The 72,089-nt window shown below is 41.9% G+C and overlaps 1 protein-coding gene across 1 annotated transcript; it reads left to right on the top strand.

Annotated features, from left to right (window-relative positions):
- Window positions 1-1,795: 1,795 nt before the first annotated feature.
- On the top strand, window positions 1,796-28,629 carry LOC124777197 (dehydrogenase/reductase SDR family member 11-like). The gene is made up of 6 exons (XM_047252512.1): window positions 1,796-1,947; window positions 8,398-8,560; window positions 18,457-18,586; window positions 19,853-19,982; window positions 26,307-26,453; window positions 28,291-28,629. The coding sequence occupies exons 1-6, from the start codon at window positions 1,810-1,812 to the stop codon at window positions 28,330-28,332; spliced, it is 750 nt and encodes a 249-aa protein (XP_047108468.1). The 5' UTR covers window positions 1,796-1,809; the 3' UTR covers window positions 28,333-28,629.
- Window positions 28,630-72,089: the final 43,460 nt, after the last annotated feature.

A 72,089-nucleotide genomic window follows, 5' to 3' on the forward strand; every position in this document is an offset into this window, starting at 1 on the left:
CATTTAAACAGCTTACCACATAGTTGCGCTCTTCCAAAGCGTGCTATACGAGGACGTCTTCATAACGTGCAGACGTTACGGTACGCCTGACAGGCCCTCTGGATGAGTTCTCTTGAAAGAAGAACGTACTGCGAATGATACTTCGTGCACAGAACGTGGCTTAACAGCATCCCAAATTAGGCAGTTCTGTGTATTCACTGCTCACTGCAGTGTAAAATGTGCATCGTCACTCCGTAGAATATTTCAGGGGCACATGTCATCAACTTTGATCCGAGCCAGAAACCGAAGAGCAAATTCAAACTATTGTCGCTGTTCATGTAGCAGTTGCTGCAGCATCTGGATCTTATACAGTTAACAGGGTAGATCAGACAGCATACACTTGACCTTGGGATGGACAATTCTAGTGACGTTCTGGGAACACTAGCGCTACCAGGCATACGTGATACAATGTCAATTACAGCAACGGCAACCGCATCAATAACTTGCACCGGTATAGGACGCCTTCTCTTACATGTGGCACACCAAGCTAACCCGTGTTTTCGAATTTCGTTATAGTCTTCTTCAAACCATTCAATGACGTCGGGTCTCCCCTCAGACCTTCCAGTCGGCGATATTCTCTCAATACAGTCCTATTATTGCTACCGTTCCCTTAAAACAGTTTCACTAATAGCGCACGGTTTCTCCTTTCGATAGCCATACTGCTCAAAAACGTGATGCCTTGTCAGATGAAAGCATGGATGTCATACCGTCATACAAACAGCGTACAGAGCCAGAGTTGCACTTGGTGACCACAAATGAAACTAAATTCCGCATGAACACAGTAGCGTATCTACCAATTTTCACTGCCATACGGTAATTACAGCCCACACTGGACCTCTGTCAGTAGCTACACTTTAATTATAACCACCCGGTACATGTATCCTGGCTGCTGGATGTCCAGTGATGATAAAACGTTTGTAGCCAACACCAAAACGACGCGTAACATATTATAAAAGACACCATATTTACACCAGTGACTGTAACACTTTCTTTATTTCACGATTGCAATTTCAGCCTTAGGCCATTATCAAATGAAGATGTCATGGCTATTAGGCCATGTCAACCTGATAGTGATAGTAATGACAACGACATATAAATGTTTCAGCTCATTTTAGGTTGACATGGCCTAATAGCCATAACACCTTCACTTGATAATAGCCTAAGACCGAAATTGCAATCGTGAAATGAAGAAAGTGTTACAGTCACTGGCGTAAATATGATTTTTTTTATAAAGTTCTACATGACTGTAGATCCCAGGTATAAAAAGTTACGTAACATATCAGTTCTACTATTACAGAGCTATTCAAAATTAAGAAAACTATGTAGCAGTCGATGTTGATCACTTAATTTTTTTTGTATGTGTTCTGGGTGCAATTTTCCTATCAGAAGATGGTTAAGTAGGTCGAGGACGTTGTAAAGAAATAGAAAAGCAAGGAAAATAACCGATACTTTTATAAAGTGCTTCTGCATTTCCTTACGATGATGCAGTGAGGGTACTTCGCTGTCGACTACTGCACCGTCAGTGAATAGTCTGATTGCGGTGCCGGCACTATCTGCTACGTATGCAACGCGGCAGAATGAAGATGGCGCGCACGTACGGCGGGCCGGATAGCTGCAGCAGGGTGTGGAGGTGGCGGCCGTAACGCGTGTGTTACGTCACAGCCTCGTGGCTGCGCTGCGAGAGGAGCTGGCGTGACGTAGCACAAACAGAAGGCCGCTCCTGTATAAAGCAAAGCTCGCGCCGGCAGCCGTCAGAACAGGAGAGCAGCGATGGGCATCGAGAGGTACGCAGGCCGCGTTGCCCTGGTGACGGGAGCCAGCTCCGGCATCGGAGCCGCCATCGCGCAGGCGCTGCTCAGGAAGGGACTCACCGTCGTGGGACTGGCCAGGAGGGTCGACAGGGTTAAGGTAGGCGACCTCGTCACTGGAAAACGCCTCCCGCGTTCTCCAGGTAGATGAATTGCAATTGCACACTACCTAAACCTACGGTTTGGAAATTTTGATACACTACATAACTGATGTAGTGAATAGCAGGATTAGCGGTACTATTCGTAGCACTGGTAGGGAAAGAAACATGTTGTTTTGTTGTTGTGGTCTTCAGTCCAGAGACTGGTTTGATGCAGCTCTCCATGCTACTCTATCCTCTGCAAGGTTCCTCATCTCCCAGTACCTATTACAACCTACATCCTTCTGAATCTGCTTAGTGTATTCATCTCTTGGTCTCCCTCTACCATTTTTACCCTCCACGCTGTTCTCCAATACTAAATTGGTGATCCCTTGATGCCAAGGAATATGCCCTGCCAACCGATCCCTTCTTCTAGTTAAGTTGTGCCACAAATTTCACTTCTCTCCAATTCTGTTCAGTACCTTCTCATTATTTATGTGATCTACCCATTTAATCTTCAGCATTCTTCTGTAGCTCCACATTTCGAAAGCTTCTATTCTCTTCTTGTCTAAACTATTTATCGTCCACTTCCATACATGGCTACACTCTATACAAATACTTTCAGAAACGACTTCCTGACACTTAAATCTATACTCGATGTTAATAAATTTCTCTTCTCCAGAAACGCTTTCCTTGCCATTGCCAGTCTACATTTTATATCCTCTCTACTTCGACCATCATCTGTTATTTTGCTCCCTAAATAGCAAAACTCCTTTACTACTTTAAATGTCTCATTTCCTAATCTAATTTCCGCAGCATCACCCGAATTAATACAGCTACATTCCATTATTCTCGTTTTGCTTTTGTTGATGTTCATCTTATATTCTCCTTTCAAGACACGGTTCATTCCGTTCAGCTGCTCTTCCCATGTCCTTTGCTGTCTCTGACAGAATTACAGTGTCATCGACGAACCTCAAAGTGTTTATTTCTTCTCCATGGATTTTAATTCCAACTCCAAATTTTTCTTTTCCTTCCTTTACTGCTTGCTCAATATACAAATTGAATAACATCGGGGATATGGTACAACCCTGCCTCACTCCCTTCCCAACCAAGGAATGTGTAAGAGACAAGCTGGGATTCGACTATTTCTCTTTGTTTTTAGTTTGTTTGCTTCTTTGTTTTGCATATCATTGGAACAGCACATCAGCCAGTCTTAGTCTATTGTGTATTTTGTACCCTTACTGAATGTAAATTGTATTTTACAAGTAATAAAAATTAGATGATCGCGTAACTTCTGTGCTTTAATGTAACCAAAATAATTACTTTGGATCCATGTACAGTTCACTCGCAGAAACAAAAAAAAACTAATATTATTATTGTTATATTCTCCTCTTCGTCATGATCAAAGGCAAGAGTTTTCTGTTGTTATTGATAAATGTGAAAGTTGTTTATGAAGAAGAGAAACATGTTTTATATAATTTGAATTAAATACTGAAGCGATGTTTGAATATTTTTTTTTTTTGTTTTGTGTATGTTTTATTTTAGCTTCTTGTTGAGGACATTGAGTTTTATAGCGCTGTATAATAAATCTGTATTGTTTTCTTTATTTCATCTGTTTCCTGTCACAGATCAATAATTTTCGAATAAAACGTGAATTAAACATTGACAACTTAAATTTTGCTGTAAATACTGTTTATTTTTAAGCAACAGACATGAGGATAACTATGTAGGACACAAATGTGTCTTAGGTTATGCGGCCCATTATATATTCTCACTCACATTCTATACAGTTCACCGCTTCCCGTTTTTATCGGAATCTAGTAAGACATATTTTTTGATTTAACTAAGGCGTTTGGTTGTGTTGAACACAAAACATTGCTTCAGAAGTGAGACCATTACGGAATACAGGGAGTACCTCACAATTCGTTCACCTCTTACTTTAGACAGACAGCAAAAGGTCATTATTCACAGTGTTGAAAATGGCTGTGATGTGGGGTGTGAGTGGGGTACGGTCAAGTAGGGGGTGCCCCATGAATCAGTGTTGGGGCTGCTCCTCTTCCTTATTTATATAAATGATAATCCCTCTGGTATTATGGGTAACTCTAAAATATTTCTGTTTGCTGATGACACTAGCTTGGTAGTAAAGGATGTTGTGTGCAACATTGGCTCGGTTTCAAAAAGCGCAGTACATGATATAAGTCCATGGCTTGTAGAAAATAAACTAACGTTAAATCCCTGTAAGACTCAGTTTTTACGTTTTCTAACACATAATTCAACAAAGCCCGCCGTTTTAATTTCACAGACTGGGCATATGATTATTGAAACTGAACTGTTCAAATTTTTAGGTGTTGAGATAGATACTAAACTGACATTGAAAGCCCTGTTGAGGATCTTGTTCAAAGACTTAATGCTACCATTTTTACTATTCGAACGATATTTGAAGTGATCGTTCGACATGAAAATTAGTCTACTTTACTTACTTCATTCGCTTATATCGTATGGTATTATATTTTGGGGTAACTCTTCCCCTTCTGAAAGGATATTTTTGGCTCAGAAATGGGCGATTTGGGCAATAAGTGGTGTAAGTTCGCGAAACTCTTTTCGACCCCTGCTCACTAGTCTGCGTATTTTGACATTGGCCTCTCAATATATATATATATATATATATATATATATATATATATATATATATATATAATTTACTGTCGTATTTTTAACCATATCATCTTATTCCCAAGAATAAGCAGCTTTCACTCAATTAATACTGGACAGAAATCCAACCTTCATTTGGGTCGGGCATCTTTAACTCTTGTGATGGAAGGTGTGCAGTATACCGCTGCATCCATTTTCAATAAGCTACCACAAGAATTCAAAAATCTTAGCAGTAATCCACGCGCTTTCAAATCTAAACTGAAGAGATTCCTCATGGGTCACTCCTTCTATTCTGTCGAGGAGTTCCTTGAAAAATCAAGCTCATTCTTGCTGTATTTTTGATTGCGTTTACTTGAGCTTATGGACTGTCTTTTTTCGGGTTCATAAACATTTTATTTTTATCTGTTATTACTTTTATGTTGTAATTTCATGTACTGATACTTTCCATGACCTTGTAGATGGATGGCTCTGAGCTCTATGGGATTCAACATCTGAGGCCATCAGTCCCCTAGAACTTAGAACTACTTAAACCTAACTAATCTAAGGACATCACACACATCCATGCCCAAGGCTGGATTCGACCGTAACAGTCGCGCAGTTCCGGACTGATGTGCCTAGAACCGCTCGGTCACCGCGGACAGCCCATGACCTTGTAGATTTGCTCCTCAACTTGACGTGTAAATAAATAAACACTGATCGCGTACTTAACGTAAGTGATCGCTATGAAGTAACGTCCGTTAGGTAAGCAACACACGTAACGTATAGCTGAAATAGGTACGACCTTAACTGAGCAAAGGTACTAGGGAAATTACCGTAGTCTATGGTTACTTACGATAGCCCACAATAGCCTACAGTATGTTTATATCTTTTTATCTATTTTTATAACTCTCTATCAGTACTGTTGAATGATTAACCTGGTTCATGGCACCTGGTCCAAATTTCAGGTCACCTATCTGGCGGCTTCCTGCGACTATAAAAATCTAATTTTCAGTATTTCATATAATGATTGACCAAATTTAAAAATTTTAGTTTTGTCATAATCTACCCATTATGGGGTATAACCTTGTGTTAAAGTTTACTGCAGTTAGAAACTCTGTGTATGTCTTCAGGCAGTGTAACTCATGGCGCAAATACCCACAATACGTTCTTCCAATATTTGGGAATAAGAGCAGTTAGTGACTTTTAACAAACTTTACCCGCAATTTCTCACCAGTGTAACACTTTTTCTCGCTGCTAACCCCGACGGAATGATGAAACGAAAATCTTTTATCGCTTACCGTATGTTCGCTGTTCATACAGTAAAACTGTCGCATTATGAGTGGCGTTTTAATGTAGTACTTCCTTACATCTAACTATATTAGCAACACATTTCGTTGAGATTATCCATATATACCATAGAATGTATATGAAACATTGTATCATTGTGTGGCTCTATTTCAGGAAATATAGCGTAATGGAACCTGAGATGTGTTAAAACTAGATTGTACCGAACTGGAGTGCCAATTACCCAAACTATGGTCATCCAGCGTTTGATAACGACAGCGCTTAGCGACTTCAAACGAGCTTTAACCATTATTTCAAACCTTTACTACACTTTTTCTCGCATATATCCCCTCGTAGTATTTAATGCATTAGCTCAACAGCAAATTAATCAGATACTTAAAGCTGATTTATATACGAGAGTTGGCTTCTCTTAAGAACCGAGAGTTTACTGGTGCTTCACTGTATCACCAGTATTTGTTAACTCTAAACAAACATATACATTTCTGCACCGTCATCTACCAAATAAAATGGGTTTATACGGAATATACGAACAGACAATGGGGATTAACTTGAGTCTTCGACATGGCCCGTTAGATCTGGGCCATGACGTAGTACTCTTTCGGTGGTAACATGGTTCATCAATCAGAAATTAAACACTTTCTTTGGTTATGACTAAACATTGTATTTGGTAGCCCTAGCACTGAGCGGAAGCAGTTACTACGTTTATATGAACGTGAAATTACCCGCTGCTCTAGCCTGTCCAAGCCTCTTCGTCTCCGAATAATTACTGCAACTTAGTTCCATCTTAATATGCTTACTGTATTCATCTCTTGGTCTCCCTCTACGATTTTTACCACCCACACTTCCGAACAACATTAAATCTGTTATCCTTTCATGTCTCAGAGTTTGTCATATCAACCTATCCTTCCTAGTCAGATTGTGCCACAAATTTCTTTTCTCCCCAGTTGTGTTCAGTACCTCCTCATTAGTTATGTAATCTACCCTTCTAATCTTTAGTATTCTTCTGTAGTACCACATTTTATAACCTTCTGTTTTCTTCCTGTGTGTGTGTGTGTGTGTGTGTGTGTGTGTGTGTGTGTGCGTGTGAATTCCTAAGGGACCAAATTGCTAAGGTCATTGGGGCCTAGACTTACAAACTACTTCAGCAAACTTAAACTAACTTACGCTAAGAACAACACACATACCCATATCCGAGGAGAAATCGAACCTCCGGCGGGAGCGGCGGCGCAAACCGTGACATGGCGACTCAAACCGCGCGGCCACTCCACGCGGCTTTTCTTCTTGTCCAAACTGTTTATCGTCCCTGTTTCACTAACATACTTGGCTACAATCCATACAAATACTTTCAGAGAAGTTTCCAGAATGAAATTTTCACTCTGCAGTGGAGTGTGCGTTGGTATGAAACTTCCTGGCAGATTAAAACTGTATGCCAGACGGAGACTCGATCGCGGCAGAGGTCCCGCACTCGCGTCTCGATCAGTCACACAGTTTAATCTGCCAGAAAGTTTCATATCAGTGCACACTCCACTGTAGAGCGAAAATTTCCTTCTGGAAAATCCCCCAGGCTGTAGGTAAGCCATGTCCCCGCAATTGCCTTTCTTCCAGAAGTGCTAGTTCTGCAATGTTCGCAGGAGAGCTTTTGTGAAGTTTGGAAGGTGGGAGACAGGTACTGGCGGTACTGGAGCTGTGGGACCGGATCGTGAGCGCAAGGCAAAGGTGCCGAGTTCGAGTCTAGGTCCGGCACAAGTTTTAATCTGCCAGAAAATTTCACTTTCAATCAAGATTTCCTAACATTTAAATTAATATTCCACGTGAACAAATTTCCTTTCTTCAGAAACGCTTTCCTTGCCAGTCTACATTTTATATCTTCCTGGTTCGGCCATCATCACTTATTTTGCTGCCCCATCAGCAAAACTCAAATGCTACTATAAGAGACCCGTTTCTTAAACTAATTCTCTTAGCGTCACCTGGTTTAATTAGAATACATTCCATTATCCTTATTTTTCTTTTGTTGGTTTTCAGCTTATATCCTTCCTTCAAGACACTGCTCATTCCATTCAACTGCTGTTCCAAGTCTTTTGCTGTCTCTGACTGAATTACAATGTCATCGGAAAACCTCAAAGTTTTTTTTCTTCTTCCTGAACTTTAATTCCTACTCCAAAATTTGTGGCCGTGCGGTTAAAGGCGCTGCAGTCTGGAACCGCAAGACCGCTACGGTCGCAGGTTCGAATCCTGCTTCGGGCATGGATGTTTGTGATGTCCTTAGGTTAGTTAGGTTTAACTAGTTCTAAGTTCTAGGGGACTAATGACCTCAGCAGTTGAGTCCCATAGTGCTCAGAGCCACTTTAGTCTCTCACGACACCTGTTTTTCCTTTACTTTCACGCATTTGACTAGTTGATTAGATTCCTCATACATTTTCTCCATCTCACCAGCTTGCGATGTGGTGTGCACTGCTGATTTCGGTCATGGGATTATTTTTTAAAACACTTATTTTGGACTGGAGGACAATAGAATTCAATTTACGCTTTCATTTCAGGCCCTCGAGCTGAAGGATGCTCCGGGGAAGCTTCATGCTATTGAGGGTGACGTCAGCAATGAGGAAAGCATTCTCGCAGCATTTAAATGGATCAAAGAGAACTTGAAAGGTGTCGATATCTTGATTAACAACGCTGGCGTTGGCAATGATGCTGATCTCATCTGTAAGTATCTAAATGCATTCCTATAGATACGTAGCAGCGTTCTAGATATTTAAGCAACAATTGAGCTCCTTTACTGTTCACAGTATATATATATATATATATATATATATATATATATATATATATATATATATATAAACACAACTTCACAGACAATAAATGAGATTACAATCGTCCATACCAGTACATCCAACATGCTACATGCAGATCCATGTAGTGGCGTTTACTCAAAATGCAATCCAGTTAAGGTAGCAGCTATCATGCGGATGCCACTTCCGATAACCTGTAAAGTCCTCCGCCGATTTCTTGGAATGCTCGTTACTTCCGCCGATATTTACCACATTCAGCTGAGACGCAATGCCCTATTAATGAATTGCTTAATGACAAGAATGCATCAGGTTGCAGGAAAGACCCTTCGATCCTGGAGATCACTAAAGCTTATGAGGGCTTTTAAAATTGCCTTAGCGGACGCCACACTGCTTGCTCACCCAGTCCCTGGGGCCCCCATCGCTTGATGGTAGATGCGAGTCAGAACGCCGTGGGTGTTGTGTTACAGAAAATGGTGGCTTCCACATGGCAGTCCTTGGCATTTTTTTCTAAGAACATGTCAGAGAAAAAGAAGTGCTGGAGTTTTCGACATGGAACTTTTGGCCATTTACTTGGCAGTTTCAACACTTTTGGCCATAGTTGGAGGGCCAAGTGTTCATGATTTACACAGATCACAAACCCCTGGTAGATATTTTCAAAGATTACTGAGCACAACACAACCCGCCATGTACGTCAAGCTGATTTTATCGCTCAGTTCATTACAGATATCCAACACATTCCAGGAGAGCAGAATGTGGTAACTGACTGTCCATCTCGTAAATGCACAGCCTTATCTGTTATTGATTGTGCAGCAGTGTACTGGGAGCCTTTGATAGTACCTAATGAATATAGTTCTCCAAAGTGGTGACCACGTACTGAAGGGATTTTTCTCATTTTCTCCATCGTGCTACATTCCATCATAAATGAATCCTGCCAACGTGAAGACGGAAGATCCAGTTTTGCCATCCGCTTCTGGTGTTGTAGAGGCGTCTGCTGGTTCTGCATAAGTCGACCAGGCCACCGACGGTAACAGGTTTTGAAACACTAAACCTTACGCAAGTGGAACCAGGCTGCGTGGAATTGCGTCGGATACTGACACATTGATTATTTCTCAACTGGATTTGAATGTTATTGAACAACAGGACGATATATTGACCCATGAATCGTATGCGTTGTTCAGAGAAACTGTGTTGCAGCGTTTCCTTTTAGTGGTAGAGGCGCGATTACAGCGTATTGTAGATAAAGAGGTTTGAGTTAGTGATCCCCCTCCCAAGTGCTCCGTTCGTTGGGCGCATTGGCGGGAAACGGACTGTTGTCTGAACAATCATGAGAGCTATTCTGGCTCCGCAGGTTATCCCAGAATGTACGGGCCCTCCTTTTAGCAACAGCACCTGTCCCTGGTCCCTGTATTTCGCAGTTCACAGCCGATGCTGCGGCTCCAGAGCCATCTCTGAACAAACTGCTCAACGCATTGTCCAGGTTGAATGCAGAGCTTGTGAAAATGGAAATTAGCGTTTACAGTCATTGGCAGGGAGGCCCCTAATGGGCAGGTCCTGCCGCCTCGGTGCAGGACTTATTACATTCGACCCCACACTTGGCGACCTCCGCGCCGGATGGGGATGAAATGACGAAGACAACACAACATCCAGTCCCTGAGCGGAGAAAATGCCCGACCCAGCTGGGAATCGAACCGGGCCTCTTAGGACGGCATTCCGTCATGCTGACCATTCAGCTATCGGGGCGGACACAGCTTGCGAGGAAGGACAGCAGCGTAGCAACGCTCGCGACTACACCGCGCGCCGTAATTCTTGGTGTTGGTACCACAGACGTTCTGGAAAAGCTACAAGACAGTGCACCCATCCTTGCAACTACCCAAACGCTGTCGACGAACACCCTAGGCGCTCGCGCTCATCCGGATTACTCACAGCGCCTGTCTCACATACCAAATGCTACGGTGTCGGCAGTAGGCAGATAGATTATTCATTACTGACAGAATGTCAGGTTTCATTATCTTGTTGATTCTGGCGGGGAGATTAGTGTTGTTCCAAGAGAGGAAGATGACGGCCAACAGTCGTCCGACCTACTTGCAACTCCGATTTTGACGGTGGCAAATAATTCACACATTCCCATGTTTTTGCAAAAAGACTTTGAAGTTGTCATTTGACAACGAGTTTTCGCCTTCGTGGACGTTTGTGGTTGCCGATGTTTCAGGCCCTATATTAGGAGCAGACTTTCTCTAGCGCTTTTCTTTGGCACCTGATTTGGTGCACCGCTACCTGGTGAATATGTCTGTGTCTTCTAATAGGTTCGCGACAGCGCCGGGCCGCGTACTACGCGATGCCGCCGATTTCGGCCGCGTTAAGATTTCCAGGTCGACTGCGCGTACAGCGACGCGTGTGTTGTTACCGCCTCCGCTTTCACCTCAATGGCACGCGAGTGCGCTGCACGAGAAGACGTCGCAGCCGTCGCTTGATAATTCCGAGCTTTCTGCATTACAGGTGGAATATGCGACTCTTAACGGAAAAATCTGCGAGGTCAACGTCTTGTACGCTAAGGAAGTGCGGAATGTTGCTACACTACGTGAAGAAAACACCGATTTGAAACTGAATGAGGCAACACGGGAACAGGAGTTGGAAAACAAGCTCGCGGAGCTACGGTACCTGTTTGGTGGAGCCAGTTCCCCTTCCTCTGCGCCCTCCTTCTTGGACTCGCCGGCAGAGGACAACGACCTCGGTCAGCGGTTTCCGCCAGAGTCCCAGAACTGACAAATCCTGTTGTGGCCCAGGGTGCAGTGAGGCACTCTACTACGCACCACATACGCATAACTCCAGGCCCAGCCGTGGCTCGTAGGCCTGGGCGCTTACCTCCTGAAAAGTTACACACCGGTGAAGAAGCGTTTGATGAAATGATTTCTGATGGGACAGTGACTAGGTCACACAGTGCTTGGGCATCGCCGTTGCAAATGGTAAAAAGGAAAATCGGATCATGGCGCATTTGTGGGGATTATAAGGGTCTCAACGATCACACTGTGCCTGACAGATACCAAGTTTCCAATGTGTCTGAGTTCAACAATAATTTAAGTGGTGCTAGTTTCTTTAGTGCACAGATTACGATGGCAGATTTGGACCCACATAAGACAGCTGTGGCAACGCCATTTGGTCTTTTCCAGCATAATTTTATGACTTTCGGCCTGCGAAACGCACCCCAAATTTGGCAGCGTTTCAGGGATGAAGCACTGCATACGCTGCCTTTAATTTTCTGTTGTGTTGACTACATGCTGGAATTTTCTAACAAAGTAGAGGAGCGCACGAAACATATGTATGCAGTACTATCAAGATTGGACAAGTATGGAATCAAGATAAATATAGACAAGTACTTCTTTGGAAGACAGAAGACTGAATTCCTTGATTACATTATCACACAGTCTGGCATTTCTTCAAATACAGTTAAGGTAGCAGATATCATGCGGATGCCACTTCCTGTAGCCTTTATAGGGCTCAGCCCATTTCTTTGAATGCTCAGTTACTTCCGCCGACATTTACCACATTTAGCTGAGATGGAAGCCCCTATTAATGAATCGCTTAAGGACAAGAACACGATAGGTAGCAGGAAAGTCCCTTGAAATCTGGAGACCACTAAATATTACGAGGCTTTCCAAATAGCTGCAGCTTAGCCGAGCGGTCTGAGGCGCTGCAGTGATGGACTGTGCGGCTGGTCCCGGCGGAGGTTCGAGTCCTCCCTCGGGCATGGGTGTGTGTGTTTGACATTAGGATAATTTAGGTTAAGTAGTGTTTAAACTTAGGGACTGGTGACCTAAGCAGTTAAGTCCCATATGATTTCACATACATTTGAACAAATAGCTGCAGCAGGCGCCACAACTGCTTGCTCACCATGTCCCTGGGGCCCCCATCGCCTTGATGCTAAATGTGAGTCAGACCGCAGTGGCTGCTGTGTTACACCAAATAGTTTCGTCCACATGGCAGCCTTTGGCATATTTTTCTAAGAATCTGTCGGAAGAAGAGGGAAATCTTGGTTATTTACTTGGCAGTTTAAACACTTTTGGCCATGGGTGGAGGGCCAAGTGCTCAAGATTTACACAGCTCACAAACCCCTAGTTGCTATTTTCATACATGTTACTGAGCTCAACTCACCCTGCCCGGTACGTCAAGTTGATTTTATCGCGCAGTTGTCTACGGATATCCAACACTTTCCAGGACAGCAGAATGCGGTAACTGACTGTCTACCCCGTAACTACATAGCCATGTGTGTTGTTGACTGGGCAGCAGTTGCTGTCGAGGCTGACCCTTTCCTCCAAACTGCCGATCAATCCCTGCTTCCACTGGACTGCGTCCTGAGCAAGTGCCACTACTGGGACCGGCACCCCGTGTCTGTTGTGAAACGTCGAGCAACAGGGCCCGTCCTTTCATCCCACCACGTTGGCGTCGTGCTGTTTTCTATGCATTCTACAATTTATCACATCGATGGATCAGGGCATCCGCAAAGTTGATATCAGATAAAGTTTTGTGGCAAGGCATGCAGAAAGTGTCTCGTCGTTGGGCACGAAGCTGCATTCAATGTCAAAAGTGTAAGGTCTTCTGACACATATCTGCCCCTGTAGGAACTTTTCCTAAACCATCAGAGAGATTTGCTCGCCTCCACGTAGATAAGCCCTCTACCCCCCTTAGAGAGCCTCCGTTTCTAGGTTACTGTGGTGTACCGATTCTCTAGGTGGCCTGAGGCGGTTCCTGTTTCCGATATCTCAGCTATTTCAGTCCCAACTGCTTTTGTTTCCTCTTGGTTTCCCGTTTCGATATATCCCAGTTGAGAACGTCAGCTGGAGGCAGGCACTTTGATTCTGAGCTGTTCGAGGAACTCTTACGTTTGTGCGGATGTAAACACCTCAAAACTACTAGCTACCACCCTGCCAGTAATCGCACGGTGTTTTCGTATGCACTGCACTTTTTAGGCTAATCTGTCTTGTCAGGCATAGTCCCGGAGCACTGCGCTCTTATCACTGCTACTGGGCTTAAGGACTGTTGTCTATGACGATTTGGGATGTTCCTCTGCCCAGCTAGTGTACAACGAGGCTCTGAGAGTAGTTAATATATTTTTCCCCTACCCCTCCTTCACGTTTATTGGTTGGAGAATATTCCGAAATTTTGCAACACTTCCAATCTCACATGCGTAGCCTTAAGCAAATAACTCCTATCCGACATGGTACTAAGCCATTTTTCTACCACAAGTGAGTCTTTACTTGTAAAGTCGTTTGGATCAAAGACGATATGGTCAAGCCACCACTCACCCCCGCAGCATGTGGGTTCTTATCTGGTGATTGATAGAAATTGATAGGAAGGAAAGCGGGATACGACTCAGTTGACCGCCTTAAACCGGCATGCATTGAGGATGAACAGCCTGCCCTTGAGCAAGAGTTCTTGTCTGCCCTTGCCATCCCTCTTCTGAGCATTTCGATATTCCTTCCCCTTCATAGGCTGCCCCACAAGTAGTGCAGTCACGCTCCTGCAAGCCAGTGGTCAGTGTTGTTTCCTTGTGTCAACAGTTGCTTGATCATTATGCTTTTATCTGCTGTTACCTTGCTCTCGCAATAGCTCTATCTTTTCTTGTGTTCTGCATTGTTTTGCATTCATGGTACTTATAGCTCCACAACACTGTAATATTATAATAAGAATTTTTTGTGCCGATTGTCATGAACATTTGGCAAATATGGCCGAGCTACAACTCTCCAAAAAAAAGGGGAGGGATTTGATGTGCCGGATGCACACATAAATCGAAGATCGATTGTGAACTTAAGCTGAGTAAGTTCACAATCGATCTTCGATTAATGTGTGCATTTGCTACACCACGTCGGGGTCACCACTGTGGAGAACTATATTCAATGATCCTCTAACACACTTTTTTGATGTGAGCACCTTCATTATTAACAGTTATGCGTATAACACAACTTCACAAATATTTGAGGAATAGACAACAAGAACCAAAGAGATTACAGTCTTCGATCCCGGTGCATCCAGCGTGCTGCGTAAGTTCACTGTCTATCTTCGACTTAAGTGAGCATCCGCCACGTCAGTTTTCGTTGATTGACTGTCCGCAGTCACTGTTCATTCAGATGTTAAACTCCTTTAATATCAGTAATAAATACCAGTTGTTTTTGCGGAAGCGCAGGTGTTACCACTGGATATAAAACTAAATTGATATCCATTGAGTTTAACGCTTGATGTTAATCAGTGTGCAAACCGGGTTTTGCTTCGTAAAATCTGACTGTGAAATGGATAAATGAAATGAAGAGTAGCACTAATTATTTAATAGATGCCAAAATGAAAATCGCAGAACTGTGAAAGAAAAACTGCCCGAAAGATTTGCCGTACAGGTGACCACAAAATCTCGTTACATCCCACTAATACCCAACATAAATTCACAAACTTGAATAAACAACATGAACATAATTTCTTTAGAGGACTTTGCTTAGGATGTGAACAATGTAGAGCTGCTCGTGAGGGGCAGTGCACGATTACTGATGGAGGTCCATGAGAATGGACCCTCTGAGTCGCAGTTGAGATGAACGCTCCCAGTTTGAAATCTGCTTCGACCTCTTTAAGCCCGCCAGGGTGGCCGAGCGGTTCTAGGAGCTACAGTCTGGAAACGCGCGACCGCTACGGTCGCAGGTTTGGATCCTGTCTCGGGCATGGATGTGTGTGATATCCTTAGGTTAGTTAGGTTTAAGTAGTTCTAAGTTCTAGGAGACTCATGACCTCAGAAGTTAAGTCCCATAGTGCTCAAAGCCATTTGAACCATCTGAACCTCTTTAAGCAGAGTCAAGAAATCATATAGTATAGGAAGATGCAAAGTAACGAAGAAAGATGTAGAGGAAATGCGATTAATTCGTTGCTAACGCCGATCAGTCAGGCTTCTTGAAAGAACTGCGAGCAAACCTCACTACGTCATTCAGAGGCGAAAAAGGACAGTCTGTTGTGCAATAGATAAATGCTATGACACATTCATATGCAACAATGACGGTGATAAGTGTAGTGGACTGACAAAGCAGCCAGTCCACAGTGACGGGTAGCCGAAAGAAAGGCACGCGTACACACACGCCGACTGGCGTGAATTCTGGAAAAGGATAAGTAGTGAATGGTAGCAAGAAAAGTACGTAGCTGCTATACTTAACTTTTATATAGTTCATGTGAATACAGCATTCTTGATGAGACATTTCATACGATAACTATCAAACTGTGTAAGGCTAGGGCGCCTTGCTAGGTCGTAGCCATGGACTTAGCTGAAGGCTATTCTGTCTCTCGGCAAATGAGAGCAAAGGCTTCGTCCGTATAGTCGTTAGCAAAGTCGTCGTACAACTGGGGTCGAGTGCTAGTCCCCATCTCGAGACCTGCCTTGTGGTGGCGCTCGGTCTGCGATCACACAGTGGCGACACGCGGGTCCGACATCTACTACATGGACCGCGGCCGATTTAAGCTACCACCTAGCAAGTGTGGTGTCTGGCGGTGACACCACAATAAGTATGAGTGCCTCCCTGTACTGTTTTTGAAGCTTTATATTTACCTTCAGGGACATCAAGGCATATTAGGACCAAAAATAGAAATAAAACATCTGTTTAGTGGCCAAAATCTTATAATTGACCTATCAAAATCAGGAAAAATAGGAAACAATGATATTTATCATTTCATTCGAAACAGTTTCTAACTACTTGCAGATATTAATTCTTTGCTTTTGTTGGACTCTTGGCCTGAGCGTAACTGTACCTCTGTCTTTAGGGGGACAACGAAAAGATTGTTGATATAATTCAGAATCAACCGGCAACAAGCAATGCGACTATCGATAAAGAATTATTTCGATTATGGAAATTATTTTTAAGGAAATTGTCGGTCAGTATAATTTCCGATAGCTAGGTGTCATATGAGGTTTATTACGAGAACAATACTTTTAAATGTAAGTCATTTCCGCGCTGTCAGTTTGCATCGATACCTTTCTTTTACACATTGCTTCATGTACGCTCGATATGCAGCACAATAAGCAAAGCAACAGCTAGGACCATTTCTTACTCCACAGTAATTCTGCCTGAATAGAACTAGTAGCTGCTGTGCCTGGAAGCACTAATTTTTCTTTCGTCATGTGAGCTTTGTGTAAGGAAAATTTTTGTTTCGTCTCCTAGAACTTAGACCTACTTAAACCTAACTAACCTAAGGACATCACACACATCCATGCCCGAGGCAGGATTCGAACCTGCGACTAGACTGTAACGCCTAGAACCGCTCGGTCACACCAGCCGGCGTAGTGGTTAACACTGGACTCGCAGTCGGAAGGACGACGGTTCAAACACTCGTCGGGCCATCTAGATTTAAGTTTTCTGTGATATTGCTAAATCGCTCCAGGCAAATGCCGGGATGGTACCTTTCAAAAGGCACGGCCTGTTTCCTTCACCGCCTTTGGCACAATTAGAGCTAGTTCTCCATCTCTAATGACCTGGATGTCGATGGGACGTCAAACCCAAATCTTCCTTCCGTCTTTCTTCGTGCCCTGTCAGACCACTGAATCTCACTTGGACCATTCCCCTTGGACTAAGATATTTCAGAGAGTCGACTGTAAAGCTGAGCGTCTTGATATTTTTCTCAAGAGTATTTGGAAAAGCACGAAAAACTTTCATTGTAATTACCGGATGATGGTTTGAAACTTATTCCTTCTGAACAGAAGAGAGGAAGATTTTTCAACTTCACCTTCATTTAGTTAGCTTACCTTACTTTAATTTTGGCAACTACTGCCTGTGCACAATTTAGAGAAAGTGTTTTCATCACGCCAGATATCGAATATTCTGGTGTAAACTACTTTGGAATGATATAAAACTGTCGTACGATTCCTTTACGTTCTGTCGTGATGGCTGTCAGAGACTTTCAACCATCTTTGTTCTATGCAAATGAACCTTCGGTTTCCATTTTGTCACCGAGAAATAAAAATTTCACTGATTTCTGTTTATTTTCTATGCATACCAAGCTCGCTACTTCCATTTTACTAGCGCCTTTGGACTTTAATATCGCTGTGTCAGATACTTTCAGACATCTCGTCCAAGTTTTGGTTCATTTCCGTTGTTTGTATGTCATCCGTCGCGTGTTCTGGCTGAAAGGTATCATGTGGTTCACTTCGTTATGTTTTTGAGCCTTCAAAAGCTCACATCTGACTTATTTTCACAGGAACGAGATCCTTTCTCCACGTACATGATCAAACACGTACATCGGGCTAGGTGAAGCACCTCATGCTCCATTGTTGCTCCTCATTGCTGGCATTTCTGTCTCAAGCTCATCTTAATCATACGGGGGCTTTTTCATTACATTTTTGTAACTTTTATCTTAATTGATGCTTTATAATATCTGAATTAGGTTGTGAACACCAGCGCACACTTACGTTCTGATTTCAGCACTTAATATTCGTTTTCTATTGCTTTGTAAGTGTTCAACGAACTCTGTATCTCAGCTAAGGAATAGTATTTACTGTAATTGTTGTACTGCCCTTCCCGTGCACACGCACCACGACGATTAGCTTCGATTAATCAGTATTCAAAGTGGCTGCTTCATGCAAGTAGGGTCGATGCAGATGCTTCCAAGTCCACGCTGTAGCGCGTCATCTTCATTGGTTCCATTTATTGACGGAAGCTATGGGCAAGCGATGTGAGACATGCACAAGAACCGTCGCTTTTTAAGTCGAGCTTCTGAGACGTTGAACGATAAGCTTTGCCGCATCTGCTTCGTGTACACTGGACCCTTGCTAAGAGCTTTATTTTTTAATAGCTGGTAAAACAGAAGACTGGAAGCGCATTCTGGACGTGAACGTACTGGGCCTCAGTATCTGCACCAGGGAAGCCGTGCAGGACATGCTGAACAGGGGCGTCGACGACGGCGTCATCATTCACATCAGCAGGTAGGCAGCGGCAGCAACTAGTACTCCTTGTAACAAGGCGATTGGTCTACATATAAAGCGTCCTGTTCGTCGAAGTCTGACATATAACGGTTATACATCTTCCTGTGCCACCTTCAGGAAGTTTTTCATTTACTTCCTTTGTCGGCAAATTTACCTCCTTCCGTTCACGTAGTAATTCAGTATTTTCTTTGGTAGTTTTACAGCTCCCATTCAGTTCGCAAGTGGTTTTCACCTATCATCTGTGTATTCAATTATTTCCTCACTAACAGCAAATACATGTAACATTTACTTTCTTTTTATTCAGCTTCTCGCTACCTCACTCCCTGACTAGATTTTATCTCCTATGTTCTTTAATTTCCTGTCTTTATTGCTTTGTTTCAAGATATCGCCTTTAGACTGCCCTCACGAGAGGTGATGCACAGCCACTGTCACTAATTGTTTCTCATGATTTATTTCGATCGACTAGTCCGAAATCTTTCTCAAAACTTTTAAAATTCATGTGGGTTTCTAGGCACAGCTACTTTTGTTTTTCTATGAGTGGCTTGCTTCTTTAAATATATAGTTTTATTGACATTCATGTCCCAAAATATACTACACATTAGCAATATGATGCTAATGTGTTAAGTACATTGTGATCATTGGTATCTTTTCCATATCCGCTTCAGTGTGTTAGTAGTTTTTCCTTTGCGCCTTCCTATTAAAATGTCACATAATTTGCTATCTGGTGTTTTCAGCACAGTCGTAACTGCATCACAAAGTGAACTGTCAGTATAGACTCACCGTTTTGCATCCACGTGTCCACACGCCAACATCTGACCTCCTGTACAGGGGATAATGCACATTGATAGATTGCTCCTGTACTTGCAACCTAAAAACTTACTGTTCCTAATAACTAAAGCTACTAGTCCGCAAATGACGTAACTACTGATTTAACGTTGTTCAGTACGTTGTCCTCAGTCACCAATAGAAATAACTGCGCTTATAACCGTTACCACACACACACACACACACACACACACACACACACAACACACACACACACACACACACACACACACACATATATATATATATATATATATATATATATATATATATATATATATATATATTCGTTCTAATTATACTTACAATATTACACTGTAGTCCATAATGGATGAAATCATTAAGAACCTTCCTTTCGACTGAGAGGTTTAAACAGCAGCTTTGTCAGTCTAATGCCTCACACAACATGAAAGTTTTGAGCAGCACCCCTTCCGTCCGCAGTGGTCTGGCCCACATGTCGCCGCCCATGGGGAACATCTCGATGTACACTGCCAGCAAGCACGCCGTCAAAATTCTGCTCGACGGACTCCGGAAAGACCTCGCCAAGAAGAAGAGTAAGATCCGTGTTGGGGTAAGTCGTCATTGGCAGACTGATGATACGAACACCTGTTGTATTTTTTGTGTAATGTAGCTACATTATTTTCACAAAAAATGGTATAACGCTTGATAATGTCACTGTAATAGACCTCAGAAGTTTGGAAGGTCCTACGTATAAACAGCTGACCATTATTAAATGGAAGTTTGATGCAAAAATAATCTTCAGTTATTGAGTTTTGATGTGTCTACTCAACCGCAGTTGTTTGGTTTCTGTAGCCCACAGACAGGTATTGGCGAACTGCAGTATCAGGCTTTTATTGTCACTTAGCACTTATGTGGAGCTCATCCTAGAACACTGACGCAGACATCTGACAAGGAATATCTATGTGTTACTGAAAATGAGTCATCGCTCAAAACCTGTTTACATGAGAATTTAACTGCAATAAAAAACTGGTTGTTGCTCTCCGCCAGTAACGTGGGAAATATGGACACGTGCGTGTTTGAATAAAACTAATTTGGTAGGCTGCACTCACAGTGCCTCATTTGACAGAGAGACACGTGAGTGTCATTGTTGATGTCGGGGCCTCTAGGGATTGAGCAGGAGCTCAGATGCATCGTGGCATTCTCAATGTAGACCACCTCTATTCAGCGAACGGGATTTTTTTTACCGTAAGTAATTTATATGTGAATGGGGAAAACAATCTTCCAATTAATTCCAACCTAAAACCATTTATTTTGCCTCAAAGTCATGAGCAACACAAGTGAGCTGAAAATTGACCTTAATGTAATTATTAACAGACTGAGGGGATATTACTACTAATGTGTGGTGGAAAGGTAAATTTCAGAATAAGTTTTGTTTTGTAATGTAATACAGCCATAGTTACAACCAGAATATTTTGTTGTAGAAAAAATACAATTGCAATGTACTTCGCATTACATTGCTGCACCTAGTGCATTTTATCCTCATATTTGTAGCTGACTGAAAGCGTCAAACTACAGTATAATACCTATAATTAATAAATTAATTCATGTAAATTATTCTGTCAAGAAAGGAATATTTATAATTTATTTATAGCTAATAAATTAATTCATGTATATTAGTTACTCAAAAGACACAAATAACAAAACCATCCCTACTTTTTCAATTTCCTGAGTGGCGTTAACCAATCTAACACTATATAAAAATGCTTTCCAATGTGTAACAATAAATAAAGCACCATAACATAAAATGGGAAGTTAGTCGCTGACTTTCGAAGATGGAACATTAGTGACTATATGACTTCGCGACAGCTACGTTATGTAAAGTTCAGTAGAAAGTAGCGTCAGGAAACCGAATGACTGTACAGAGAAAATTTTCGCAACATGCGTCATCATAAAGGGAAGAAATTTTTCTCCGTGGTCGAAAATGTACAAGAGGTTAAATCGTTGCGACAACAGGGGTGTTCGAGAAAGAGTTGTTCACGTGGTAAGATGCCTATTTGGAAGAAAACAGCCTAGAAATTGCTGATAAAACAGATATTACAGCCCAGGCACAAACAACACATACTAGCAATGGAGCTGAATGACAATGAACCCAAGGTCCAGTTCTCTCAGTGCATTACATTGTACTGGAACATTGGGTGTGGTGGTTGTCGCCCCGAGCCTTTGTTATGATATTTTTCCACTGTAATGTGTAAGCTTTTTTAAGACGAAATGGTGTATTCATAATTACCACTACTTCTTATTTGCTCTGAGCAATCAGTATTGGATTGTCTAAGACATAAATAATTATAAACAAGGGGATATAGATATTTTACGGTTGGCAATGGACTTAACAGAGAATATAGATTACGGATAAATAAAGATAAAGAAAGCCATGGACACTAGAAAGAAATATCCAAAAACTTTGTGTCAAAACAGAAAACACGTAGTAATAAAAGACAAATAATTCATCTACCTAGGAAGCAAAATTATCCATTATGACTAATGCAAGGGAGGTATTAGAAAGCTTATCAGGAGGTTCCAACATAGTACACATTCCACTGAAAACTGGTAGATTCATTCTGGTTACAACCCCCTAGGCCAGTGGTTCCTGACCCTTCTGACATCATTACTATTAAGTGCAACGGTACATTAACTGGCACCGCTACCCCTAGCCTCCCACTGCTATCAACATTAGCGTCTAACTAATTTTTGGAATGCAGAATTATTTTTAAGACTTTTATTTTTAAAATGATTAAATAGAAGTGATGCTTAGTTTTTGTGTTGTATTAAACGAGGAAATAGTGAGTCAATGTGACAACTGATACTGCTTGTTCCTAACAAACTAGGTTTTAGAATGATGAAGCAGTTCCCAGGGCACCACCAGTCCTACCTACAACTCCTTCTCAGGAAAGAAAGCTATCAACATTGAGGGTAGACACTTGTTACAAAGATGCTTGCCCTGCAGCAATGGTCTCCCTAGCACCACTTTCTTCACCCACAGCCTGCAACCTCTCTAAATCAGTCAAGGTACAATGGGTGCACCACACTTACTCTTTGTAAATGTCTTTATTGCTGGACTCCTCACTCATGAAATGGGAAAAACTTATAAGACTTCAGAGTGCTAAAGTTTTGTGTCTGACCACTGCCCCATAACTGTAATAACATTAATAATTATAATAATATTGTATACGCCCTACAAGAGCGTAGTAACCACTATGTAGTTACTATTTTGTTGTGCTGTCGATTAAGTTGTTTCTTGTTGTGAAGTGAATGATAAAGCAATTTTGATGTTTTGTGGGAATTACCTGCATCTCGGAGAAGGCTATTTCATGATACATTTAAGCATATGTTACTGCTATAGAGGTAGGGTACAACGTAAGGATTCGTTGTAGTGGGTGGACTATGTGCAGAAGACGTTCATATATTCATTTCACATGCTGTAGCTTCTTCCAGACTACTTGATGAGTTAGTGGTGGCACATATTTGAAATAAAAGAAATTAATAACATTATTGATTACTTGCATAATTAGCATTAGTAACTGACCGAAACGCAATTGAACCATGTTTTTCTTTGTAGCAATCAGGAAATTTCATTTTACCTCAGGGGTTAGTTAAAGCCACGTTCCGAACAACTGGTATAGTCTGTTCCAGGAGTGTTAATGAAGCAAGATGTACAGGAGATCTTGTGGGAAGTTTGGAAAGTAGGGGAGAGATACCAACACACCTGTAATAAACAATATGAGTCACCCTATGACAGGTCAGTAGGTAAGAACATCACTGATGAAAGGCAAGGCTGAGTATTTAAGTACCGATTCCACACACAGCTTTTTTCTGCCAAGAAGTGTGTTTAATAAACTGATAACGGCGAAGAAAGCTCTCTGTAACAAAATATTTATAATGCTATCAAATGATGTTACGAAACTGCATTATAAGTGCGTGATAGTGTATGTTCTGAGTGCAGTACTATATGCAGGTGGAACAGAGACCATTAAAAATAGCCAAACTGGTCGGTGAATTTGAAATGTGGAACTAGAGACAGGTGTTTGACATTAGATGAAACAGATAATCGGAGACGTAACTCACCTTTCTAAACACTCACGTTGTTATGAATGTGGAACCAGCAACGTCTGTCACAGAATTTCCTCAAACTGTATTTGCTGACTTTCGTAACACCTTTGCAAGACACTGCACGTCTCTTTCAAACCAAAATATTAGCATTTAATTCCCATTAACATCCATTTTGCTGATAGTAATTTTCCATTGTTTGTTGAGTGGTGTCACCACTTCATACCGAGATTCTTCCAGTCACCAAATCTTGTAGCTGTACTTATCAGGATAGCCTCACCTACACTGCAATTTCATTAGCATCTCATTTCCCTGCTTAAAATTTGATGTTGAGACATAATTACATGTTTTTGGAGGCCAAAATAAATACTAGAACTAAATAAAAACGTGCAGGTGTGATTACTTTTGAGTCAGAACTAAATAGAAGAACTAATTAAAAACCTGCAAGCGTGATTACTTTTGAGTCAGTAATTCAAATTACAGTACCGTCCTAATGTCCGTATTCTAACATTCAATGCTTCTGTTTGGGGAGCATTGCCTTATTCACATTTATATTTCGCTGTCGTCTGCAGCATCAAACAGTATAGACATCTATACATGCACAGTGGGAAAGCTGAATGATGAACCAGACATATCGGGAACGTTGAAAGGTGATGAGGAGAGGAAAACTGTCGGAGGGGCACATTTAAAGCATTCAGTATTAGTAAACTTAGCCCTGAAAGAGCAGTAGGACTGAAAATTGATTAATAGAAAGAAACGTTACAATATTTAATGAAGATTATCGAAAATGTGGAACGTAGATGACTTAAAGTAGCATAGCAAAGGGAAGAGATCGAGGATTTTATCAGCAGGTCGAATAATTGATAATTTTAAAAATAGAGCCTCAAGGTGAACTCATTTTCTCACACCACTGACTATAAAAGAATTAATATTTCCGCAATACATTTTATATGCACGTGAAGTTAGGGTGTCCATGAACGAGACTCGGTCTTGATGACGTCGAGATCTTCTGCCCCACTGGCTGACAAACTCGAAATTTCCCACCCTGAACAGATCTGTCGCTACATTTGTCCCTCAGGAAATCTGCGATTCCCAGGTACAAAATGAACAAACCACCAGCAAACACAACTAAAAATTAGCCTTCAGAGCCTTACTGTGAACTATCTCTTGCTAGACTTCTTCAAATACACTCCTGGAAATTGAAATAAGAACACCGTGAATTCATTGTCCCAGGAAGGGGAAACTTTATTGACACATTCCTGGGGTCAGATACATCACATGATCACACTGACAGAACCACAGGCACATAGACACAGGCAACAGAGCATGCACAATGTCGGCACTAGTACAGTGTATATCCACCTTTCGCAGCAATTCAGGCTGCTATTCTCCCATGGAGACGATCGTAGAGATGCTGGATGTAGTCCTGTGGAACGGCTTGCCATGCCATTTCCACCTGGCGCCTCAGTTGGACCAGCGTTCGTGCTGGACGTGCAGACCGCGTGAGACGACGCTTCATCCAGTCCCAAACATGCTCAATGGGGGACAGATCCGAAGATCTTGCTGGCCAGGGTAGTTGACTTACACCTTCTAGAGCACGTTGGGTGGCACGGGATACATGCGGACGTGCATTGTCCTGTTGGAACAGCAAGTTCCCTTGCCGGTCTAGGAATGGTAGAACGATGGGTTCGATGACGGTTTGGATGTACCGTGCACTATTCAGTGTCCCCTCGACGATCACCAGTGGTGTACGGCCAGTGTAGGAGATCGCTCCCCACACCATGATGCCGGGTGTTGGCCCTGTGTGCCTCGGTCGTATGCAGTCCTGATTGTGGCGCTCACCTGCACGGCGCCAAACACGCAAACGACCATCATTGGCACCAAGGCAGAAGCGACTCTCATCGCTGAGGACGACACGTCTCCATTCGTCCCTCCATTCACGCCTGTCGCGACACCACTGGAGGCGGGCTGCACGATGTTGGGGCGTGACCGGAAGACGGCCTAACGGTGTGCGGGACCGTAGCCCAGCTTCATGGAGACGGTTGCGAATGGTCCTCGCCGATACCCCAGGAGCAACAGTGTCCCTAATTTGCTGGGAAGTGGCGGTGCGGTCCCCTACGGCACTGCGTAGGATCCTACGGTCTTGGCGTGCATCCGTGCGTCGCTGCGGTCCGGTCCCAGGTCGACGGGCACGTGCACCTTCCGCCGACCACTGGCGACAACATCGATGTACTGTGGAGACCTCACGCCCCACGTGTTGAGCAATTCGGCGGTACGTCCACCCGGCCTCCCGCATGCCCACTATACGCCCTCGCTCAAAGTCCGTCAGCTGCACATACGGTTCACGTCCACGCTGTCGCGGCATGCTACCAGTGTTAAAGACTGCGATGGAGCTCCGTATGCCATGGCAAACTGGCTGACACTGACGGCGGCGGTGCACAAATAGTGCGCAGCTAGCGCCATTCGACGGCCCACTCCGCGGTTCCTGGTGTGTCCGCTGTGCCGTGCGTGTGATCATTGCTTGTACAGCCCTCTCGCAGTGTCCGGAGCAAGTATGGTGGGTCTGACACACCGGTGTCAATGTGTTCTTTTTTCCATTTCCAGGAGTGTAGTTTATAACGTGACTTTTGAGTAGGGCGTTCCAAAATAAAGGTTTATTGGTTCTACATTTTGTTATTCGGAATGAAGAAATGTCTGTCTCTCTCTCTCTCTTCCTCCCCCCCCCCCTCTCCGTCTCTCTCTCTCTCTCTCTCTCTCACACACACACACACACACACACATTGAAGAGATAAGCATGTAACATACTGATGCTCTTCATTTATTACAACAGGCTGTTTCCCCGGGACTTGTAAGAACGGAGTTTGCCTCAAACTTCAAAGACTTCAGTCCGGAGATGTACAAACTGATGCCCGTGCACGAGTCAGAGGACGTAGCGGAGGTTGTCATCTGCATGCTGTCTCAAGACCCAAGAGTTCAGGTAAGGTCGTCTTACTTGATCGAAATATTGTGTTAGAGTCTGTACTGTGTTTTGCAGTTTACCTCAATCGCCCTGCTCACGATTTTTATTCCTCGTTTTATTGGCATCGCTATTTCGGAAATACCATCATTACATTTTATTTTTATTTTCTGTATTCAACATCATACGCTTGAAATGGAGATTCTTAAAGTGAACTTTCTGGGATAACGATCACTGATTTAGAGTACTGAATAGTCTTCCTGAGAAGACTGGCACACATGCTTCGACAGGTGACTTTTCCTGTCTAGTGCCGAGCAGCGCCATACAAAAGTTAAATAACAGAAAGTGAGCCAAATGAGGAGGGAGTCTTCAAAAGACTGGGGACTGGGTGTTACGTCCATTATCATTTCATCATCGTCAACACACTAGTTGCCAAAGTGGCATCTGCTAGAAAGACTTGCACTAGGTGGCCGAGCAAACCAGATGGGCTTTACCGGAGAACAATGCAAGAAGATCATTTTATTTTTTCCCTATCCTGTGCCAGTCTTTTCATCTACGCAAAACTATTATACCCAGGGTCCTGCGTAACGTTCATCTGCTTATTCTAGTCTTTGCCTGCCCATACTATTTAACCCCATTTGTCGCGTCTTTTAGCGCCAGGGTACGTGTTTCTGGCTGCTATGGCAGGCCTGTTGGCTTCTGCAGTCACCCCAGACAGTTTGCAGTTGCTGGTGGAACAGATTTGGGGGGAAGGGGGTACATTTGTTCGGCCTGAAGATGATGGCCAAACTTTTCCGTAGGCCTCCAAAGGGGAAGGTGATCGGAGCGAACTAGGCGGATTTTAACGGAGAGTAATTTTCTCGGGAAGTCTGGGTTTTCCAACACTCATTGCACCAGAAAGCAGCACCTTGCAAAGGAACTGTAATCTGCCCTGTGACACATGGCATATTTCTACAGCCAGAGAGCTCTTCAGTATGTGTTGCTTTTGGCATACAGATGGCAGGGTGGCACATTTTACTGGAATGAGTTTTATTTTCGAAACAAAAGGTAGAAGCTGACTTGCCTACAGATTTACCTCTGCCTTAATTAACAATCAGACGAATGTGATATGACTTTTAAGGTTCTGTAAAATTGACCAGCTAGTTCCCCAAAACTTGAGGTTGACGTTTTCTGTGTGTTGACAGGGTGGCTCGCTTATCTGCGATTTATGTAAATGATCAGCCAGCCAGTTTTTCACCTTGTCTTATTTAGATTTTACAGAGTCACAGTTGTACCATTGCAGTGTCATTGATTATTTCTTTGTATATTAAATTTTGTCCCCCCTGTGACTTTGGTTTCGGTTTACTTGGCGTCCAGAGCTTGTACTCTATTTAGACGTCTAAATCACACGTTCACATTGCATATTGAATTGTGCAGAGAAAAAATATAAATGCTTGTTTACAGAATTAAAAGATCAGTTTGTCAGAATGGTTCCCACAGTAATGTTTAAACAAACAGCATGATAAGTAAGTTAGTGACTTCTGTGTAATTAATTCATGCTGTTTCCTAAATTTAGTCATAAGCAATACGGAGAACTGAAAACATGAATACTATTGAAAACTGTCAAACATTCCAGATACGGGAAACATTAAATAGAGAGTAAGAAAGATGTACTGTCGATGTCAGAACTGTGATATCACAAGATTGGGGAAAGCAAACACAAAATTGTGTTCTTTCACAAAGGCAGATCCTGTTTTTATTTCACATAAGCTTGGGAATCAATCTTGGAGAGATACATGTGTAACAGTCTTACATTATTATTTGTGTAATATTTTTCTTTCTCACGCTAACGACTAAATAAAATTTACTGTTGTTACAGATTCATGACGTCATTATGAATCCTACAGGTAGTGTTTACTGAAGCTGCCAACTGTCACCTGAAAAATGTCAAACGCATCATTAATCAATAGAGAACTCACATCACTGGGTGATAGTGTGCGATAGTTGCACATCAAACTAGAACTTTTATCTGGATTGTGTATATTCCACACTGTTCTTGACAACCCATGCAACAGATGGTGATCAACAGTCATCAAGAAAGAATGGAAATTATTTAAACGATGTAGCTTATTTATAATAGCAATTAAAAGTAAAACAAAATACGTCTGCCGTTTTGTAGAACTATCTAAGTTGTATAAAAAATAAACAAATAAAAATAGAAAGGAATTTGACTTTCAGTTTAAAAAAGAATTATCGGTACCTCATAATACACCTCAGTGCTTCAGATATTTTTAGGGATAGAAAATAGACAAAAATTTCAATATTAGAAAGTAAGCAAAAAAAAAGAAGTGGTGAACAGATGTCTTGATCAGTAGTTTAAGTTCACAAATAAGGGCATAGTTGTAAATAGTAGGCCCTATATGTATAGGACTTTTTCTAAATTCAAATTACGTTAGTATTCAGATAATTTCTACCTCCCTTTCAGTAGTTTCTCATATACGAAAGAAAATGTAATTTTGGACTAAATGTATGTTTAATGTCGAAGGCAATGGAAACTGGGCGTAAAGAGAAGTAAATTGAGAGCGGCGTTCTGGAAGAAGCAACAGAGTACATGGAATAAGTAAATCTAAATGGCAACATGAGATTTCAAACCCTAATCATTCCTATAAATTCCATTTATGGGAGACATCTTCACATGACGTCTCTTTACAATTTAAGTTTCTTTATTTCAGCTGTGGCAATTTTTCACCTAAACCAAAATGAAAAAGGTCCGTAGCTTTGTGTAAATTAGCGAATGGAGGAAAAAAGTCATCATTTCTACATCGTGCACCAAAGTACCTGACTGCCAGTCAAGTCCTGACCCTTGTTTTCGGCGACCTCTACATTCTTTGCGGCTTTCACTCACAATAAGAAAAGGTCACTGCCTCGAGCCGACTGTACGTATTTTACCCTGACAAGTGGTCCTTCAAATACCGACCTGAGTTTACGTGAGCCACGTTACTTGATCCACCTACAGCATTACATTCAATTTCATCATAATGTTAATGATAAATTACTCGAAGCCCCTGCTAAACACGTAACAACTTCGAAGAAAAATGTCACTAGGCACTCCAGTCCATTTAGATGGACGAGACAAGCAGTGAAGCCAAAAAAATCTGTATCATTAAGAAATATATGGGTCAAGTATACATACTGCACATGCAGTGTATGTAATACATATTCATGCACCAAAAGAAATCGCTGGTAGTCAAAACTGTCCAATGCTTTCTTTCCAGTGACTTTGTGGTACCTGGTAACCATATTTATAAATGCCAATTAAATATGTTTTAATGGAAAAGTTAAACTGCACCAATAAAACGAACCACAGTATTCTTAAAGAGATTAACTGCTAATGCTTTGTGATATGCACTACAACGTAACTGAGGTTCATATATGAAACTGAATTTAGTGAAACAGGAAATCGATTTATACTTCTCGACTCGCTGAACACTGTCATTCTGGCAACTTTGCATTTCTTTTTTCTTTTCGGTTTTGAGAGTTACTTACAGTTCGATGTCTGTAAGTGTACTGCTCCATTATTCCCTGCGAGCAGAACACTGCAGTTTTCCAATGTACAGTAACTTAAAAAGTCTTCTCTTATTAATTGACTAAATCGATGAAGGAATCAGGAACGGAGTTCAAAGTGCCACTGATATGTATCACAAGAGGGAATCCAAAATACAGTTATAATTTTAGATAACAGAAATATCAGTACTCTAAGAGTTTGGACAATAAAGTGTACTCGACTCTTTCCACCTCCCATTTACTGAAACGTCTCTTGGTTAACACTGAAATGGCATCTTCAACTACGTGTATCGCAACAAATGACTCTTTACTTTGCCAATAATCATACTTTAAAGCTGTCGATGATGTTAAAGACATAACTCGATCGTTACTGATAGGACGAATACACATTCGCCGGGCGTATCACATCTGAACACTATTGCAATGATTCTGATAGGCCTATAAATAAATTTGCTCTCGGTTTAGTTGCTCATTAGCCAGCCACAATTCTATGCTTTATTGTTTTTGAAAACTAATAAAAATGGCTCTGAGCACTATGGGACTTAACTTCTGAGGTCATCAGTCCCCTAGAACTTAGAACTACTTAAACCTTACTATCATAAGGACATCACACACATCCATGCCAGAGGCAGGATTCGAACCTACGACCGGAGCGGTCGCGCGGTTCCAGACAGTATTTTGAAAACTGTTACTTGAAACTGGTTCTCAGCAGAACATTAGGAAATAGGTCTAAATATACAACGTGAATGAATGTGTTAATGACACAAAATTTTAACAGATAATTTTAATTTCTTGTTCTAATCTAGAAAGATAACAAACGACCATCTCTTGAGTGTCATAATTACAAATCATCATTGTTACAATCTTTGCCACTGATTGACCACAAACTTTGTTACAGCATGTCAAGCAGCCTTTATTGATTTATTATCATGACACATCAGCAGGACTCGCTGCAATAAAATGTTCATTCTAGCAAAAGTAGGCTGATCAAGGTCACCGAGAAAGAATTGTTATCACAATATAATTTAAAATATTTTTCTTAACCCATCAGTTCACCAATAAAACGTGCAGTTCGAAAGTACAACGAGGAGGATACTGGCCAAACACCATGTACACCTCAGTGATAAACAACATGGGACCAAATGGCTCTGAAGTCACAGTTGAGTTCTGTCAGTAGGTTATGTAGTAATTCATATACCGATGTAGGTTATCATAACTATCAACAGCTGCTGCGTTTCTAAGGTATAACGTATTCAAATATAGAAAACAACCATTAGTTTACATTGGACAAATACTCGGGCTAGGGACTCAACCACATTCAACACCCAGGTAATATTACTTTGGGACTCACTGTAGATTAAATTTTAGTGTCTACCAGCATTTAATCTGTGCTTACATTTAAGCATTGCATGAAAATTACACAAAACCGATGTATGATAAATAAGAAGTCAGCAAACCACCAACAAATAAAAAAAGATGCAAGATGCAAAACGGTGTACAAATAAAGGGGGCCATGGATCTGTGATATTCAGTGTCAATGCACAGTAACCATTCACTGGCAGCTGGTGGCAGCAGTAGCAGTGAAGGGCATACAAAGCGTGTGCAGGGGTAGCAGAAAACAGTGGAGTCAGTCTTGCAACGTAACCAATGGACAGAGACTGGTGGTGGACCACAGACCATACAGGACAGAGGCGAACGATGGCTACGGAGATGTGAATAGATATACAGCTGCTGAGCAACTGACTGCTCAGATGAACCAAGCGGCTATCAGTGGTGTTTCCTCAACGACCGATCAGCGAATGTTGCTGCGTATGGACCTCTGCGTCAGTCACCTGGCTCATGCACGTCATTATAGCAACTTAACGTCCACTGAGTGGGGACAGGTGAGCTTTTGATATGAATCACATTTATGCTTCATTGGCGTGAAATGTCTGAAAGCAAACACGTTGCAAACATCGTTGGAGCTTTATGGTCAGTGGAATGTGTTTGTGTTATTCTCTCGGTAATCTCGTCATTCTGGAAGCCACAATGGATCAACCCAAGCATGCATCTGTCCACCCCTCTATGCAGTTTGTTTTTCTTCGGTATTATGGCATCTACGACGGTAATCCCAAAAGTTAGGTCCCCTATTTATTTATAACTACAGAACGCTGCCTGTGTGGCAGTTGGTCACACTGTTACGAAGAGTGCTTCACGCGCTGTGTGTAAACATGCGCACGCCGCGCTGAGGCGCTGTCTTGGCGTGGCAGCCGTTGAGAATGGAGCTCCCGTTGGCTGTTACCGCCGAGTGCGAATTGCGTGCAGTTATTCGGTTTTTGAACTCAAAGGGCACCGCGCCGATTGAAATCCATCGCCAATTGACGGAAGTGTATGGTGAGTCATGCGTGGATGTAAAAAATGTTCGTAAGTGGTGTAGAGAGTTTGCAGCTGGTCGGACCGAAAATCACGACGAACAATGGAGCGGGAGACCGCCAATTTCTGAGGAGACAGTATTGAAGGTTGAGCAAAGCATGCGTGAAGATCGGCGGATCACACCGGAATGTGTGCGCAAGATGGGGACCTCGCATGCCGACTGAGGACCACATGCGGCAACGAGTTGATGCTTCCCGCGCATTTCTTCACCGCCTTGCAGTCGAACAGGACAACTTTCTGGACTCAGTTGTCACAGGGGATGAAACCTGGGCATACCACCTTCCACCTGAAACCAACCAACAACCACGCCAGTGGCGGCATCCTTCTTCGCCAAAGCCGCGGAAATTCAAACAAACACAGTCTGCCGGTAAAGTCATGACAACCGTCTATTGAGATCGGAAAGGGGTAATGTCGGTCGACTATATGCCCACTGGGACCACAATTAACGCTGAAAGGTGCTATGAGACTCTGAAAAAACTCAAACGGGCAATTCAGAAGCGGAGAAGAGGAATGTTGAGCAAGGGTGCACACATTCTACATGACAACGCTCGCCCACACATCGCTCGGCAAACCGTTGCTCTCCTCCAACAGTTTCAGTGGAACATAATCACTCAGCCAACATATAGTCCTGACTTGGCGCCCAGTGACTATCACCTGTTCCCTGAGTTAAAAGAAGATTTGGCTGGAAATCGATTCAGCTCCGATGACGAGCTGAAAGAAGAAGTTCATAACTTTCTGAACAGCATGGTGGCGAGCTGGCATGACATGGGCATACAAAAACTGCCACAGCGTCTACAAAAATACATGGACAGAAATGGTGATTATGCAGAAAAATAGCTAAATGTTCAACCTGTAAACTGATGTAAACCATTGTAGAAATAAACAGGTCTTTTTTTTTTTTTTTGGTCGTCAGTCTACTGACTGGTTTGATGCGGCCCGCCACGAATTCCTTTTCTGTGATAACCTCTTCATCTCAGAGTAGCACTTGCAACCTACGTCCTCAATTATTTGCTTGACGTATTCCAATCTCTGTCTTCCTCTACAGTTTTTGCCCTCTACAGATCCCTCTAGTACCATGGAAGTCATTCCCTCATGTCTTAGCAGATGTCCTATCATCCTGTCCCTTCTCCTTATCAGTGTTTTCAACATATTCCTTTCCTCTCCAATTCTGCGTAGAACCTCCTCATTCCTTACCTTATCAGTCCACCTAATTTTCAACATTCGTCTATAGCACCACATCTCAAATACTTCGATTCTTTTCTGTTCCGGTTTTCCCACAGTCCATGTTTCACTACCATACAATGCTGTACTCCAGACGTAAATCCTCAGAAATTTCTTCCTCATATTAAGGCCGGTATTTGATATTAGTAGACTTCTCTTGGCCAGAAATGCCTTTTTTGCCATAGCGAGTCTGCTTTTGATGTCCTCCCTGCTCCGTCCGTCATTGGTTATTTTACTGCCTAGGTAGCGGAATTCCTTAACTTCATTGACTTCGTGACCATCAATCCTGATGTTAAGTTTCTCGCTGTTCTCATTTCTACTACTTCTCATTGCCTTCGTCTTTCTCCGATTTACTCTCAAACCATACTGTGTACTCTTTAGACTGTTCATTCCGTTCAGCAGATCATTTAATTCTTCTTCACTTTCACTCAGGATAGCAATGTCATCAGCGAATCGTATCATTGATATCCTTTCACCTTTTATTTTAATTCCACTCTTGAACCTTTCTTTTATTTCCATCATTGCTTCCTCGATGTACAGATTGAAGAGTAGCGGCGAAAGGCTACAGCCTTGTCTTACACCCTTCTTAATACGAGCACTTCGTTCTTGATCGTCCACTCTTATTATTCCCTCTTGGTTGTTGTACATATTGTATATGACCCGTCTCTCCCTATAGCTTACCCCTACTTTTTTCAGAATCTCGAACAGCTTGCACCATTTCATATTGTCGAACGCTTTTTCCAGGTCGACAAATCCTATGAAAGTGTCTTGATTTTTCTTTAGCCTTGCTTCCATTATCAGCCGTAACGTCAGAATTGCCTCTCTCGTCCCTTTACTTTTCCTAAAGCCAAACTGATCGTCACCTAGCGCATTCTCAATTTTCTTTTCCATTCTTCTGTATATTATTCTTGTAAGCAGCTTCAATGCATGAGCTGTTAAGCTGATTGTGCGATAATTCTCGCACTTGTCAGCTCTTGCCGTCTTCGGAATTGTGTGGATGATGCTTTTCCGAAAGTCAGATGGTATATCGCCAGACTCATATATTCTACACACCAACGTGAATAGTCGTTTTGTTGCCACTTCCCCCGATGATTTTAGAAATTCTGATGGAATGTTACCTATCCCTTCTGCCTTATTTGACCGTAAGTCCTCCAAAGCTCTTTTAAATTCCGATTCTAATACTGGATCCCCTATCTCTTCTAAATCAACTCCTGTTTCTTCTTCTATCACATCAGACAAATCTTCACCCTCATAGAGGCTTTCAATGTATTCTTTCCACCTATCTGCTCTCTCCTCTGCATTTAACAGTGGAATTCCCGTTGCACTCTTAATGTTACCACCGTTGCTTTTAATGTCACCAAAGGCTGTTTTGACTTTCCTGTATGCTGAGTCTGTCTATTTACTTATAAAAAATAGAAGACCTTACTTTTGGGATTACCCTCGTACTAGCAGAACAACGCAACATGTCACATCTCGCAGTGCAAGGCATGTGGTTCGAAGAGCACCAGGTAAGTTTACCGTACTCGCCTGGCCACAAAATTCCCTGGGTTTAAACCCAGTTGAAAATCTGTGGAACCGTCGCGATCGAGCAGTTCGCGTCATAGATACTCAAATGAGAACCCTAGCGCAGCTGGCCACAGCACTATAAATGGTTCAAATGGCTCTGAGCACTATGGGACTCAACTGCTGAGGTCATTAGCCCCCTAGAACTTAGAACTAGTTAAACCTAACTAACCTAAGGACATCACAAACATCCATGCCCGAGGCAGGATTCGAACCTGCGACCGTAGCGGTCTTGCGGATCCAGACTGCAGCGCCTTTAACCGCACGGCCACTTCGGCCGGCACAGCACTATAGTCAGCGTGGCTCCCCATCAGTGTCGTACCTTCCAGAACCTCACTGACTGTCTTCCTGCACGTATCGCAAAGATGTATGCTGCAGAAGGTGTTCAGGCTTTCGACCGGTGGCCACACAAATGTGACTGGACAGCGTAAAATCAACTGAATGAATGAGTGAAAGCCATTGAGGGCTGGCAGATGGTTTAGCCAAAGAGCAGCCACCTTCCTTGTGAGGAGTAGATGACAACAGGAAACAGAACTACACCAGCACAAAGAGCCGAACTGAGTTGAAAAATGGCAGGACAGGTGTAGTGTCATGGACGATGCAACGCGTTGGAGGGAAGTTTAGCAGCATGTGCCCCAGACATACATGACAGTCTACAGCAACAATACTACTGAATGTTTTGGAGGTGATGTATGATAATATACAACGACAGAGAGCTTTGTAGTATATACAGGGACGATATGTGGATACATGGAGCAAACATCTGAGAACTAATAACATTTTTCAGTGGAGTTAGGATTTGATAACCTATTATATATTGACGGAACTTTGATCTTCAGCCCTCATTGCTTCTTCGAATTAGTTAATTCACAAGTGAGGACTTTTTAGGGATTCTTCTTGGAGAGGGCAGTGAAGCAGTACAGTCTTCGACATCGAAGTGTACCTCAAAAAAATGGAAAGGAGCATTTTGCCACGTGCCCAGCGTGACAATGATCAGAGCATCGAAATTGAATAATCTATGAGTCGTTTGTGTCGAAGGATTCCTAGAGATGTAGTGAAGTCAGAATACAAAGATGAATAATGAAAGACAATCAGCGTTCAGAGCTGGTAAGATTTGCTCCGACTATGTGTTTTGTTAAACCAAGTACTAGAGAAAATACCAAACACCAACCAAGAACCCAATACTTGTTTGTAGACCTTGATAAAGCATATAATATCGTACACTTACAAAGGCACTGCAAAGTATTACAGGAAACAAACATACGCTCTCATAAGGACCCTCCAAAATTTGTACAAAGCTTCGATGTCAAGAACGAATATTTGTAATTGTCTACCTTGGAGGTTTTCTGTCAACAAGCGTTTGTGTGAAGGCTGTTGTGCGTCACCTGTCCTGTTTAAAACATACATTTTATGATCCAAAGTATCTGGACACATATTTGTGAATATTAATATTAGTTACTTAATTGATTAAATATTAATATTAAATATTAGTATTCGTCTTACGATGGTTTCAACTCTGCTGGCGACTCTTTCAGAGAAGTGTGTGAGAGTCTGTTGGGGAATGACAGTCTGTTCTTCCCCAAGAGCCAAAACCGAAAAGGAAATGGTTTCGGACACTGGATGCTGGAGCGACTTTAAAACTCGTCCGAAGCCCGAAGGTGTTTCCCCGGGCAGGGCTCTGGGAAGGTCAGTCCATTTCAGGAATGTTTCTGTCCGCAAACCGTTGCCTCACATGTGCTGCTTTATGATAGGGTGCGTTGTCATGTGGATACAATAATACACTCAGAACAATGGTGTACAATGAGTTCATATTCTTCAGCATCTAGTGTTTTCTTAAGCGCAATAACGGGACCCTATCCAAACTAGGGAAAGTGCCATGTTTTTATAACACATCCTGCTCTGTATATCCCTTTTATCTTTACACGTGATGACAGGGGACGTTCTCTAGACATTCGCCAAACCTAGACCACTCAGTGAGGTACGGTGGTATGGTGTAATTCATCACTCATTTGTAATTGATCCAGACATTTATGAAAGGACCTTACTACAAAATATTATCTTTTCAGGAACCAAGGGAAACATTCTGCGGGTGAGTATACGGAATGTAGCAGGATTGGCTTTCCAATGTCTAAAGAACAGTATGAAATGAATATTTTGGCGTTATTCCAGTTCCCAAGTTTCGAAATTTCTTTGAAAACATAAGGCCATAATGTTGGAATCAGGTTCTTTGTCTTCGGGAAATACTTATTTTACATGGCCAAGTTATGTTCTCAGTAGTGTTTTAAATTAATTCTTTCTTTTTTGCTCAAACATTTTCATTGTATTGTAACTCTAATTACCAGTGATGACTGCTGTGTAAGAGTACAAGAGCACGTGAACGCTCTAACTATCGACATCTAACGGACTTTTTCACTATTTTTCTTTGTCTGTTGTTAAACGTAACATAGATGCGGTAATTTGAAACGCACGGCACTAATTCCACTGCGCTATGCTACATGGCTGCTCTAGACTCCACGAAAATTGTCATCAGGCTCGTGAGCACACCCACGGTTGTGTACGTTTTAACGTGCTCTTGCGCATACACAAATCACGATACGTAATTGCCTTATGGGCCAAATACATACGGATTTGATTAACAACATGCTTGGTTCACGATGTGCACAGCTAGCACACTGCGGCAGGCTTGTAACCCAGTTTGTTCGGCGTCAATCCTGCTAAATGATAGCCCACTCCTCAGATATGCTAATTCATTGACTATATGCTGTACTACAATTATACTGAAGGGCCAAAGAAACTGGTATAGGCATGTGTATTCAAATACAGAGATATAAAGCAAGCACAACATGGCGCTGCGGTCGGAAACGCCTGTATAAGACAACAAGTGTCTGGCGCAGTTGTTAGATTGGTTACTGCTGCTACAATAGCAGGTCATCAAGATTTAAATGAGTCTGAAAAGGGTGTTATAGTCAGCGCACGAGCGATGGATCACAGCAACTCCGAGGTAGCGATGAAGTGAGGATTTTCCCATATGATCATTTCACGAGTGTACCGTGATGATCAGGAATCCAGTAAAAATTCAAATCACCGAAATCGTCGCGACTGGAAAAAGATCCTTCAAGAAAGGGAACAACGACGACTATAGAGAATCGTTCAACGTGGGAGAAGTGCAACCCTACCGCAAATTGCTGCCGATTTCAATGGTAGGCTATCAGGTAATGCCAGCTTGCAAACCATTCAATGAAACATCATCGATATGGGCTTTCATAGCCGAAGGTCTAATCGTGTACTCTTGATGACTATACTACGCAAAGCTTTACGCCTCACCTGGACCTAGTCTTTTGTCAAACTGTTGACTGTCCGGCTGTTAGATATTCCACAAATTAGGGCCTATTACATTCAGTGAGACCTGTCAATGGTGGACATCTCATTCTATTAGAAATACCTATTTCCATTCTGGTGTCTCTTTGGGTATGGTGCAAAACTTTCCCCTAAACTATTAACGTTTCTTTTGTAATTCGAGAAAAGTCCTTGCGTTGGTCCATGATGGCTATGCCACTACCACTACCACTACCCATCGACAAGGGGCCAAGCCGATAGCCAGGCAAAGTCAGCCAAGAGTGGATTTCTTTACTGCAGGCTCCCAAGTAAGAATGTGGGCGCCTAGCAGATTCCCAATCCTGAATCTGGGTATCCAGCAGGTCCCCAAGCCTGAATATGGGTGTCTAGTAGGTTCCCAAGCCTTGTCTGGGTCTCTTTCTGGCTCCAGAACCATAATGCAGAATTATTCAGTTACGAATGCTTTAAATTTGTTGCTGATGTCCAAAACTATTGCTCCTGGCAAACTGTATTTCCACCCCATCATTGATGCACCTGCATCTCTAATTGCTGCAATTACTGTTCTCAAATTCAGCATATGTCTATTATAGCAGGCGAATGAAAAGATTGAGCAGCTCCATGAGGATGCATGAAATTAATCAAGGCATCTTCTTATTTGTGTGAAACATCACAGATATCTCCTATCCATCATTTTCCATCATAAATGCAAGCAACATACTGGTCACATTGTAGTTCAGTAATGGCTACATGTTTAGAAGTAAGTTTAGCATTTCGGTCAACATTTGCTGGAAAGGACAATGTATCATTTGGTACTCTACAAATCTGAAGTCACTTAGCATCAACTGGCACAAAATGGTGATGCTCTCTTGCACCAGAAACACAACATCCGTCCTCAAAAGGCTGTTCTTCATAAATTTTTGCATCTTCAATAATTTCTTTTTTGATATAAATAAATTCAATGCCATGAAAATTTGCTTTGCAATACTGAAACAGATCATTTGGTGTTAAGATTTGGTTTTCAATTCGACGCTGAAGGGCAGCTCTTACTGCTAAAGGATTAACTGTGCCCTCAAGTCCATCAGATGGTGATTTCCCATGGTTTATTCCGAATAAATTTCATTCTGCAGTATTGCAAAAATCTTTTTGATCATGGCAATAAAAGTTTTTGTACTGGGGAGCAGAAACGTATCTAAAGTAATGAACATGCTTAATTTCTGTGGAAGTGCACTTCAGGGATATGATCAAGTAAGTTAAAAAGACATGCACTGCATCATGTCGGAAGCTGATGCTTTTTAGTTCTTCATTATCATTGTAGTAAATGACAAACGGATGTAATGTAGCTTGGCTATTTTTCCAGTGAAATCCTTGAACAGCATCATGGAGAATAAAGGAATAATTTTCAGCGAATTCCATTAATGTAATCAATTCTCCTGGGTTGAGACCTTCTTTAGTCAGTTGCTAATGCTTGCTCTGATGCTTTGCAATGTAGTGGTGAATAGAAAACTCCAAAATTTTTGTAACTATTTCTTCAACTAATTCTTCAACTGACATTTCTATAGGTACAAGCGTATCTCTGTTAGTGTCAATCCATTGTTTAAACTTAATTGTATCTACAGGATCAATATCTGCAAAAAGTATTTCTAAATCTTCCTTTAGAGCTTCTGTTCCTGAACATACTTCACTGCAATGAAGCATGCAATCCTTTTCCAAATTACAGACAATTTTGCACGCTAAAATTTCATAGTCTTTCTTTATTGCCTGCCAACATTAGTTCCACATTCTGATGTATTGTGAAGAGGAAAACTGTATGTGAACCAGCTGCACCTAGTCACACACCACTTCGGCCTTAATTCACAAAACCTAAAATCCATTTTCCAGTCCATTTTTATTGCGGTAAGCAACAAACATTTTTTAATGTTACTCAGTAACAAGCACTTTTGTTTTTGAACCTTTTCTCCATATATTCGAACAGTAATATAGTTACTTTTACCTGGTAAAATCTGGCAAGTTTTTTATCGTGAAAATACTCTAACTCTTGCCTTCAAAACCTCAGAAAGCTTTTTACCTTTGGGCTATGCCATTATTTCCTGTTCAGCTTTTAACTTTCTAATCCTTCTTAACATTGTTTCTGCGACACAAAATTCTTTCATATTCCTTCTGATAGATCAACTTTGGGGAACTAAGGTCGAAATTTGAATTTTTTCATTATGATTTGATATGTGTAACTTTGCTTTCATTTCTTGGATCACCTGGATGCAATCTAAACAAACCAAGCATCGCTTGCTTGTGCATGGTTGCTCCAGTGCACAGGGGTCAAATCCCCCAACTGCTGCAGTATTCTTAGTAACTGTACGTTCAACTTGATACTTAACTTTTGGTATCCCTTGTATTAATTCGTTGAAAGTTTCATGGTGATATTCTAACAGCTATTAAGCTTGCATTCAAGTTGTGAGAAACATTTGTCTCATTGTCTTGATCTGAAATGCAACTTCCATTCGTGAATATTTCATTGTATCAAGTTTTTTTTCTATAGGATGGGCTCATTTTTTGGCCTGGTTTAGTATCAGACGTGGTTATCCATTTTTGCTGGTCAAGTGTTTCCATGATAGAGCGCAAACTTTTTCGCGTAGTATGGATTTTCTTACCAAAAGGACTGCAGCATGATCTGTGAAAAAATTCAAACCTTTGTATTAGTAAAACTTCATGATGGAAGCTTAGCTTTAGCTTAGTCCTAGTGTGTAAATCACACCATCGAGTAAGCAACTGTTCTTGTTATAACGGAAGTTTCTTTACAGCTTTCAGTCCTTTTATGGCACTGTACGTCATTAAATAGTATTGGAAATCAGCATTTCTGTAGCTGCAAGCATTGACAGTCTTGTTTTTCCATTTCAACAACAATTTGATAAGTTTCCAACACTAACATCAAATTATCGAGTCATAAATAAGGATAAGATATAAAATTAATAGGCATGCAATCAGTATTCACAAAGGACTTATCTAGCACATTTAGTACAATTAAATATAGCAATGAACCTATCACTGTCAGATTTAAATTTTCTTTAACCACCAAATAAACAGCACAATGAGTATTTAAACAATGAACACTCAATCAACAAAATTTCATATTTTAGGCGAAATTTTTGCGCCTTGCCCGAAGAGACACCAAAATGGAAATGGGTATTTCTAATAGAATGAAACGTGCTCTGTTGATCGGTGTCAATGAATGTAATGTGGTAGGTGTCCACTTTGAGACACATGACTTCGAACACTGGTATAATTTGGTACATTCACATTTTTTAGCAAATTTACAGGCTGGTAGCACAGTAATTAAACATACAAGCTGGGCCCTAATTTGTGAAATATCTAACAGCCAGACCGAAGATAGTATGGCAAAAGACCAGGTTATAGTGTCCTTTCCTCACTACCTATGTCCCGTTAAACTGTGGGGCAAATTTTTCTCGACATGATTTGTTGCCATCTGAAACTTTGCAAAAGTTCTCACAGTTCCTAACCACTTTTCAGTCACGTTAATGCGACCGTCTGTCAAAATCCTGAATAACCAACTTTTCAGGGCAGACAGTTGCGAGAGGAGCAGGAAGAGAGTCAATGAGGTTCTGGATGATACCGACAGGGATGTGGAGCCATGCCGTCTCCAGTGCGGTGGCCAGTTGCGCTAGGCTACTGGGCCGAGCATCCATGGGGCAAACAGCCCGATCAAGGTGCTCCCATAGACTCTCGTTTGTGTTTAAATCCGAGGAGCTTGGTTGCCAGGGGAGAACGGTAAACTCATTCTGGTGCTCTTCGAACCAACTTCGTACACTACGAGCTGTGTGACACGTTGCATCGTATTGCTCACAGATGCCATCGCGGCGATGAAACGGAAACTGTATGTAAGGGTGGACATGAACCCCAGGGATAGATGTATACTTATGTTGATGCACTGTACCTTCCAGAATGACGATATCACCCAGGGAATGAAACGAAAATACTCCCCTGACTATAAAGCTTCCTCGTTGTTTGCTTTCAGACGTTTCATGCCGCAAACGCAAACTGCCATCTGTCCGATGGAGCACGATAGATGATTCATCTGACAAGGCCACTTCTCGGCCACTCAGTGGTCGTCCAGTTACGGTGTTGGCGTGCAAATTTCTAGCCTTCGTCGCCGACGAACTGCAGTCAGGCTCCTGTTGCGGAGACTCATACGCAGCAACTTCCTCTGAGCAGTCGTTGAGGAGACACTGTTGGTAGCCTGCTGGGTCATTTAGCCGTCAGCTGCTCAAACGTTGCACATATAATCACCCGTACTTACCTCCGTAGTCATCCTTCACCACTGTCATCTACTGCTCGTGGTGCACCACATTTGCCTTTGGGGTCTGTTTTGGAGAGAGCTGTTTATCCATGCATTGAACACTTTAACTACTACGGTACGCGAACAGTTTATAAACTTAGCCGTTTCCGAAATGCTTCTAACATTCCCTCGAAAGCCAATGATTGAACCCTCTTGGACGTCAGATAATTCGCTCGGTTTCCGCATTACGATAACAACTACACTTGTTACCACGTCCCCCCCAGCACACGTCAGATACCCTCCGCTGCTAGTGCTGCCACATCCATTTGTTTGTGGTTACTGGACGTTGAAGTCAAGTAAAGTATACGCATGGTAGACAACTACGTGGACACGTTATGTAACTGGCATCACCATTGCACGATAATAATGTCATGTCCCGCCCATGCTTGACACAGGAAGCTCTCAGAATGGCCTATTATCAAGAAATAAAAATGGGCAGAAGCGGCGTAACTTAAGAAGAATTTGAGAAATATGATTGGACGAACTGATATTGCAGTAAAATACTGAGCAGTTATTGCGCGAAATATGTGTGTGTATTGCACTACAATGAGCTTAGACTCTCTCTAATTATTCTTGTTGTTGTTGTGGTCTTCAGTCCTGAGACTGGTTAGATGCAGCTCTCCATGCTAACCTATCCTGTGCAAGCTTCTTCATCTCCCAGTACACACTGCAACCTACGTCCTTCTGAATCTGCTTAGTATATTCATCTCTTGGTCTCCCTCTATGATTTTTACCCTCCACACTGCCCTAAAATGCTAAATTTGTGATCCCTTGATGCCTCAGAACATGTCCTACCAACCGGTCCCTTCATCTAGTCAAGTTGTGCCACAAACTCTTCTCCCCAATTCTATTCAATACCTCCTCATTAGTTATGTGATCTACCCATCCAATCTTCAGCATTCTTCTGTAGCACCACATTTAGAAAGCTTCTATTCTCTTCTTGTCTAAACTATTTATCGTCCATGTTTCACTTCCATACATGGCTACACTCCATACAAATACTTTCAGAAACGACTTCCAGACACTTAAATCTATACTCGATGTTAACAAATTTCTCTTCTTCAGAAACGCTTTCCTTCCAATTGCCAGTCTACCTTTGATATCCTCTCTACTTCGACCATCATCAGTTATTTTGCTCCCCAAATAGCAAAATTCCTATACTACTTTAAGTGTCTCATTTCCTAATCTAATTCCCTCAGCATCACCCGACTTAATTCGACTACATTCCATTATCCTCGTTTTGCTTTTGTTGATGTTCATCTTATATCCTCCTTTCAAGACACTGTCCATTCCATTCAACTACTCTTCCAAGTCCTTTGCTGTCTCTGGCAGAATTACAAGTCATCGGCGAACCTCAAAATTTTATATTTCTTCTCCATGGATTTTAATACCTACTCCGAATTTTTCTTTTGTTTCCTTCACTGCTTGCTCAATGTACAGATTGAATAACATCGGGGAGAGGCTACAACCCTGTCTCACTCCCTTCCCAACCACTGCTTCCCTTTCATGCCCCTCGACTCTTGTAACTGCCATCTGGTTTCTGTACAAATTGTAAATAGCCTTTCACTCCCTGTATTTTACCGCTGCCACGTTCAGAATTTGAAAGAGAGTATTCCAGTCAACATTGTCAAAAGCTTTCTCTAAGTTTACAAATGCTAGAAACGTAGGTTTGCCTTTCCTTAATCTTTCTTCTAAGATAAGTCGCAAGGTCAGTATTGCCTCACGTGTTCCAACATTTCTACGGAATCCAAACTGATCTTCTCCAAGGTTGGCTTCTACTAGTTTTTCCATTCGTCTGTAAAGAATTCGCGTTAGTATTTTGCAGCTGTGGCTTATTAAACTGATTGTTCGGTAATTTTCACATCTGTTAACACCTGCTCTCTAATTATTCTAGTTTCAAGAAATGAAATTCATAAATGGGTGGAAAGGGGGGTGGAGGGGAAAGGGAAGGGCAATGGAGAGTGGTGCGCGGAGGGGGGACATGGCTTAGGAAGGGCCCTATGGCTTAGGTGTAGGATTTGAGAGCATAGTCTGTACTGTTTTCGAACATTATGAACTAGCTCGACGAAAACGATCTATTGACACGTCAGCACTCTATTCGAACATTAAGAATTACCTCGAAGAAAACAACCTGTTCACACGTAGCACAGATTGAGAAAGTATCGTTCTTGCGCAACACAGCTAACTCTTTACTGTCATGAAGTAATGGGTTCTATCGACAGGGGATCTCAAATTCACTCTACATTCGTAGATTTCCCGAATGTTTTTGATACTATTCCTTACAATAAACTTCTAATCAAGTTGCCCATGGAGTATGGCCTCAGTTGAGCGACTGGATTTGTGATTTCCTGTCAAAAAGGTCACAGTTCGTAGCAATTGACGGAGAGAGTCACTAAGTAAAGTAGAAATGATGTCTGGCTTTCCCAAAGGAAGTGTTATAGGCTCTCTTCTGTTACTAATCTATGTAAGTGGTTTAGGACACACTATGAGCAGCCTTCTTAGACTGTTTGCAGATGATACTGTTATTTATCGTATAGTAAAGTGATCAGCAAGCTGATTTGGAAAAAAAATGCACATGGTGCGAAAAGTAGCAATTGACGCTATAAAATGAAAGGTAAGAGGTCATCCATATGAAAACTAAAAGCAATCTGTTAAATTTCGGTATCATAACAAATAACACAAACCTAAAATCTATTATTTCAATTACAAACCTTGGGATATAGTTACGAAAGATTTACATTGGAACCATTAGATAGATAACGTTGAGGGGAAGACGAAACAAAAACTACGTTTTATCGTTAGAACACTCACAAGATTCATCTGGTCTGCTGAAGAGATTGCCTACACTACGCTTTTTCATTTTTGCTGGAGTACTGCTGTGCTGTGTGGAGTCAGGATTGCCAAAAGACATCGAAAACGTTCATAAAAGGGCATCTCGTTTTGTATTATGACTAAATAGAGAAGTGAGTGTCACGGATGTGATAAGCGAGATGGGATGGCTATCATTAAAACAAAGACGTTATTCGCTGCAGCGAGATCACGAAATACCAAAATTCAAATTTTTCCGCAACAACCGAAAGTAATTTCGGACGCTCAGTGACATACAAAGAAATGATCATCGTAAAAAACAAGAAAAACCAGAGATCCCACGGAGACATGTAAGTGTTTGTTTGTCCCCCGTTGGCGACTGGAAAGAGTGAAACGGTACACAAGTACATTGAGATGACGGAATAGCGATATACACATTCTGGCGTTAGGAACTTGCTTATTATGTATAAGAAATAGTAGTAAATAATAATAGGGCTGCTATAACTGTTGGTTGGTAATATTTTCTGACAAAATGCAACCTAACGCTACATTGAAGACTTACGGTTATCCTTTGTGGCCATTTTTTAGTACGACTTAAAAAGAGAGAGAGATTATTAATTGATCACCGATGCGTCGGTTCTCGATTGTGTTCAGGAGACGTACGGATTGATTACGCGAATAATTGACCTTTTGACCCGGATCGCCTTCACGTAACCAGAATCTTCGATGAAAATACCTAAGGGACGTATTTGAATATAAAAATGGAAATGAAAGCAAATTAGTGGAATTTCGTAAGAGAAAGATTAACAGATCGGAAGCTGAACACATTAGTGGTCTCCCAAATACAATAGAGAGACCGCGATAAAGAGCGAACCCGTAACAAAGCTCATATACAATTTGTACATCATTTTTGGTTAGTGAAAGAAAAGAATAAGAAGAAAATTACTGCATCGTAAAATATTAATATATTTTGAACAAATTGGCTTTAAACTTCTAGACGTTGACAAATATACAATAAATGCATGACTTACATCTGACGACGGTTCAATCCTGCGTCCGGCCATCCTGATTTAGGTTTTCTGTGATTTCCCTAAATCGCTCCAGGCAAATGCTGGGATGGTTCCTTTCAAAGGGCACGGCCGACTTCCTTCCCCATCCTTCCCTAATCCGATGAGACCGATGACCTCGCTATTTGGTCTCTTCCCCCAACACAACCCAACCTAACTTATATCTGATATTTCTTTTGTACGTGGCGCAGTCCAATAATCGCTGCTCTGTCAGTCCTCTCCTTCTTAAAATTAGATGCTCTTGCGTGGGCGTAAGTACATTGTATCATCACCAGAGTTACCGAAATGTTTGTTCGTCGTTTCACATAGTTTTTACACAAAATAAAAATACAACTTGTAGCAACGCTATGTAGTACGTCTTAACATGTCGGCGACCAAAAGTACAAGGGATAATGAAGTCTGTAGAATATTTCTTAATAAAAGATAATTTGTTCTTTCTTCTGTTTCGCAGCTTCTTGCTATCTAGTGCTGCGGCAATGATTTTAAATATCTGCGCCCAGTGGGTCATAGTGTTTATTTAGGTTATTTAAACGCTGGACGCGCGTCTTGGTATAGGCGCACATTAAAAAAAGTATATTTCGTCTCTTTACTCTCGCACTGTGATGCTTAGCATCTATACGAACTATAGCTCGTGGGCTGTCCCTTTCTTTTATGACAGATATCTCATATGCAAAGTATCTGAAATCCAGTAACATTACATTGCTTCCCGCGTGAGGAGCGATGACTCCGCGAGGATCATCGCGACACGCGCGTAGTTGTAATATTATTGCTTTCGTGAATCAAGTTAGTATTACTTGCTAAAATTCTCTACAATAGATTTCATGTATGGCATTAGACAAAGTGGTTGACATAAAGTACAACTGCTAAATATATTCGTACGCCTGAAATTGATGGTAACTTGTTCATAGGGTAACTACATGACAATTGAGCCGTACTCTTTCTAATGTATTACACAAGGGTAACAAATGTTCATTACTCGGTAAGGACGAAATTAGGATAAAGATACGCATACATAGATACATTATACATGGCATAACAAATATTAAAAATAATAAAGAAATAAATTATTTGACTTCACAGGAAGTCTTGTTGCATTGTGCACTCCTGGAAAAATATATTTCAAAGAATTGACATACTTGTTTTACAACGACGTATTACAGGTATATTTTTTTACCGCGGTTTCGACGAAGATTTCTTGTAGTAAACACGCAGCACTTTACCGATTTGTGGCTTTCATTACCTGCAAAAAAAATAAAAAAAAGTTCGCTACATTTGCGCAGGTATGACTAGCACTGGGAATGGTAGAACTTCGGGTGTAAATGGTAGCACTGCATTTCAGTGAGGGAAATTGATTGCATTTTCACAGTGGAGGAAATGTAGGGCATCACTTTCACTGTGGAGGTGGAAGTGGTTGTCTGGATGTGATGGTGCGTTGGAAATCCGTCGTGGATCAGGAACTGCAAGACTGGTTCTGCAACGTGTTGAGTCGTTTGGTGGCGGTCTCTATTTCACTTGACACATGTTCGAGCTTCCATTCATGTTCTCGTACATGAAAAATACAGAGAAATTCTGTTTTAGAATGTGCTTACTTACTAATAACTTAGTCTAAAAGAAAATTGGAGTAGTAAGGATAACAATTGTTTATGTACATAAGGTCTCATTCCCTTAGGAGTGCTTGGTTTTTGGAATTATTTATTGTTTTGGTTTTATTTGGGTCGACACGTTTCCGTCATTACTTGGCCTGGTCTATAAATTCGGTAGCAATTGTCAAAGTCGAGTTTAAGACTTTTCAGATTAGTGTCTTGGTGATTTTATAAGGTATATAAGTGCTTAATACATGGTTTGCATCAGATTTTATATTGAAAGTATTTCAAACACATTTGGCGCCCGCGCTCGTTGTGCAAAGGAATCTGGATTGTTGAGCGCGCAGCGTACTCTGTGTTACGTCCGTTTGTCATAGTCACGTGATAGTAACTTCACGGCTTCACAACGCTAGCAGCCAGAGGCAGAACGTTTGATGTCGAGTAGTCGTGTTGTGAGTGTTCACAGTTTTTCATCGATTTGGAATTACGGAAGCAGCCAGACGTGGCGACTCCCGCAGCTGTGTCGAAGAATGTGTCCGCAGAAAGGCGTACAGTACCGGTTGCGGTAAGTACGACACTTGTTCACTTGCACAAGTCGGCTTTCTACATCGTGGTTTCGTGGTACAAGTACTTATAACATTACTTCACACGCAGAACTTCACACGTATCCGTGAAGTCATCTCCCTTTCAGTTCACAAGTTACGATTATTTCGTGTTCACATGTATTTGGTCGTCATGTTAAAGTTCACACGCACCACTGTTATATGTGTCTGTTTATTGGTTGTCTATAGTCGGTTCACACGCAGCAGCACATACGTGTCCATAAATTGATGACCGTATTATTACTACAAAGTACAGTTAGCATTCGGTATACATATTATGTCTAAAAATTATTTACAAAGAAAAACCAGTCTCTGTGACTACAAGGCCTGACGAAGAAACGTGTCTTATTCATAGTTTGTGCTTCGAAGGCACTTTAGGTTTACATCTTGTTCGAAATCTTGTTATTCTTTTCTGTTTTACAAGAATTACTCTTTTCTCAAGTTCAGCTCTTTGTTTTTCTCTCCGTTAATTACGTCGTTAATTTGAAGACATAGTCGATGTGGCTTTGTGATGAACAGTTGATGTTCAAGTTTCCATTAGGAAAATTGGGAAGCTTGGTGTTGTCTGTCGTGCAATAGCACATAACAAACCTTAACTGAATTCGCGGTTCGCGGAGAATAAGCATAGCCTGTCTACAACCAATGTGTCACGACCATCCATACGCACAGTCTGTACGTATCAAGCATGCAATCAGTCCGTAAAATTCAGTTCTCTACTGGGTAGGGTAGGGAGGTAAGGATACTGATTAGAGGAAAACACAATAGACTTTTATGGAGTGAAGAGATTTGAAGATACAATGTTAATGCCGTATGAAATGATGAGCCTAACATAAATTGTGCATTATCACCATAGTTTTTCATGGCAAGTAATTAGCGTAATTAAATTCATATAGTAGTCTCAGTATCGTCTGATCCAGCTCTCCAACATTTCTCTATAATTATCTAAAATTGCTTACACCACGCATTAGCAGTGAACAGAGTCTGATAGCTATCTTCTGTTCTGAAAAAAAAGAAAAGAAATAGTCGTCGTATCTCGAGGACCTGAAATAGATGCTTCCGATACTAAATTAGTTTACTTATAAATGATCTTTGTAGGTATTTCAGCTGCACTGTACCGTAAAATTCTTATGAACACATACGGTTTTCTCCATACTGTAATAATAATAATTGAGTTGCGCACTTCTTTCCTGCTACCTGGATCGTTATTGATTTACTTGATTCTTATATGCTAAGCTGCTGCCTTTGTGTGCTGCTTTTCACAGGTGGTCTAATAAAAATTGTTGTGAAACACTCCTTATACATAACATAACATTTACCTCATAAGAGTAAGTGACCTTAATCGACTTTTATTTACGAGCAATCACTCTGGTCCGAATGACAGTTTTAATTTATTTCATTCAAGAGGAGAGAGCTTTGCTATACTTAAACCTAGTGGTAGCAGGTGGCACTTAGCACGTCCCTACTATATTATTTATTCGTCTGCTCTTTGGCTGTGGCGATTCATGGCTCAATTAACTTAAAACTAACTTACATCTAAGGCAGATCTTGCTCTCCTACGATAAATGTATTTTATTTCAGGTGCTCACATAAATTACTTCTGTTGGGGAGACAGGTCGACAGGGTGTTAGTCCTGTGCATTATTCTTATGTACGCTTATACTTCACACACACACACACACACACACACACACACATTAACTTAGCAGATCTCTTCAATGGTTGACTCGGTATTTCTTTAAGACTGCGTGATGAAACAATCCTTTTATAGATAGCAACCAATGTGCGGCTTTCTTAGTATAAAAAATGGTCCTTCATACAACTGCTGCCACTTGCGATTCTTATGAAGAATCAAAGATAGTTTGAAGTGGGCCTTTTAATAGCACTTGTTCATTTATACGATACAATAAGAATTTTCTAATGTGATTGTCATGCGCCTTTTTTCTTAGGTTGGCTTGAGTGGTTAAGGACATGAGAGCTTGTCTTAACTTGTCGTCTAATGTTACTTCAGGGTGTTGTAATTTTGTTCTGCAGCTTCCCCGTGGAGGCATAAAGAAACTGCTAATGGTTTTCCGACTTGGGTGGAGTTGAAATGTCAGTTATTTTTACTTGATTAGCATTTTGTGTCATAGCAGGCTGAAAACTTGCATTCGTATCCCATACGAACTGTGCATCACTTAATTGCGTGTCATTTGACATCACGTTTGATGCTTGGTTCGCCTGTGTGTAAATAATGGTCGGCTTTCTTTGGCTATTATGACCGACGGTGTTAAGAAAAACATGCGGCGGATTGTCCTGATTATTATTCCTGAACTGTTGGTTGAGGTGGTGAGAAAATGTCGCATTTTGAGGCTGTAAAGAATTCATTTGATGTGAGGGAGTGAAGTGACTTGACTTACTCTACTGTTGTGGCTCTTTATAATTGTTCCATTTCTTTCCCTTGTGACGATTCCCATAGTATTTCCTGTTGTCCGGATACTGGTAATTACCGTTGTGATTTATTGGTGAGTTACCGTTTTGACGCAGTGTGTTTTGATAAATCGGGTTGTATCTATTCTGGTTTGGATATTTACTATATGGTTTTCCATTGCGGCGGTTGAAATTATTTTGATTGCTGTAAGGCTGAGCGTTTGGTTGTCCCGTGTTATGTTGGTACGACATTCCGTTGACAGTCTATGTGCTGTTGCGACGCGGGCTGTCCATTATTGTAATTATTCCGCGCTTCGCATGCACGTCCTCATACATCATATCCAAATTATCAAGAACAGAAAGAAAGGCTTCCTGGTCCTCTTCACTCACATTAACTAATTTTTCCCTTTTTGACACAGGAAGTTTTGACTTTAAGATCATATTGACATCTTTGGTTGAAATGGGCGTGTCCCAATACTGAATTTTACGTAGATATTTTTCGAAATAACGCCTCAAACCTCCTCCCTTGGGGTTGAAAGGTTCGGCGTTGTAGACCTCCTTTCGGCGTCTTTGTTCTATACCAGAACTCCACAATTTATTCAAAAAATGGCCTTCGAAATCTGCCTTGGTGTGACATTTGTCTTTTATGTCAGTACCCCAAATTGATCCTTCGCCGTGTACATACCCTAATATGAACTGTATTCGCTGTCTGTCGTTCCATGATTCAGGAAAAGCACCTGTCAATGATTTTAGTAATACCATGGGATGTATATTTCGTTTTTCAGGTATAAAAGGCTGGAAAACTGTGTTTCAGAACTCTCTTATCTCGCATTAGTTCAACGAGTGTCAGTTGATCGATATGATTACGTGACGTTGAAGCTTTGTCACGCGCATTATTTACTGTTGGTGAGAATTATACCTGATACTCGGGATATTGACGAGTATCTTGTTCTGGCGGTAGTGAATAATCGCTTTGATTGTCACCATGCAATTCTATAACTTGCCTTTTGAGCTGATCTATGTCATTGGTCAGCCGTTGCTTCCATTCCGCCTGATTTCGCCTAATTCACTGGTTAAAGTGTCACCAGAAGTACCGGGAGCGGTTAGGATTTCTACTGTGGCGGTTTTAACTGCACCTTTTAGATCAGAGTGTGCCTTACTCTCACTGTATTGTGTCTTTGATTGTATCCACTTTTCCAGTTCCCTATTAACTGTGGTGCTTATTCCTGCGGTGACATCTTCGATCCTTTTGTCAATATTGACATCTCATATTCGCTGAGCAAGGTTTTCTACTCGCTCGCCAATGTGGCTGACACCTTCTGTCAATTGACCTACTCTTTTTGAAATATCATTCTAATGTTTCAAAGAATCACTCGCTGTTGATTTACACACATCGACTTGGGTCTGCAAATCTGTAAACGTTCTACCAATGTTGGTATCGGCGGAATCCACCATGGAAAGAACACTATTTTTGCATGTACGCTTGCGTTTAGCTCGCTTGCGTGAGCAGTGGTAATGTCTTTAATTTTTTCCTCCTTGGTGTCATTTGCACTTTTGATTTGTGCTTGGATGTCGGTAATAGCAGAATTTATATTGGACATTCGCACTTGAGTGTCCTCTATCCTCAATTCTAAACTGTTGAACCTGCTGTCTACAGCTCTGTGCTGTTCCTGTAATCTGGCATCAACATCCGCTATTTGGCTTCTAAGATTACCCATGTGAACTTCAATATTGTCACTTTTGATTGTTAACTTACTGATCTGCATTTCAATATTGTCACTTCTCTTTGTTAAGTGTCCCACGTGTGCTTCAAAACTAGTTTTCGTATCAGCAAACAATTTTAGTACATCAGACAACGAGCATTCACGCGGTTGCGACGCGGACTGTGGCGCCGACACCTCGCGTGTCGCTTCATCGTCTGTTGTTCCTTCTACGAGATTCAAGTTTGTTTACACCTGAACGCGGTCTAAGTTGTCTGGGTTGCTCATCTGCCATCTTAAATTTTAGCGTAGTTACACCACACGAGCCTGAAAAGATAATTTATAATGATGATTTTCACTTGTCAGGCGCGCCAATGATGTCGCGTCCTAATTTCTCAGATATTGCTTGCGCGTTATGAACAGTTGAAACTCTAGCGCACGAAGATGCCAATATGGCAGCTGGAGAGATAAAATAAATGAAAAACACTTATACAGCACTGAAACTGTTGCAGATAACGGCCATTTTGATCCACTAAAATTTACAAAAATGGAAATTTTGATTGTTTCTAACTATTTTAAGCGAAATGATGTGATAGAGGCGGATCTAACAGCAAAACGAAGGAGAAGTTTGGAAATTAAATAGCATGAGGAAAAGGAAATAAGCGTAGAAAGTGAATGTTCACTAGCCGATTGAATGCTCGATACGCAAACCTTCAAACGTAATGAAGAGTCGCACTCACTTTAGTTGTCTTGTGCGATGCTACACTCCTGGAAATTGAAATAAGAATACCGTGAATTCATTGTCCCAGGAAGGGGAAACTTTATTGACACATTCCTGGGGTCAGATACATCACATGATCACACTGACAGAACCACAGGCACATAGACACAGGCAACAGAGCATGCACAATGTCGGCACTAGTACAGTGTATATCCACCTTTCGCAGCAATGCAGGCTGCTATTCTCCCATGGAGACGATCGTAGAGATGCTGGATGTAGTCCTGTGGAACGGCTTGCCATGCCATTTCCACCTGGCGCCTCAGTTGGACCAGCGTTCGTGCTGGACGTGCAGACCGCGTGAGACGACGCTTCATCCAGTCCCAAACATGCTCAATGGGAGACAGATCCGGAAATCTTGCTGGCCAGGGTAGTTGACTTACACCTTCTAGAGCACGTTGGGTGGCACGGGATACATGCGGACGTGCATTGTCCTGTTGGAACAGCAAGTTCCCTTGCCGGTCTAGGAATGGTAGAACGATGGGTTCGATGACGATTTGGATGTACTGTGCACTATTCAGTGTCCCCTCGACGATCACCAGTGGTGTACGGCCAGTGTAGGAGATCGCTCCCCACACCATGATGCCGGGTGTTGGCCCTGTGTGCCTCGGTCGTATGCAGTCCTGATTGTGGCGCTCACCTGCACGACGCCAAACACGCATACGACCATCATTGGCACCAAGGCAGAAGCGACTCTCATCGCTGAAGACGACACGTCTCCATTCGCCCCTCCATTCACGCCTGTCGCGACACCACTGGAGGCGGGCTGCACGATGTTGGGGCGTGAGCGGAAGACGGCCTAACGGTGTGCGGGACCGTAGCCCAGCTTCATGGAGACGGTTGCGAATGGTCCTCGCCGATACCCCAGGAGCAACAGTGTCCCTAATTTGCTGGGAAGTAGCGGTGCGGTCCCCTACGGCACTGCGTAGGATCCTACGGTCTTGGCGTGCATCCGTGCGTCGCTGCGGTCCGGTGCCAGGTCGACGGGCACGTGCACCTTCCGCCGACCACTGGCGACAACATCGATGTACTGTGGAGACCTCATGCCCCACGTGTTGAGCAATTCGGCGGTACGTCCACCCGGCCTCCCGCATGCCCACTATACGCCCTCGCTCAAAGTCCGTCAACTGCACATACGGTTCACGTCCACGCTGTCGCGGCATGCTACCAGTGTTAAAGACTGCGATGGAGCTCCGTATGCCACGGCAAACTGGCTGACATTGACGGCGGCGGTGCACAAATGCTGCGCAGCTAGCGCCATTCGACGGCCAACACCGCGGTTCCTGGTGTGTCCGCTGTGCCGTGCGTGTGATCATTGCTTGTACAGCCCTCTCGCAGTGTCCGGAGCAAGTATGGTGGGTGGGTCTGACACACCGGTGTCAATGTGTTCTTTTTTCCATTTCCAGGAGTGTATTTACTGCTGTTGTGGATTCGTACTGCGGTGTTCTGCATATACGCCATTTTTTACTGGTTCTTTTGTAGTGCTCTTCCAAATTTCCTCCAAATGGTAGCATGAAAAATAAAAAGAACACATTAGTTTTTAATCATGTCCCTGTTCGGGCGCCACAGCTGGCGTTAGAAACTTGGTTATTCTGTATAAGAATTAGTAGTAAATAATAACAGTGATACCGTAACTGTTGGTTGCTAACATTTACTGACAAAATGCACCCTAACGCTAGATTGCGTACTTACGGCTATCCTGTGAGGCCGTTTTTTAGTACGACTTAAGAAGAGAGAGAGATTATTAATTGATCACCGATGCGTCGGTTCTCGATTGTGTTCAGGAGACGTACGGATTGATTACGCGAATAATTGACCTTTTGACCCGGATTGCCTTCACGCAATCAGAATCTTCGATGAAAATACCTAAGGGGCCTATTTGAAGATAAAAAAGGAAATGCAAGCATATTAGTGGAATTTCGTAAGAGAAAGATGAACAGTTCGGAAGATGAACACATTAGTGGTCTCCCAAAAACAATCGAGACACCGCAATAAAGAGCGAATCTGTAACAAAGCTCATATACAATTTGAACTTCAATTTTGGTTAGTAAAAGAAAATATTAAGAAGAAAATTACTGCATCATAAAATATTAATATATTTTGAACAAATTGGCTTTAAACTTCTGGACATTGTCAAATAAACAATAAACGCATGACTTACATCTGCTATTTCTTTTGAACATGGCGCAGTCCAATAATCGCTGCTCTGTCAGTCCGTTCCTACTTAAAATTAAATGTTCTTGCGTGGGCGTAAGTACATTTTATCCTCACCCGAGTTACCGAAATGTATGTACGTCGTTTCACATAGTTTTTACACAAAATAAATTACAACTTGTAGCAATGCTACGTACACGTCTTAACATGTCGGCGACCAAAAGTACAAGGGATAAATGAAGTCTCTAGAATATTTCTTAACAAAAGACAAATTGTTCTTTCTCCTGTTTTGCAGCTTCTTGCTATCAAGTTCTGCGGCAATGATTTTAAGTATCTGCGACCAGCGGGTCATAGTGTTTATTTAGAGTGTTTAAACGCTGTACGGGCGTCTTGATATAGGCGCACATTAAAAAAAGATATTTCGTCTCTTTACTCTCGCGCTGTGATGCTTAGCATCTTTACGTACTACAGCTCGTTGGCTGCCCTTTTCCTTTTTGATAAATATCTCTTATGCAGAGTATCTGAAATCCAATAATATTACAACATACACCGATGGTAGTAGTGTTGCGTGCACAAAGTGTAAGAGGGCAGTGCACAGCGGGAGGTAGCATTTGTACTCAGGTGAGTCATATGAAAAAGTTTCCGACCTGATCGTGGCTGCACGATGGGAATTAACAGACTTGGCACATGGAACATTCCATTTCGTAATTCAATATTCCGACATCCGAAGTATCAAGAGTGTGCCGAGAATACCAAATTTCAGGCAACGTCTCTCACCACGGACACTGCAAAGGCCGACGGCGTTCATTTAACAGCCGAGAGCAGCGCTGTTTGTTTCTACTTGTCATTGCTATCAGCCAAGCAACAGTGCGTGAAGTATCTGGAGAAGACAATGTAGGACGTACGACGAATATATCCGTTAGGACAGGGCGGTGAAAATCGGCGTTACAGGGCTATGGCGCCAGACGACCAACGCGAGTGCCTTTGCTAACACACGACGTCGCCTGCAGCACTTATGCAGGGTTCGTGGCCATATCGGTGTAACCCCAGACAACTAGAAATCCGTGTCCTGGTCAGACGAGTCCAGATTTCAGTTGTTAAGAGCTGATGGTAGGGTTAGAGTGCGGCACAGACCCCAGGAAACCATGGATCAAAGTTGTCAACAATGCACTCGGCAAGTTCGTGGTCACTCTGGAATGGTGTGGGTTGTGTTTACGTGGAATGGACTGGGTCCTGTGATCCGTTGGGCTAACTGGAGACCATTTGCAGCTATTCACAGACTTTGTTAGTAAACAGCGATGCAATTTTTATGAGTGACAATGTTACCCCACCACAATCGTTTGCGATTAATTTGAAGAACATTCTGGCCAATTCGAGCGAATGATGGTGTCACCTAGATCACCCGACATGAATACCATCGAACATATTTGAGACATAATCGAGAGGTCAGTTCGTGCACAAAATCCTGCACTGGCCACACTTTCGCAACTATGGACGGCTAAAAGCGCAACATGTCTCAGTGTTTCTGCTGGGGATCTGTAACGACTTTTGGAGTCCATGCCAGTCGAGTTGCTCCTCTACGCCGAGCAAAAGGAATTCCGACACGATATTAGGAGGCATCCCGTTAATGTGTGTTGACAGATTTGTTATTTAGTACGTTTGAAAAAACTCGCCGGTTACATCACATTACTGTAGGCGTATTGTTTACGGCGTTTTTCGCATGTTTCCTATGCCACTGGTCAAACCCGACGACTCGTATCAAGTATCCCTCCATATCTGCTTCATTAATTTCTAACCATGTTGTTTTAGATTTACTAAAAAAACTCGTCCCGCACAGGCCATGAAGGCCCAAAGGTACCGACTGGCCGCCGTGTCATCCTCAGCTCACAGACGTCACTGGATGCGCATATGGAGGGGGGCATGTGGTCAGCACACCGCTCTCCCGGCCAATGTAAGTTTCCGAGACCGGAGCCGCTACTTCTCAGTCAAGTAGCTTCTCAGTTTTGCCTCACAAGGGCTGATTGCACCCCGCTTGCCAACAGCGCTCGGCAGACTGGATGGTCACCCATCCAAGCGCTAGCCTAGCTTCGGTGATCTGACGGGAACCGGTGTTACCAGTGCGGCAAGGCCGTTGGCGCTTTAGATTTACAATGATTGTTATTAAGAGTAGGCTGACGAAGTACAAACTTGTGGAGAATTGATAAGGAAAAGCAAAACTCGTCCTCTACAACTATTCTCGAATCGCAAAAATATCCATCTCGATAGCTATTAAAGTTGCGATAACACGCTGTTGTCTTTATGAGGCAATAATGTCTAATTGGTAAAGCGAAAAACAAATTAATAACATCTTTTGCGTACAAAATAGCATCGACAGTGAACTAAATGCATCACCCTCTTTGTGAGGCCGCCAAAGACTGCGGTACCTCGAGACCACGAAACTTACCCTTTGAAATTCGCTCGCTGGCAAAAACCGTTCTGTGACCAACACTGGTCTGAGCTGCTGCAGTCGTCGTTCTAAGCCAGAAGGCAGCAAACAGCAGAGAGTCGAATGTCGGTATCACACTATCAAGTTCTATGACGAATAACTTGGATCAAATATTCATCAAATGTATTTGCAAAAATCTTTGACGTGGCGTAAAACGGGTATTACATTGTCATTAAATGCTTCGTCCTAGTTCCTTCAGAGTGGCTGGAGTGTATTAAAGAAGAACCTCATGACATCAACTGAGAAACTGCTATTTTCAATGCTGTTAGTGTTATAATTCCCATTCACTAAACGAGCGAATACAAAATGTACACTGAAGAGCCAAAGAAACTGGTACACCTGCCTAATACCGTGTAGGAACCCCGCAAGCACGCAGGAGTGCCACAACACGACGTAGCATTGACTCGACTAATGTCTGAAGTTGCGCTGGAGAGAATTGACACCATGAATACTTCACGGCCATCCATAATTCAGTAAGCGTACGAGGGGGTGGAGATCTCTGCTGAACAGCACGTCTTGGAAGTTTGGTGGCCAGCGGAAGTGTTTAAACTCAGAAGACTACTCCTGGAGCCACTGTGTAGCAATTGTGGACATGTGAGGTGTCGCATTGCCCTGTTAGAATTGCCCAAGTCCAACTGAATTGATGCAGGTAATCAGACAGGATGCTCACATACGTGAGAGTCAGAGTCGTATCTAGACGTATCAGGGGTTCCATATCACTCCAACTGCACACGACCCACACCATTACAGAGCCTCCACCAGCTTGAACAGTACCTTGATGACATGTAGTGTCCACGGATTAATGAAGTTATCTCCATACCCGTACATGTCCATCCGCTCGATACAATTTGAAACGAGACTCATCCGACCAGGCAACATGTTTCCAGTCATCAACATTCCATTGTCGATGTTGACGGGTACAGGCGAGCAGTAAAGCTTTGTGTCGTTCAGTCACAAAGGGTACACGAGTGGGCATTCGGCTCCGAAAGCCCATACCTATGATGTTGCGCTGAATGGTTCGCACGCTGACACTTGTTGATGGCTCAGCACTGAAATCTGCATCAATTTGCGATAGGGTTGCACTTCCGCAACGCTGAAAGATTCTCCTCGGTCGTGGTTGGTCCTGTTCTTGCAGGACCTTGTTACGGCCACAGCGAAGTCGGAGGTTTAATGATTTACCAGATTCCTGATATTCAGGGTACACTAGTGAAATGGTCGTATGGGAAAATCCCCACTTCATTGCCACCTCGGAGATGCTGTATCCCATCGCTCGTGTGCTGACTGTAACACCACGTTCAAATTCGCTTAAATCTTGATAACCTGCCGTTGTAGCAGCAGTAACCCATCTAACAATTGCGCCAGGCACTTGTTGTCTAAAATAGATGTTGCTGACCGCTGCACCGTATTCTGCCTGTGTACATATCTCCGTATTTTAATACGCAGTTTCTTTGGCGCTGCAATGTAACTATCCCAGTATCCCTCCTCCTGTTAAAGTTGACATAAAATAAATAATGAGTGCATTTTTTGGTTGTTTAGGGAAAGAGACCAAACTGCGAGGTCATACGTCTCATCGGATTAGGGAAGGACTGGGAACGAAGTCGGCCGTGCCCTTTCAAAGGAACCATCCCGCATTTACTTGGAGCGATTTAGGAAAACCCCGGAAACTTTCAAAGGAACCATCCCGGCATTTACCTGGAGCGATTTAGGGAAACCCCGGAAACCTAAATCAGGATGGCCGGACGCAGGATTGAACCTTCGTCCTCCCGAATGAGTGTCCAGTGTGCTAACCATTGCGCCACCTCGCTCGGTGAGTGCGTATATAGTTCACATTAACTAAGTCGTAATCGAAAATCCCTTAACATGAGAAATGAATCGTGACCTGACCTATTGAAGTGTTGCCGCTTACGGATGAATAATGAAGACTTAAGTATGCCGTTAAATTCTCTCACATGAGTGGCTCCTACTCGTTCGTAAAAATACTCAAACACAATCGGTTAACCCTGAATGAAAAGAAGACTAGTGCAAAGTCATCAGTCCCGTTCACCATTCGTGCCGTGGAATAATAGAGCGCACAAATGGTGACTTGGCCCGATGTATTTATTTTGCGGAAATAAAGACAGTATCCAGTGGAAATTGAGAGTAACAGTCTTGTAAAGAGCAGTGAAGCTCACGTTTTCCACAGCAAAACATTTACTTTCTTCCACTTTTGATATTAAAATTGGCCAGCGGCTGTTATTTTGTTTCATTACCAACTGCACTTAAATAGTTGCTGAGGGATGGGGTGAAGGAGATTGTTATTCAGTTACATAGCACTGAGTTCTGATTTTCAATATAGAATACTCTGATGTATTTTTCCAGCAATACTGACATTTTATAATTTATCTTCCTTGAACCCGTATATCGTACTACCATAATGACCAAATGGCTCTGAACACTATGGGACTTAACATCTGAGGTCATCAGTCCCCTAGAACTTAGAACTACTTAAACCTAACTAACTTAAGGACATCACACACATCCATGCCCGAGACAGGATTCGAACCTGCGACCGTAGCGGTCGTGCGGTTCCAGACTGAAGCGCCTAGACACGCTCGGCCACTCCGGCCGGCACCAAAATGATCCCTGCCGATGATACAGACATTGCAATAAATAGCAAATCAAGTGTAGTCTTAGAAAGATCAGCTAATAAAATATTTGTGGACATTAATCACTGGTTCCTAGTCAATCCTTGTAACTAAACTTTGAAAAAGCACACTACATGCAATTCAGAACTTGTAAGGAGTGTCCCACGAGTATATATCTAACATACGATGACAAGAAGATAGCAGAAGTGGACAGTGTTAAATTCTTGGGATTACAGCTAGAAAATAAATTCAACTGGGAGGAGCACACCACAGAACTGCTGAAGCGTCTTAACAAATCTTTGTTTGCAATGCGAATTTTGTCAGACATAGGGGATATAAAAATGAAAAAGCTGGCATACTATACTTACTTTCATACCATAATGTCATATGGGATTATTTTTTGGGGTAATTCATCAAGCCAAGCTAAAGTTTCCGGGCACAAAAACGTGCAGTAAGAGTTATATGTGGTGTGAACTCAAGAACATACTGCAGAAGCCTGTTTAGGGAACTAGGGATACTAACTACTGCTTCCCAATATATTTATTCCTTAATGAAATTTGTCATTAAAATATATCACTTTTTCAAACCAACAGCTCAATTCATGGAATCAATACTAGAAATAAAAATAATCTTGACAAGGATTTAAAGTCACTTAGTCTTGTACAAAAAGGTGTGTATTATTCAGGAACACACATTTTCAATAACTTGTCAACTTAACAACTAATGAAATTCACTTTAAGAGAAGCCTAAAGGATTTATTGGTGGCCAAATCCTTCTACTACTCCATTGATGAATTTCTCAGTAAATATATATATATGTATATATATATATATATATATATATATATATATATATATATATATATATATATTGTGTGTGTGTAAATAAAAAAACTTTTTAATTTTAAATTCAGTGCATTAGTATTTGTAAAATGACTCTTTCATATAGTGTTCATTAAAAAATGACAATCATTCCACTTGGGACCTGTGAAATGGTACATTAGCTTATTTGTTTTAGTTGTAAATATTTGTCATGTATTGTTGTTTTCCTGACATGCTCCACATCCTGGAGGACCTCATCACTACGGATCAGTTGGAATGAAAGTAAATCTAATCTAATCTAATCTAATCAACAAAAGTAGTGCGATGAAATGGGAAATGGCTGGAGATGTACATACAAGGGCCACAAGGAAGTGCACACTTGCATTGAATATCTCACTCAAGGCCCCATCAATTTGCTATGTCATAAATGAACTTATTGGATTAAGAGCCAGATGGCTGCCACAGTCTTAGGTCTTAAAACTCCACTGACATTAGCTCTGTGAAACTGAATATTGACCCTGAATCTTACATTGTTCAAAAGACCAAAACAGAAAAGGTATCCAAAATAAGGTTTAGTCATTGAAGTTTCAGGAAGAGAGTACGTATAACACGAGCTCTTCAATTATTATAACGCACTTACAAAAGACGTGTTATTATGGGGAGATGTAAAATCAAGAATTGCCACACGTATAACGTAGATTATTGTGTTCAATGTAGTGTAAGCATGGTGTTGGTTTTCTGAACCAGTAACGATAGCAATTCATACAAGGCAAAATACGTTAAAATTTCACATTTCGCTAAACATGTACTTATTCTAGCTTAACTTTAGCAGCTCCAATTGATCTACATTAGTTCTACCACGCTGATTTTCTGATAGCGACGGGGTTGGCGCGAAACAAGCACCGATCACAAGACATACAAGGTTAACCGCATCAAAATTTCGAAATCCAGAAACTAAATATACATATTACTACTTAATTTAGCACACACAATTCATCTAAATTAGTTCTACTATGCTGGGTAATTTTCTGATAGCCACGTGGTTGGCGGGAAACCGACAACGACTTCTAGTCGTCCAAAGAAAAATGCATTAAAATTACGAATTTCACACACAATATTACTCGCAAAACTAAGCAGACTAAACTCTGGAGCCTGAACTTAACAAATCCGTAATTTGGAGCGGATATTTTTTCAGAAAATCTAAGGGACGATCAGCCTTCTCGTCGACGCCTTAACTGTCCCTCTGCGATAGATTCACATACTGGGCCATGCTGTTCCAGTGTTAATCGGGCCAGCCCTGGAATGGGGAGGCACTGTACCATCCACCCACAATTGTGCAAGCAAAGCTGCCACTCGACTGTGCCAGCCAGTTATGTATCATGGTCCACGCATTGCCTACACAAGAGTTTGAGTTGTCAATGCTACTACAGAGTACCTACTACACGCTCCGACTGAGATGAAACGAGATTTGAAATGCTCTCTTTTTTCATTCACACATGATAGGTAACGAAAAGGGCTTGTGCAATCACAAAAACAATTAAATAAACCAAGACAGGCTGCTATTCCCCCTCCAGAAGCTCAGTGTCTCGCTGAGAGAGTAAAAGAAAAGGGAAAATTTAAATAAAGCTTTCGACACCGTTCCTCACAAGCGTCTTCTAACCAAAATGCGTGCCTACAGAGTATCGCCTCAGTTGTGCGACTGGATTCGTGATTTCCTGTCAGAAAGGTCACAGCTCGTAGTAATAGACGGAAAGATATGACTAAAACAGAAGTAATATCCGGCGTTCCCCAAGGAAGTGTTATAGCCCGTCTATTGTCCCTGATCTATATTAACGACATAGGAGACAATCTGAGTAGCCGCCTTAGACTGTTTGCAGGTGATGCTGTCATTTACCGTCTTGTAAAGTCATCAGATGATCAAAACGACTTGCAAAATGATTTAGATGAGATATCTGTATGGTGCAAAAAGTGCCAATTGACCCTGAATAAGGAAAAGTGTGAAGTTACTCACATGAGTACTAAAAGAAATCAGCTAAATTTCGATTACGCGATAAGCCACACAAATCTGGAGGCTGTAAATTCAAGCCGGCCACGGTGGCCGTGCGGTTCAAGGCACTTCAGTCCGGCACCGCGTGACTGCTACGGTCGCAGGTTCGAATCCTGCCTCGGGCATGGATGTGTGTGATGTCCTTAGGTTAGTTAAGTTTAAGTAGTTCTAAGTTCTAGGGGATTGATGACCTCAGATGTTGAGTCCCATGGTGATCAGAGCCATTTGAAAAATTTTTTTGTAAATTCAAGTAAATACTTAGGGATTACAATTACAAATAACCTAAATTGGAACGATCACATAGATAATACTGTGGGTAGAGCAAACCAGAGAATGCGATTCATTGGCAGAACACTTAGAAGGTGCAACAGGTCTGCTAAAGAGACTGCTTACACCACGCTTCTCGGCACTATTCTGGAGTATTGCTGTGCTGTGTGGGATCCGCATCAGGTGGGACTGACGGATGACATCGAAAAAGTACAAAGAAGGGCAGCTCGTTTTGTATTATCACGAAATAGGGGAGATAGTGTCACAGACATGATACGTGCATTGGAGTGGCAATCATTAAAACAAAGGTGTTTTTCGTTGCGACGGGATCTTCCTAGTATTGACGTCTTGTATAAATCTGTTTCTGTAGACTGTTCTATCACTCCAGAATGAGATTTTCACTCTGCAGCGGAGTGTGTGTTGATATGAACCTTCCTGGAACATTGAAACTATGTACCTGACCGAGACTCGAAGTCGAGACCTATTTACTCTAGTTCTGTTTGAAGAAACAGACTGGTGACTAGAAAAGGAGAAATATTTTATTTCATCCCATACTATAGCGCCACTGTATTCTCCGAAATACCATCGCATCTGCTTCTCCACTCCACATACACAACACACAAAGGTTTCAGTGGGTTTATACACACCAGCCGCTTGCATTAAACAGGTGACGACCCCTCTCTTTGATCAAATGTAAAGGACCCCATACACGCACCAACCGACCAACCGACAACTGAAAATATGTTGGTGTTTTGACCAACAGATCGACGGGATGTCAGGTGGGTGCAGTAAACAGAAGACGATCTCTCTGTATGATCGTACGTAAAGGATCCTTCACGTGCACCAACAGACCGACCGATCGACGACTGAAAGTGTGTAGTCGTTTTGACCGACGGACCGATGAAATATCCTTGTCGGGATTTCAGGCGGATCCGACCCCTTCGCCACTCCATCCAATAAATTGTGCTGTGTTTAGCGTCTCGCGCCAATCGCCTGAAAAAAGTTCATCTTTTGTCACTGCATTCGGATGAAATGATGTTCTAATGTACGCGACAGGGTAGGAGGCGAGCGACACTTTCGCGACAGAGATTCTGAAGAAATTTAAAGACTGCTTGTTTGTGGGAACATCGTGTAAAAATCGTGCAAAGAGTATAGCAATATAGAGGAAAGAAATGAAGTACGTTTTCCATTTTTAATGAACCCCTAACGGTTTCGTGTGGCACATGGAGAGAATAAGAAACCGCAGACCTTCTGTCCTTCTGTCTTTAAGTTTTACTTCCAATAATTACCGGAAATGGAATCTAAAAACCGAAAAGTCGATATTCAATGGGCGTCAATTCATAACATATAGTTGCTTCATTGTTACAAGTGTTAAAAAAGTCGTCCTACATCCAGGCCCTCTCCTATGATGAGCAAAGTTGTGTTTTTTTCAAGTCCAGCAGTTGCTAAGTTCTTCATTTATTATGTATCAGTTGTATTTATCATACGATGTGTGCCAACACTATGTGCAGTCTTCCTTCTTCGAATTTTAAATGAGTTTCCTAAACTTACTGATCATTTTTTGTGCTACATACATAAATAAATTAAAAAGCTTTATACGAAAGTCTTTCGATTTATTTATTTTGTTTTACCAACATGTATACCCTTCGTCAACTACACGCCTAAATCACGTTGCATGTTTCAGGAATCAACAGCACTGAATTTGAGATCCACTTAACTTCTGTCAATGGCTAGAAGTCGTAATGCATCCGACAAGCTCTCCTCGCAGCTTACAGCTTCTCTCATGACTGTGTTCTGCCTCGTTAAGAATGGTTGATGATGTTCAGCAGCTCCGAAATACATGATTCGTCCATTCTTAAACAATTACTGAAGTCATAAGCTCTCAGCTACTTAAGTAACAGGACTTGGGCGAATGTTTTTCTTGCATTAGGCACTTCTTTGTCCACAGCTTTCTCTCGGCTTTTTTTTCCCCTGTTACCTCTAAAACAGGCGAGGCAAACTCCCTTTTCGTTTCTGTGTAAACCCAAGCCGATTCTCGTAGAACATAGTCTCGCTGAACTTAAGATAAATCACAACCCGGTGGCGCTTGATCGATAAGTGCAGTCAGTCGGCACGTGATTTGGCTGCCACGAAATTGGTCGGTTGTTCGGCCGATAAATTGGTACATGTACAGGGACCTTAAAGGACAGGCGCTAGATTTGATTCAATAAATTTGACGAAAGACAACATTAAGTTCCCTGTTACCCCACGTCAAATACTTTGGACAAAGCAACTTTGAAAAAGAAATTTGATAGTGTGATACCGGCCGAAGTAAAACAGTCCAGCCGCTTTTGCGTAGATGGTGGCGCCATGCGGTAGACTGGACGACCTGCCAGTGTAGCACTGAGCAGCCGCTGCTACACACAGTCCACAAGTTACTGTGCACTAGGGGCAACGCGCGATGGATCCATCAGCCCAAAAACAGTCACCGACGCCCTCAACCTCTGTCTCGGATGCGGAGGCAGCATCGCAACAAGGGGACACCTCTGACGAGGAAGATGCCGTTGACCTTTCGCGGTGAGTGTAGCAAACGTGTTGGACAAAATCAACACAGCAAGTTACACTGGTCCGTTATCTACAGGATGTCACCTTACGTCCCTATACAGGCGTGCGTGCCTTATACACACTGCCATATTTTTGTCTCATAATCATCGCGTTTCTTTTTGTTAGATCTTCAGCCGCCAGGATGTTGGCAGCAGCTCGCAGTGTTTCTATTTCTTCGCTATTTCACTCGAGAGGTGCTGCAGCGGATATCTTCCATAATTGGGTTGATGTATTCCATTTTCTTTCTGTCTCTTGTGTCCTTCTCATCTACTGGCCTACTGGCCCTGCCCGCCCCGGTAGCTGAGTGGTCAGCGCGACAGAATGTCAATCCTAAGGGCCCGGGTTCGATTCCCGGCCGGGTCGGAGATTTTCTCCGCTCTGGGACTGATTGTTGTGTTGTCCTAATCATCATCATTTCATCCCCATCGACGGGAAAGTCGCCGAAGTGGCGTCAAGTCGAAGGACTTGCACCAGGCGAATGGTCTACCCGACAGGAGGCCCTCGTCACGCGATATTATACCTACTGGCCCTGCAGTGATACTTTTAAAGTTACGATCGTGTCTCAGTAGGCGGCCGTCCCATGCGTCCCTTCTGTTCCGCCTTCCCTTCAACCACTCTGTGAAGTACCTCTTGGTTTTATACCTTGTCTACCCAGACGTTGTTTAGCATTCTCCTGTCGCGCCACAGACCGAAGGCTGTTATTTTGAGTTTTTATGTTCCTTCATGGCCCCAAATAAAACATCTATACAGCAGGTGGCCCTTAACTACATGTAATTTTCTAAATGTTAAAATGTTTGCCTCTGCCCTGCCCCTCCCTCCTCTCCGCCACGTCTCTTCCAGTTGATAAAAAAATCTGAAAAATAACGTCTTAATTCAACAAATACTAGGTGACACTCAAACGCCTTTGAATTGGAATACAGCATCCGCAAATCAATTTCCGCTAAAGCGTCTTGCATTGGTCTTCATCTCCACAGCATACGTATCTTTCGTGAGAGTAATGTATGTGACACATTCAAGCAACTTCGACAATTGTTTAAAATCACTTCGACTCTTAATAATGTGACGAAGAGTTAAAAGAAAACGTGAAAAGTTAAAGAAATATCAAGTTTATTTTCGATAATGCACACATTTTCGATCTAAAAAGATTTTGTATTTTCAATATTCATTCTACAGCTTTCATTTGTGTAGAATCTTAATATAATATGAGTGAATGAACACTGAACATTATACCCTCCTAAGAGAATATTTAATGGCGGCTGAGTACTTTTCACAATCTCCAGCAACAATATCTAAAAGAAACTGTTTCATTTGAGTTTGATATCTACTTGTGCAACATCATTCACAACGAATATAGCCTCAAGTTTTCGAATCGCTCTTGTGTGACGAGAATCATGCTTCCGCCTTGAAGGGTTGTTGTGGAGAAAATCTGAACCGATAGAAAACCTCGTGAATAACGTTTCCGTAACAGGTGTTACAAAAGATAAGTCAATATCTTCATCTTTTTTCTTATTTCATGATTACTCGAGCTATATGTGACTTGACCTTTGTTGGAACATTGTCATCAAAACTAAAGCCAAATTCTGAAGCCAAGTACCAGAGGTGATGTGAATTTTCTCTTTGCAGCAACCTTAACGATTACTGCATCAATATCTTGACAATCTGTAAATTGACTTATGAATAGGAAATCATTGTAACGAGCCCTAATTGCTTCTCTTGACAGAAATGCGTCTCAAACGTACAAGCATGCAAGAAAAATACACACTCCTGTTAATGAGATGTTCTCCACATCAGATCAGTGAACTCACCTTGAAGCATGTCTAACTTATCCATATAGAATGAGTTACAGTTCCTGGGATGCGAAACGATATCCTGTTCTTCGGAATTCCGCGAAGAAAGCTCATCGTTAACTCCAGAAATTCTCGGTAGTCATCTAGCGGTTGCTTCTGCGTAGAAAGTTGGGTTTCAAAAACTCCGAGAATAGCATACCGATCATTATCACCTGCTTCACTGCTACCAGTTATTAAAGCGTTCTTGTCGAGATTCGACAAAGTCACTTTAATTTTCTAGAAAATGTCCTCTCCTGGACCAAACGTTGTCCATACCAGCAAGTTGGAACAGGACCTCAATATCAGATCATAAATGTTATGGCCCCAAGGGACGTATAACAGGTCAAGACTGAACAAGGTTTCTAGATTTATGCAGCAACAAATTACTCGGTATCTAATGCTTCGTGTCTTCCATCCGATGCACTTTCACTCCCTAAGTAGGCAAATTATTCGACGGTCACTATTCCCTGGCAAGCGAGCGTTGAGAAACAGTGTTCCTTATGCTCACCACTAAGGTCTTTTAGTTTTATTTTCATTTTATAGGAATAGCTGAGGTTGTTTCCATCTGGACCAGCAGTGCTTCTAATTGATCTTCTTCGTTTAACACTGAGATATCGGCCACAAATCTCAATATACGGTATCTTCCCATGGACTTTACTTTCACAGCACCTAATTTCCCTCTAATTTAATCCTTTGCTCTCTGGCAATATCCATTGTACAAGACAGGAGAGAATGCGCAGCCCTATCGTACATCCTTCAGGAGGAAGAAGTACGAATTTTAGAAGCATTACTTTCCGCTGTGATGAGAGAAGTAAGGCTGGAGCTGATTGTACCACGCCAATAATATATCGTAGGTTATCAGCTGTTTAGATTTCGTCAGAACAATGAAGTTACTACTTTCGTTACATTTTCAGTGAAGTATGGTTGTGTTGCGGATGTCAGTGAACTCGTGAAGAGGTGGAGGTGGGTCACGAATTTTTTTCAAAATCTTTTACATGCCACCTTATGTGTACGAACATTCCTTGTACACCCACGCAGCTCACGTGCGTACTGGAAAAAGTGAGAAGTGCCACATGGTCTAACATAACAGTCGAGGAATTTTTGCTGAATTGCATTTACGCTGTACCGCGGCTTTTCCACAACATGTCACGATTTCCGAAGTTGTGATTAGATTTTTACCGAATAGCGCAACTTAAATTTATGCGAGAGGAACAAAATACAGGCAACTCCATTTACGAATAATAGGATATTGAGAACGAATATTGTGACTGATAATCCACATATGTTCGTCTTCACTTTCCGGGATTGATTCGTCACACAACAGAAGAGACTCGGTACACCGAAATGCACTTTTCCCATTGTTTTGGAGGCTGGGATATTGGAGACTAGGAATGGCTAGAAAACTTCCTAATGAGTACTCCTCTGAATAGGATTAGCTAATATTTTGTCACCAGCTATTGATGGTGTAAGAGGGCAACCTTTCGCTAAAACTGTTTTTACTTTATAGAGAGAAAAGTGTCCAGTTTCTCTGCAGATCGCTTCCCTTTATTTTCAGATAACTAGTTTAGGGCCAGTTGTCCATCTTCGGACCATTAATTACAATTATGGAGTAACCTGTCGACACGGAACTGTGAGCTCACTGTCGTAACTGAAAAGGTGCAGAAAACAGGTTGTGGAAGCTGTAACTAACAACTAGGAACCACAGTTAGATAATCGATGCTGGACTGACCAACCCGAAACTGTTTCGGGAAATCACTTTACGGGGAAACAGATGCAGGAGCTGATGTGGACGTAATTATTTTCAAGCGATATTAATTACTTGGGTAAAAGTCGCTACACGTAATCTTGGCAAACTTATAGTCAGGCATTTTCAGCAAGTAAGCTTGACTGTATGTCGAGCAATTTTGCGCATACGTTTGGACTATTTTAAGTTACTTGGTACTTCGTCGTTTTACAAACCTTCAAGCACTTAATTTTATTTTAGTTTATTCATTCATCCGGTGATTATCTCATAATGAAGCACGAATTGTTATTATGAAACAATGAACACAGACAGCTCAAAATACTATCACATGAAATATAGAAGTATATTTTTACGGGCATAGGATAGATGGCCGGACGTGGTCTTGCTGTGGGAACAGTCCAGGCATTTGCTGAAATGAATTAGAAACACCAGGGAACCCTCAATCATAACGATAGGCCAAAACAAAATCAATACTTCTGAACTGATTCATTCTGTTGTCCCCTATTGTACCATTTCCTTTTGATCGTACACATTTTGCACTAGATAACTTATAATATAAAACGTAGTTTATCTCTGAATACGCTATGGGCAGCTACTGGCGACACCTGGGTCACGAACTTGCTGCTATGCCTCTTGCACTCTGTCTGTCCGCAAAACGGACTCAACGTTCGTAAGAAAGCAGCTACGCCCCATGCACGTCTTAATATCCCTCCAGTCCGTCTGATATACTGAGTCAAATTCCTTCGTTAAAGAGTGAGATGCTGTGTTCAGAAAAATGGCTAGACAGTACTGTCAGTCACTGTAGATCTACGCACACGATTTTCCTGCAGAGGATTACATTGTTTTCGAGCACTATGTGACGGCGTGTTGCGATTGTCCCGTTTCGTTATTAATTCCCAATCTGATTTCTCTGAGTATTCTTCGTTCAGTATATATTACCTAAGAAGTATGTTATAGCTGTCTTTTTTAGATGTATTTTAATAATCCCTTACATCATCTTGGCCAATTCCTTACTTGATTTTATTAACCGAAAGGAAATGCAGTATTCAATTCTTTTTTTGTTTTGTTTTCGGTTGCTAAATGTAAATCCAAACTGACTCTTGTTCCGTGATTATGTAAAGAACTATGAGTAGAATGCTTGCCGTAGTTCTTACAATAAGGAAACTAAAGTGTAATATTTCTAACGTGCTATTTTGGTTGTCAGAAGCAAAATACTGCACTCCATGTCATTTCCACTGTCGACATATTTCGACCGACTGGTTATAAGAAATTTAAACTGCTGGTGCTCGGCAGATCGAATATTTCGAATCCAGAGAATTTCTGCTATAACATAAACTTATTTTATATGTACGGACATTCAGTCTTGAACTAATATCGGGCATTATGTCCATTTTTAGCACTACGCTAACAGAAAGCAGAAATAAGTCTGAAAAAAAAACATTTTTACTGCACGAGATGAATTACACAATCATATTTCATTAAAGTATTTCCAGAATTTTCCCATCCATAGTCATGGTCCAGTAAGAAGATCTCAGAATTAAATATTAGGAATAAGAAGACAAAGAAGAAATATCGAACATTTTACTAAAAATTAAGTGAATGTGGTTCTAGAAAGCGAACATAGGGTATTACGTTAGTGTTAAGCCATTCTACTTCCCGTTCAGAGAATGCTTGCATGCTGCCATAACAAATAGAACCCTCTACAAACGAGTTTTTACGAGAGATATCGTTTTACCGCAC

This window comes from Schistocerca piceifrons, chromosome 2, assembly GCF_021461385.2.
Source record: "Schistocerca piceifrons isolate TAMUIC-IGC-003096 chromosome 2, iqSchPice1.1, whole genome shotgun sequence".
Classification (NCBI taxonomy): Eukaryota; Metazoa; Arthropoda; class Insecta; order Orthoptera; family Acrididae; genus Schistocerca; species Schistocerca piceifrons.

Coding starts and splice junctions, on each gene's coding strand:
- LOC124777197 (XM_047252512.1), top strand. CDS start 1,810: ATGGGCATCGAGAGGTACGCAGGCCGCGTTGCCCTGGTGACGGGAGCC. Junction 8,561..18,456: donor CAATGATGCTGATCTCATCT/GTAAGTATCTAA, acceptor ATTTTTTAATAG/CTGGTAAAACAGAAGACTGG. Junction 18,587..19,852: donor GTCATCATTCACATCAGCAG/GTAGGCAGCGGC, acceptor TTCCGTCCGCAG/TGGTCTGGCCCACATGTCGC.